This window comes from Notechis scutatus, chromosome 2 (assembly GCF_049901735.1).
Source record: "Notechis scutatus isolate UNSWTSFEM ecotype Mainland chromosome 2, rNotScu1.2, whole genome shotgun sequence".
Classification (NCBI taxonomy): domain Eukaryota; kingdom Metazoa; phylum Chordata; class Lepidosauria; order Squamata; family Elapidae; genus Notechis; species Notechis scutatus.
Window position 1 is genome coordinate 210470095 of NC_142010.1, and position 72089 is coordinate 210542183.

The following is a 72089-nucleotide window of genomic DNA, read 5'->3' on the forward strand; positions in this document are numbered from 1 at the left end:
TATTATTTCAGTTAGATAGGATAAGCATCAGAAGGAACCAGCCATACAGGGTGACTGGGATACCACACTGTCTACATCTACACTGGGCGAACCTTTTAAAACCTATGTTTACAGTTCAGCTCTACATGAAAATCTGGCAGTGCCTATCCCGATTCCACTTGAACTGAGCTTTGTAAAGGGTAGTAGCAATAATGTCGAAGAGCAGGAGGAAGAATCGCAACTAAGACAATGGTCGAACAAAAGAAATATGAATCCAAGGCAGAAACATAATTTGAGAAACCTCTCAAGGCTTCACTCTCTCTAGTTCCCTTGAAGATGGAGGAGGAGAGAAGTGCATTCAGACTTTCAAGATTGATTTCAGCCTTTTGAAATGTAGACCAGATTGGGAAATCCATATTATGAATCTCGATGCTATTTTTATTATAAGATTACATACAGGATCTTGTACCTCCCACCCTTTATCTTGCAGGAAAGCAGGAAGCAGAAGGTGCTCTTAACTCCATGCATATTCTCTGCTGACATTTCTCAAAATACGCTGAAGCATTCTTTTTGGGAATGTTGCCATTTGTTTTTCCCACTTTCTCTTTAAAATTCTTTTCATATCTAGATATCTGTCTTTATTGCTATTAAAAGGGAATCTCTCATTACAATATTTCCCACATGTAACCACAGCTATTCTTGTGGTTTAGCATTAGCAAATTCTGCATTTCAAGAACAGAAAGATTGAAGAAAAACGCCATTTATTTTGGTGTTTTATTCTTAATGGCTTTGGAGGATTTCCTTTACAATTTTTAGTATTTCAACAACCTTTCCCCCTCAGGTGTGTATTCTATTCCATTCCATTCCTTCACATAAAACATTACTGTTTCTGCTATGAAAACCTTTCATCACCCTGGCAGAAGGCTGATTAATGCAATTCAGATTCATAAATCTAAGTACTATCGATATAAAATATTTGGTTTCCCTGAGCTGGATTGATACAGATGATTTTTTATGTGTCACAATAAAGACTATTAGAGCTGGTTCTAATTGCAGCCTCAGATTGTGCTCCCATACTATCCTGTAATTTTCACCTCTAAACAATGGTTTACACTGCAATATATGCAGGTGATATATATACTAGTGGCTTAGAGATACTAGAAACACCAAATCAGGTGCTGCACACTCAGGTGTGATATATAAAAATTAATTCTTCTCATTTTCTATATTGCCAAATAATGCATGGAGATTCTGTTTGGTCCGTTTTAATATATTAAATTTGCATATCATAAATTTCTGATTTGGTCCATTTTGGTGTATTCAACTTGCATATCATCAATTTGTCTTCATATCTGTCAAATTTGTTCCTATCTGAAGACGACTCTGTACTGTAATTATTTATCTTTGCAACTTAATTATTAGCTTATTGAAGATAATAGAAGAGTTAGAGCTCAACTGCCAGATATACTGATATTTATCTGCTGGGTTGGGAGAAATATTGGAGGAGTAACTTTGACAATATCATCTAATTAGGTAACAAAGTTGAAGCCAACTATTGATTTAAAATAACTGTCAAAAGGATACTTAAATTTGTGGCAGAAAGTGCTCCAAATCGATCCAAATCAGATTCAGCTATTTTTTAAATAAGAAACAATTATTGTAATTGATGCACACAATTGGGTACAACATAACAAAAAATTCAGAAATAACTGAAATACTGGATCAAATATATGCTTTTATTAAAAAAATATGTCCAAATATAGCACTGAAATCCATTTAGCAGCAACCAAAGAAGGCACAAGGGTAAAGAATCCAACCTGGACATATTAGAAAATCTTAAACATAGTCTTAATCACGAGTTTTGGAACCCTACTTGTGGCAATTCACATTACATATACAGGTGAAACTCGAAAAATTAGAATATCGTGCAAAAGTTCATTTATTTCAGTAATGCAACTTAAAAGGTGAAACTAATATATGAGATAGACTCATTACATGATCATCTCAATTATGACACATCACGGCTTGAACTATCTTGCTTTGCAGTAATGAGTCTATCACATATATTAGTTTCACCTATTAAGTTGCATTACTGAAATAAATGAACTTTTGCACTATATTCTAATTTTTCGAGTTTCACCTGTATCACAACATCTCAGCTACAGCTACCTTGAAGGTTACAAGAATATTGGCATATTGTAACTTCTTTGGTATTACTGACTGTTGCTTTACTGTAATATCTTGCAAATCTATGCCAAAGATTTTGTGATCTCAAACAATTACATGCTAAGTATAAAGTTTGGAAATTTTTTAGTACAGATGATATGAACTCCATGCAATGACATGTATAAATTTCTAATTAGTTAAATTTTTTAGCAGTAAGTATATATAACATAGATACCTTTCCTAAACTAATTTATCCAGTAATTAAAGCACTTACCAAATTACTGTTGTATTCTCTTTGTGCCAGATTTTTATTCTTGCTGCCAAACAACAGCTCTGTGAAACTGTATTTCATGAAGACATCAACTTTGCATAAAACTCTTTTAATATACAAACTCACATTCCACCTGAAGTGTAAATAGGTAACTTTATGTCCATATTATGGCTTTAAATGACTGCACATTATCAATAGCTGGAGCACTGGTGTAAAAGTTAAGTACATAGTAAATAAAGGTCAATGGCAACTCATGATGTTGCTGGAATGAAATGAGATATACAATTTAAATTCAACAAAGATTTTTAAAAAGCGAATGTTTTCAAGAAATTCAGAGGTGGAATGATCTAAACAAAATTTGTATACAAGGGTAATAAAAGCTCCTTAAATACTTAATTTCATAGGATCCCATAATATCATGTTAAGTATCTATTTTGACCACAAGGTTTTTTTTTTAAATGTTCGAAACAATATATTTTACTAAGAATGATTAAATTAAGAGCACTCTGAAAACTTTTATATCCTTTTTTCATGTACTTTAACTTATTTCAAAATGCATTTAGAAAACTAAGGAAAGAAAGACTTTTGAGAATGGAGACATCGTCTTGCTCAAGTGAAATATCATCAGTGTAACACTGATCCCCAATTTAAACAATGTAAAAATAGATACAAGCTTTTATATAGTGTATGTTCAGTGTTCCAGTATTTGTATATCTGTTTTTGTGTGTGAAATGACCCAATAAAGTCCAACTTTCAGTTCTATCAGATGATAATCCAAATAATTTAACTCTCTGAAGTGCAAGTCATCACACTGTGAAAACACCAGCATCCTAGTATTGTGTGAGACAGAAATTGAAGCAATCCAACCTCAGTTTAGTATCGATTCTGCAGCTTCTCTGATAAGGGAGGCAGCTTTTTCCAATTCCTGCTCTGTTTGTTCTACCGTCACTGCCACCCGTATGCTAGAAGGAACCAAAACAGTCAATTGACATCTATTTGCTGTACAGTTTTTTAAAAAAGCCTTACAATATCTAGAGATTAATATAATTAGACCTGTACATATTGAAGTTAAAAGATGTAGTCAGATTTATTACATCAATTCTAATGGCTACTAATTTTTTTTCTAAGCAATTAATAGTGTGGTCATTTTCCAAGCCCCACAAGTTATTTGAGAGATTATATTCTCTCAAATTCATGCAAATCTGCATGTCTTTTAAAATCAATCCTTAGCCTATCTTAATTCTACCAAGACTTTCTAAGGCATGGAGTAGCAACAATAGATAATACTGAGATTAACTGGCTAATAGAGTGACTCGTATCAACCATAGTTTAACACCTTTCATGATTCCATCAAGTTTGAGGGAGCTTCATATTAAAAAAAAACCTTGTTTCTTATTTTTACATTCCATTGTTCAGCCACTGAATTAAAAAAGAATCCTGGAATTGGCTTATATTTAATGGCAATTTAGAAACATAGCAGAAATATTCAAAATGTATAAGTTCCAGTATAATATGCCACAACTATACAGTACAAGACTTGAAAAGTTTTATTTTAATAGAATTAAGTAATTACTAACCTGGGTGGACGGAGATATTTTTCTTCTTTTTCCAAATAGCGAGCCTGAGTTAAAGCAATACCTCTGTTCATACACTGGGGACAAAACATAGAACCAGTTATACAGCTAAGTATATGAGCTGCCCATTAATGTTTTTATTATGAAATACTGGCAACATATAATAGGAATTTTCTTTGGACCTAGTTTTTATCCTAGTTTCTGTGGTTGCTGTTTTCTCTTCCCTCACACACACCCCTTCCAATAATGCACCACTCTTCAATCAGTTCTCTCTACTATTCCTTTCTTCCAATTAGTAAAAATACCCTTTCCATTTGTGCTTCACTTGTTGTCTGCTTCAATCCAGGCCGCACTTCTGTAAGTGCACCTTGAAGCATATAGAAATTTTTGTGGCTACTAACAACTCTGGTTTCATGCCGTAGCTTAATTAACAATAAAGTACAGTTAATGTAATGTAAAGTTTATTGAAACAAGCAAATATTGTGAAACAAAACAATGTTGTCATAATCTTGGTTTGTTGTCCTCTCTTTATAAATATACTAGCAGTAATTGAAGACTGATGCAACTTAGTTTAAGTCTCATGACAAAGCACAAAACTATTGAGTCATGTTTCTTGTTCAAATTCAGTTTTGAAGGATTCGACATTTTAAAAAGAAATCTTACATATTCTACAATTTCTTTCAGTAGCCTCATGTCACTTTCTCGAGATCCAGTACTTTCTTCTAACTGGAGATGTAATGCTGGGGAAAACGACTGTCCCACTAGTCGTAGACCAGGAATCCTACAAAAAGCAACCATGTTAAATCAAACACAGGGTTATAAATGTCACTGAAAAAAACAATTTTGCTGTAACAGTGAACTGGATGTAACACACTGCTTGGTTTTGTACAAGGCTGCAAAGTAGGAATCAAGTCCATACTTCACCTCAAGGCAGATGACCTGATCACTAACATCACTATCCACAATCTTCCATAAGAGTAGAAACAAACAGTATATAATGAAGCAGGTTGTTAGTGTTAACTGTAGAAAACTATGAATAGTTCTTCTATCTAGCCTGCCTGACCTACTTTTCTGTTCCTGTTCAGGTTAGCTATATCAGTATTTTTCTATACGGTAAAGGTTCCCCTCGCATTTTCCGGCTCTAGGGGGCAGTGCTCATCTCCGTTACAAAGCCGAAGAGCCAGCGCTGTCCGAAGAAGTCTCCATAGTCATGTGGCTGGCATGACTAAACGCCAAAGGCACAAGGAACAATGTTATCTTCTCACCAAAGTGGTCCCTATTTTTCTACTTGCATTTTTACATGCTTTCGAACTGCTAGGTTGGCAGAAGATGGGACAAGTAACAGGAGCTCACTCCATTATGCGGTGCTAGGGATTTGAACCGCCAAACTGCCCACCTTTCTGATTGATAAACTTAGCGTCTTAGCCACACTTGTTAAGCGTCAAAAGGAAAACATTCCTAGATTAGATGAATGATAATTTTCCTGGGATACCATCTAATTCTAGGTATTCTAAGGGGCATACCATACTACTTTTGGACATGCTCCTTGAAGCAATATGATTAGGCATTGTTTCTGCAGTTATCTCTTCTCCCACTCCTACAGAAGCTATTGCTCTAGCTTATGATTGACAGGTTGAAAGCCTTAACCGCACTGAGCCACTTAAAAGTTGTATATGCCATAAATATACTTCTAAGCTAAGATGAGCAGAAAAAAGGCATTTCCTAAAATGTATTTTTACTGCTACCAATTATTCACAAAAGCATTGCCAACACAGAACTGCTAATCTAATTAACTGAATTAAATCAATGAAATCAAAATTGAGAGCAAGTGGACAATGTCCTAAATGGATTATATAAAGTCAATGCAAAGGTGTGCATGAAGAGACTTAAGCCCATTATTTTGGAAAGGGGCTGGGATGACCTGTAGAAAATCTTAATTCTGAAGATAACAGAATAAAAAAAAGGTACAAATATATATTTATTGCGATTTTGCAATATACCATTTGTTATGAAAACTATTTGTTAATACAAAGCCATTACCAAAAGAGAATCAGCACCTACATTAAAACTGTAATGTAAGATCACAATGTAAGCATAGTAATATTATCTAACATTTAGGCAATTTTGAGCCTAAAATATATTTTATTATTCAGATTTTTATACAAGATAAATTTCTTGATTATTTACATGTTACAATAGTATACAAAAGTATACTATTTAAAAAAGAATCATTTAATAGAAACATGGAATCCAAGAAGCTCATAATAAGTATGCAATCAATGGAGATCAGTTTGTAATAATGTGGGGTTATAATCCCAATGGAATGCTGTTGGCAGTTATAGAAATTATTATAAACCTTTCCAAATTGCTACTTGGTTCAGTAGATGTGTTTTTATTTGATAATGATAAAACAACAGTTCCAGAATTAAAATAACATGTATATTTAATTAATAACAAACAAAAACTTATTTTATTATGCGCCACTGTTACCGGTAAACAGCATGACGAAAATTGTGAAATTAATATACTATTCTCGGAAGCATCCATATTGTTGAATTCAGTCAGACATTTCTAACAAAACAGTCTTGTTAAAATATTTCAGTAACTAAAATAATGGTTGTAAAAGGAACAGCTGGGATAATGTGAGAAGACACCTTTGAACCTCAGCCAAATCAAAGCTTTGACATTTTCAGGTTTTGGCCAAACAACACTCTGTAATAAACATAGTCTGAATTTCTAGAGGCTGCTATACAAACCTCAAGTTGATTTCTATGTTACTTTCGTCAGTTACTTAAAATAAACTGTCATCTGACTCAAGTACACATCTCGTCAGAAAAGAATAAGCAAAGCAAAGAGACAGACACAGGCCCTTTCAGACAAAAGGTCAATCAACTAGAGTGCGTGAGAGAACAGCAGTTAGCTTTTTATAAGCAAGCTGATCATATTCTAAAGCAGCAGATCTCAAAGTGTGTCTGGAAACCCTGGAGATGCCCAAGAGCCTTTCATGGGGTCAAGAAGCCAAATAATACATATTTTATCATTTCTCAATTTTAATTTCTAATACAGTGTATATTGATAGAAGTAACCCACATAAATCAAAGCTCTTTGGGTCCTTGATCATTTTTAAGAACTTTAAGGGGACTTGAAGCCAAAATGTTTGAGAACCACAGCTCTAAAGGAATACAGTGGAAAGCCACGTGTTTTTGACCCAATGAAAACATACACGGGACAAAAATGTATCACAAACTTGGGATTAAATATGCCAAATGATTTATGCTTAGATTGTTCTGTGCATGGTACAGCTACTTTTGGGTGGTTAATGCTCGAACATGCATATTTAGTATGGATGTGAAACAAAGCAGGAGTGTTTTGTTTTGGATATCAACTGCAACCCTCTAATTCCAGGAAGAAGTGTCTGGAGAAAAGTAAAAGTGAGTAAAGCCAAGAGTATTTTGGTAACTGAGAAGAGGCAAGATAGCACAAAAGAAAAAGCTATTGAGAAATTTGAGGTGCAGGTGAGATGATCGAGTTATATCAGGCTGGAACATTGGTGGCTGATGAGAAACAGGGAAGGGGAAAATGAAGATAAAGAGATATTTGGGAAGATGAAGGATATGCCCATTTAATAGGATATGTTGGAACATATAACTGAGGGGAGAGCTCCACTATCCCATAAAAATTATGACGTCGTGACAACATCCTTCCAGATATGATTTCAAGCACAATTGGGAGCAAAAAGAAAAGAAAAATATTCCAGGTGTTGTTCCGGCTGAACCATGGCTGATCCAGAATAGTTCTGCAGAACATCTGGAATATAGTATTTTAGTTTTAGAGCTTTAAAGGAGAAAGCAAGTACAGATTGATGGATAAGAACTGAAAAGACCCTAATCAAGATTCAGAGAACATGACATCTTGTTTAAAATATACTGGGATATACAGATGTGATTTTCAGACAAGAGAGGTTCAAATAGCTCCACCTCAATAGACTGGTCAATAGTCTCTGAATTAATAAAGGAGCTAAGCCTCCTTAATACAAATGGGATATTTTTCAACAAGATAGTAAAGGTGCTTAGTAATAAGAAACCTGTTTTTAAAGTAATTATATCTTAATTGTGTCCCAACTTTCGTTTAAGATTTATTGCATTTCTGTTATTAATGTTGCTTTTGCTGATAATAATGTAACTTCCCAGGGAAAACTAGCGGTACTTTTTATATGTTTATTAAGCTTTACAATTTAAAATACATGTCTACCATATCACCAAAATATCTGGAATATTTCTTTTTAGTAAGAAAATATGGCCTATAATGTACTACAATAAATTTTTTTCAAGTCAAAAATATTTTTTGAGTTGAGTTTCTTTTAACTACACTATGCTAGGCTATAGCTATAGTAAAAATTATCAAAGGATAATTAGGACTGCAGAAAAAACAATTACTACCAACCCGCCTTCCATGGAGGACCTGTATACTGCACGAGTCAAAAAGAGGGCTGTGAAAATATTTACAGACCCCTCACATCCCAGACATAAACTGTTTCAACTCCTTCCCTCAAAACGATGCTATAGAGCACTGCACACCAGAACATCTACACACAAGAACAGTTTTTCCCCAAAAGCCGTCATTCTGCTAAACAAATAATTCCCTCAACGCTGTTCAACTATTTACAAAGTCTGCACTACTACTATTACTATTAATCTTCTCATCACTCCTTATCACCCATCCCTTCCCATTTATGACTGTATGACTGTAACTTTGTCGCTTATATGCTTAGGATTTATATTGACTGTTTCCTAGTATGATTTGATTGCTTATTGTACCCTATGACTATCATTAAGTGTTATACCTTATGATTCTTGACTCTTGACGAATGTATCTTTTCTTTTATGTATACTGAGAGCATTTGCACCAAGACAAATTTCTTGTATGTCCAATCACACTTGGCCAATAAAGAATTTTATTCTAAAAAAAAGTAGTTCTTACTAAAATACAGTGGTGGTATTCTACCGGTTTGGCCCGGTTCTGGTGTACCGGTAGCGCCAAAGATCAGCGGAGAGTGAATCAGTTCTCTCTGAGGAGCTGCTGTTGGGCCCGCCCACCCGCCTGGGCTCCCATACTGATTTTTATTCCTTGCTTTTGAAGCGCAGTTGCTTTGTGTGGCACAACAGATTGGCGCGCGTCAGCTGCTGAAGCGACAGGGAGAGTGCAGGATTGCAGATGAGTTGGAAAGCCTTTGCGCCTGTGTAAAGTGCATGTTTGGTGCGCACAAAGTGCGCCTACCAAGCCATACCCACCAAACCCATGGCAACCTACTTTGCAACCCACCACTGTTAAAATAGCTTAAATATAGAGCTTAGACCAGTAAATGTTTTCTTTATTGTAAGCACTTTAAAAATAATTTTTCTCTTTAAAGTCAAGTTTTAAATAAGATGACAATGAATTTACTTACCCTTGTAAAGCTTTGTATATTTGCTTACATTTTTGTCTTAAAACCTGAAAAATGCCTAAACAAAAAAATAAACAAAAGAAATCCTTGAATATCAATTTAATTAGTTAAACATGACATACCAATTTAAATAGCTATTTAAGACTACATTGCAATTTGTCCATTCTTCCTGTCTTTTACCTTTTCAAAGTCACAAGAGAAAATATACCAACACATCTCTTCTCTACCCTTGCGTCTGCCCTATGGAACGTTGTTCCCTCTGAAATTAGATCAGCCCCATCTCTTTGGATATTTTAAAAAGCCTTCTGTGCTATGACTTGTTTAGGTGGCTCCGCTGTTGAGGCAGGCCTCTTCCACTGTGATATTTATTAATATGGATGTTTATATTTTAGAGTTTTGTTTTTGTTGTTTTTATCTAATTGTTGTGCACTTCCCAGAGTCACTTTCCATAAGATGAATGGCTTTATAAATTTGATTACTTTAAATATAAACTAAAAATATATGTAATTTTGTTGTGCCAACTATTTGTTATGCCATGCCAACTATTTTTGGAATAGGACTTTCAGCTTAAGGCTTAAAAACCAAATGTAACCTTCATCTTAGACATTCTCTGTTCTTGCTCTAGAATCAAGCACTTTCATCTTGCAGGAAGAGAGTGGATTGTAGTTGCAAAGGAAAAATAAACTCTATAAACTCTCTATGAATCTTTTAACTGCGCCTCTTCCATTCCGCGCTCATTTCTCCAATATTTATTTAATGACAGCCACAACACCTACTTTTGTATGAAGACATCCTAAGAGTGTTTAATGTTATTAATTTTATATAATTTTTGTAACAGATCCTAATGCTGGATTTGATTTTTCCGAGCTAATTTCTTTTCATAGGATGTCTTTCTTTAACAAATCTGAAAGTTAAGCATAGATATAAAATACTGATGGCAGTTAGTCCTCTAAAGCTCTTCTGTCCACTGTGTGATTGAGACTACATTTAACTGCAGTGATTCATTTAACAACTGTGGCAAGGGTCATAGAAGTAGGGCAAAACTTGCCTAACAAATGTCTCACTTAGAAACAGAAATTTTGAGCTCAATTGTGGTCATAAGTCAAGGACTATCTGTACTATAGATCAATAACAAGTGACTTTCACAGGAGAGATCTGATTTCTGGAAACATGGGTCTGAGTTCCTAAATGCTGAAACAATCTGGAATTGTATTTAACAAATATGGGTAACACTTTGTCTATTGTGAACAGTTTTGAGTACCACAATTTAATAAGGGTTCTGTTCTGACCAAGGCTTCCTGAGACAGTAACAATCACACGCTGTTCCCCAAACCCTTTTTTATTATTTCAACAGCTCTGAATTACATGCATTCACAGCCTGTAATGAGTCCAAACAGTTTATGAATAGTCCAACAGAAGTCTGCCACAGTCTTTCGGGATAAGGCTGATAAGCACCCACCTTTATCTCCCTTGAAATACTGTCAGTGACTAAATTGCCAATTAGCTGTACAAGGCCAAACGGAGCACAAAGTCAACACAGAGCTTCAAATTTTAAACCGACCAGAACGAACAAAGTTGCTTCCTGCAAAGGCTCATGTCCCTTTGCTCTTCCTTTATGTCTTATGGGACAGGCCAATCATTTTCAAGCCTTACTCCCAAGTCACCCCTTTTGTCTTAACTGTTCTTGCCTTCTGGCAGCTCTGTGCAAGCGTGCACTGGGACAGGCTCCCCCAGTTCCTCTGCCTTGCTGATGTCAGATTCTGGAGGCTCCGGAGTCAGCACATAACTCTCAGATGGCCCTGGCCCCATCTCTGTATCGGACAGAGATCCCTCATCCGAGCCCTCCCCAGACTCCAGAACTGGCCCATGTTCCTCCCCACTGTCTGACTCTGCTGCCAGCTCCGCAGGCCGCTGGTGGACCACAGCAGGTTCAGAGAAAATGGTTCAGGTTCAAAGATAGGGTGATGCAGATGTCCATAGAACTAAAAATTAACCTTTATGAAGAAAGACAAAGGATTTGGGTATATTTAACTTTGGCAAATTATTGAGTGGAGGACATAATAGTATTTTTCAAATACTATTACTATTTCTCTTCTATTGTGCAGTGCATGAAATGAAGCTCTTTGAACATTTCTTACAATCAGTTAAACTGCTAGGAAGACTTTTTTATACAAGCATGTATGATCTGCAAACTCTGTTACAACATTATGCATTCCTCACTGAAATTAAGATAGACGTAAGTGAATATAAATTTGTGTGTATGAAATATAGATATCATTCTGAAACCTCTCAGTTCAAGTCAAATATGAACTGCAATCCCATATTACCTTACAGCAACTGTGATTGACAATCAAAACCACCCAGTAAATCCATGCCAGTATATGAATCCGTATTTCTCAAAGCTCAAAAGTACTTTTCAAAACATAACTACAATTATTAAATTCTAGAAAAATTACCTGGGTTTTCTTGCATGATATTGAGAGCTTCAATGGCAGCAGCAGCTAGGAGGGGAGGCAGAGAGGCTGAAAAGCAATAGCCTTGACCAGACAGCCTCTGAGAACAAAAGTAATAATATTAAAGGAACATATTTCCAAGTACTATCTATATACAGAACCTACTGGTAAATATACAACTATTTGTTTAATTGAAAGGAAGAGAAATCTACATTTAAGAACATTTAATCCAAAAAGACAGTAATCAGTTAATTATGTATTTTATCTAATTTGGCTTTTGCTAGTTTAAGCAACATATACATTATAATAACAAATAAGTATTTTTTTTCTTTCATTCAATCTTATCTGATTCTCAGTGATTGCCAGGACAAGTTCTTATAGCTTTCTTGGCAAGTTTTTTCAGAAGTGTCCCAAAGTTACTTTTTTCAAGAGGCAGTTGGATTTTCTTGTTTTTCTCTGAAGACATTTCACTTCTCATCCAAGAAGCTTCTTCAGCTCTGGATGAGAAATTAAACTTCTTCAAAGAAAAACAAGAAAGTCCAGCTGCCTCTTGAAAAAAGTATCTTTGGGACAACCATGACTTGGATGGCTGAGAATCTCCATAGACATTTTTCAAAAGTGGTTTGCCGTTGCCTCCTTCCTAAACCTGAAAGAGAGTGACCAGTCTAAGGTCACCAAGCTGGCTTTATGCCTAAAAGGGAATTAGAATTTCCAGTCTCCTGGTTTCCAGCCTAAACTTGCTCTTATATGATTGCATTAACACTTAATAAATCTAATTTAACTTTTCTATTTCAAAACTATTTGAGAAGTAAAACGGTATTACTTGCTGTAAATACAACAGTTAATATATAGCTGTGTCTACATTCTTATTGGCAGCATCTATATGTAAAGGCCATGGTCTGATTAATTCAAAACCTCATCTTTGCCAACATTAGCAAAAGCTATATGTATAACATGACCTGATGGATCACTTTCAAACATGCCAAAAAAATCTCGATGTACAATATTTAAAAATACTATGCAATTACAACCGTCTTCTACACAGACAACTTCCTTGTCATTAACAAACCTAATATCTATGATAAGTGAGGTCATTGGATCAGAAAAGGAACACAATGATTATCTGTTATTCTAATATCCTTCTAGTGATATTTTCTCTCTACCCATCACCTGTCACTACAACATGTCAAGGCAAATTCATTCTTGGCAAGGAAGGTGCATCAATTCTTCAATACCAAATAAAAGCTACTTCTCAGCATCTGATATCAATACAGTATTTCCCCAAAGTTCAGTGCCTGCCAACAATTGATATAATTCTGAATTGACAACATGCAGAGCAAGCAATTTGTAGCAAATATGTACAAGATTGAGAGGATGTGTATTCATGTTCATCTAAAACTTCTAACTTGAATAAGCTTCCCCAAAAGGTTATCTTAGGAGAAAATATCTAAGTTTCTCATTTCTATTAAGTACAGGTAGTCATTGACTTCGTTTATTGACCGCCCCAAATTACAATGTCACTGAAGACTTACAATTTTTCACGCTTACGACTGCTGCAACATCCCCCTGGTCACGTGATCGAAATTCAGCCACTTGGCAACTGGCATGCCTTTATGATAGGTTGCAGTGTCCTAGGGTCATGTGATCACTTTTGAAACCTTCTGAAAAGAAACTTCAATGTGGAAGCCAGATTCACTTAACAACTGTGTTACTGACTTAACTGCAATGATTTGCTTAAGAAAGGTTGTAAAATGGGGCAAAACTCACTTAACTGTTTTGCTTAGCAATGGAAACTTTGGATTCAATTGTAGTCATAAGTCGAGGACTACCTGCAAAGGAGTTTGAGTTAAATGATGCTGCTTTTCAATGGAGGCCTCTGGGGCAACCTTCCTAATTCATGAAAATGTTAAAAACAGCTATTTCATGGAGTGCTCATAAGGCAGAATCAGCCATCAGGTGTATATGTGGCACAACATGTTTTCTGGTCTCTGATTGTTCTTATGGGTTTTTAAATTAATGACACGTTTTTATTTAGACTTACCACAACCCAGTTATTTTTTTATAGATCTTGTGACCCACCAAAGGTCTTATTTGATTGCAGTGGTGTATAATTGTTACAAACAATAAATAAACATACAAATAAATGCCTATATTGGCTCCATAAAAATATAACTCTGTCATAGTTTGTCTTTCAAGGTCTTTCACATACCTGGTGGTCAATAACAAAGCTTCGTCCACAGCAAAATCCTCCAATAGAAGCCAGGGAATTTTCCATAGTTGCACTTACAAGATCAATGTCATCAATCTAACACAAGAAATGCCAATTGCTTAATGTTAAAAAGTGAAAGCATAGTTACAGTCATATAGGTGTAAGAAAATAAATCCTAACTCTCCAATGGGTTTAGTCATGTACAGATAAATACTAACAATACTTTATGAATAACAGTACAAGAAAGAAAAAACAGTTCACATTTCTCTTACCACATGTATTCCATTTGAAGTTTCTTATTCTACCATCAAGCTTTAAAATAGCTAAGTGTAGTTGAGACTGTTCTAACCTCAGTTTATTTTCCTCTCTTCTTTAGAAAAGAATATTATATATAGAAAAAAATCAGATACTATGAACAAAAACATGTTCATTAGTACCACATTGGGGAAAATTCACAAATTCAGTGATTTTATTCTGTCCCACAATTGGCTACATTTGTTTTATGAACTGTTTAAATACAACTTATATTGTAAACCATGGGTTCCACAATTTCAGTTAAACAGCGTGAAATAACAGGATTTTCTGGCAGCTTGTAGAGTGCCATTTCTTACTATTGCACAGCAATATACTGACAATGCCTGCTTTACAGCTGAACTCCAGATTGCCCAGGTGAGGTTGTTGGTTGTTGACCTAATATCTGGAGGCTGTTCAAGTCTGAATGTGATGGGGCAGACTCTGATTGAAACCTGGCAAGACTGAGTAGCTAAGGCTGTTTGACTCCCTGGGTTGGGGACATTTTCATCAATGTCTTGGATAGCATAGCACTTCTCCGTTTGAGACTGGTGCTCAACTTTCATATCCTTCTGAAATGCAGTCCCCTGAAGGATATCCCCTCTGTGCATGGAGGGGGAGCTGAAATCCATCAGTGGGCTGCAGGAATGTTTGAGAGCAAAAGGGCTTCAGCAGGCAGCTCCTTCGACTGTCCGCATAACAGTTGGGAAGACTGCCTAACAACCACAGTTAGGAGTGCAGGGATGGAGGTCACTGAGCAACAAACAAGACTACCATCTACATGTTATACCGTTCTTTATTTTCTTTGAAGACATTACCATAAATAAGATACCAGATCAAAACTTTACTTTCTGGTTGTAGCATTAAATTCTACTATCATTTATATATGACATACACTTATTCCAAAATGTTCTGTAACTCCTCGTCCATGTTCTCCCAATACTCCAAAGGAGAAACTTTCTTCCAAAAACAATCTCACTTTGTATTTATACTTTAACTTTACCTGCATTAACAAATGACACAAAGCAATGCATGATTAATGAATGCTCAGGAAGGAACAATTTATCAAAATAGCAATAGCAGCAGCATTTAGGCTTATATATCGCGCGATAGCAGTTTACAGCATTCTATGGGAGGTTTACAATGTGGAATTTGAATATTGCATAATGCATGATTTGCATATACCCCCAACAATCTGGCTCCTCATTTTACCAACTTCGGAAGATTGAAGGCTGAGTCAACCTTGAGCCCTGTCAGGATCAAAGAGCTTGCCTGCAATACTGCATTTAACTATTGAGCCACCAGGCTCCTCAAAATATTCTACTGTTGACTATCTTCAGCTCAACACTCAACATGTCCCAAAAGGCATTTTTCAAAAGACAATTAGACTTCCTTGGTTTTGCTTCTCATCCAATTAGAAGTAAAGAAGCTTCCTGTATGAGAAGTGAAATGATTTCAAAGGGGAAAAAACAAGTCTAGTCACCTTTTGAAAAAAGCACCTTCGGGAAAACCATGATTTGGATGATTGTGAATCTTCCTAGACATTCAACCTTCCTGCATTTTAGTTGCTAAATGTAAATTTCCATTGATTATGTGCCAATGAACAGATTGAATGTCTTCTAGAACCATTTTTTTTGTTTGTAAAATAACATCAAAGCTGCTTGCTTAGGAAGTAAGCAAATTGCCTTTTGTGATGTTTATACTTTAATTTTATTTTGCCAGTTACCTTGAAATTTGAGAGGACATCCTGCAAAATGCAGATACATTTTAACGCATTTTGTCACTTACATGTTGTGTATTGGGAAAAAAGTAGAATCTTGAATAGCTAACCATAGGAAATGTTTTTAAAAGCACCATGTATAGCCAACATCCTTGTATAAAATGACCCCAGGAATGCAGACCTTTCAATGTTTATATTCTATGAAGAAATATTTCTTTGCCAAAAAACTGAATTTATTTATGTTACATAAACTTGACAATTGTGAAAGTGTTTTCTTAATTAGTGGAATCTGCTGCTGCTTCAAGTTGGTGAAAATTGTACTAGGCTACAGAGCATGCTACAGAGGCTACTGACACATTCTTCCATTATAACTATACAATACTTAGTGAAATCATCCTTTCAAGTAGCTATGATTTTAAACCTGATTTTTCAAAATCATAAGTAGGTACTCAATTTTAAGAACAGGTTGTCTAATGCTGAATGATTTGATGCTGAATTCTTTAACTTTTCTTCAGTGGAACATTTAGCATATGGTTGTAGAATAGGCTTACTACTTTGCCTACAAGGGTAGTCCAGAGACTGACTTTTAGAATCCACAAAATGGGACAACTTGCCACAGCCAACTTGCTGCGGCCACCTCACCATGGCCACCTCTCCATGGTCAACATGCTGCGAGATAACTCACCGCAGGACAATTTAATGATTTATAATAAATTTAAAAATATTTTAATTTTTGTCATTCCCATTTCATTTTGTCCCTTCTTTTGCTTTCATTATTTAATTATTCTATTCCACCATTTTTTAAATATTAGTGTAATTGCCTGTGGCGAGTTGGCTGTGGCGAATTGTAGCAAACATATGAACGTTAAATAACATTTTCCAACAGAAGGGAATGACAAGCAGAACCAGGAGAAGAAATATTATCTTCTGACTTTCCATTACCAAATATCTTCTTCAGTCTCTGCATCAGCCACCATCTTACTGGCAGCAGCATCAAAGCTGGCAAAGGAAGACAACACTTAATATCTATTTATAGAAGATCGATTCCACTTTTAGTAAGCAATTTACCTTTTGTTAATTTTTAATTTTTCAGTCTGTAAAAGTTAGTTAGATATTAAAAGAAGGAATTACTTACCAATTCTGGCAGAGGACAAATATCCCCAGTATTAATAAACAACCCTTCTACTATGATAAATTTTCGTGTTACACGGGCTTTTCGAGGGTTCTGCAGAAAAACAAACAATTTAATATGAATATATATATTAATTTTCATGAAAAACAACTTTTTAACTTACTTTTTAAATGTTATCAAAAGCAGATAGAATGTTGAAAATCAATTTGTTTATCAGAAATGCAATAAGCTTATTTGTAACTGAGAAAATGCTCTCCATATATAGAAGAACACTCTTTTAACATTAAAATGGTTACTATGTTGTTTTCTTGATCTTGTAAAACAAATGTTGATGGAGTTTTACTTCAATAAATGTTTTACGCATAGGAGGAGCATGGTACAAAGAATTGCTATCTACTATTTTTCTCAAGAGCAAAACAATTTACTGACATTTTTACACTGCATTATCAGTGGTGCTTTGGCTGCGCACATGCATTTATTTATAAAATAAATGGAAAACTACATCCAATTCGACTGGCAGATTTTTCCCCCAGTTTGTTATACCACTGTCTTTTCCAAGCAACTCAATCACCAAATTAACAAACCACCAAAGTCTATTTCAAATGTTACCATTCAGGATGATTTTGAAAATAATGAAAAATGGTTATTCAAATATGCTATCTAGTTAAAAATGTTGCTTGTTATTTATACACTAATTTCTTCCAAAACCCAATACCTTTTGATCTTCAATCTCTTGCTCTTGTAATAGATGCTCAAGATCATCCATATCATTATGCTTAAAAAACTTAATGTTACTTCTGGATGCCTGCAACCCTTTCTGAACAGCAAAGCAGGCTGCTTCATCACTGTAAATACACAATAAATTATCTCAGTTCACTCATGGTTTGGCTAACTCTTAAAAGACTGAAGTTTCCCCACAATGCATGCTAAGATATTGATGTGTTGTCTAACTATTTTCTATACTTGCCTTCCTACTTTTAATGGAACTATGTTTAGGCATTAAAGAGTTATGAAGCATTGTTATATTTCTGCAAACCATGTAGGCAAAGTTCTTAAAAAGGAAAACTTTTGCCTATGCTGGCATGTTAGAGAGGCAAATCAAAGTATTTTGTAATTGGTTAAAAAAAAGGAAAACCTATAGCTTATGGTTTCAATAATTGTTAAGGAAACAGTTTTAAAAATCCTTCTATAAAAGACATATTTTTCCAAGTTTATGATATGATATATGACATCATATCTCACATCAATAGAGGGCATGCTATGGGTTATGCCATTTAGGGAGATACAGTTGGCAGGCCTTTCACAGCAGGCCTTTTCATCAATGGAACATTCTTCTCCCTGAGGTGAGGGGGGGGACCTCAGAAACAGTAAATTAAATGTATACTGTAAAGATTATTTGTTGTCTTCTACCTTGCTGATTACTGATTATGAGTAAGGATGAATTATTATTACTGGGCAATTCTTAGTGATTACAATCATTCAATGCAATCAACTGCACCAAGGGTCATAATGAATTGCACCGAGGATCACATTCTGTCTCCAAAGCCCCTAAGGGTAGTCCCTCAAACTTTCCCCAAATATGGCTACAGAACTTTTGAACTATAATGAATTTTAGTTACAGTGAAATAAATCAAATTTACTTTTTGTCCTTTCCTTATAAATATTTCACTGTGCCTTCAGGCCTATTTTTTTTTTTTTTTTTTTTTGCAATTTAATTCTAATTTTAATCAATTTTACTGCTAATTTTAATTGATTCATTGATATTAGGTTTTAGTTATATAGATATTATGTTTTATTATAATCTGAGTCTAATGCCTTTGGTGGGGTTTGAAGGGAAAAATGATTATTTGTCTGGCTTCAATACTTTTGAAATGAGGTTCCCGTCAACATTCAAATGCTGCCCTTGGGCACAGCAAAGTTTATGCATTTTTAGGTTTCACAAATCAGAAAAAAATATAAAAGTTGTAATCCTACACACCTTGAGAACAAAATTAATTGAACTGAGTTGTATTTACTTTTGAAAACCTACATAATATTATAGTTACAGACTTGGCACAAACATAAGCAATTTAACAACATTTTCCTAGATGAAATTCTTGTCTGATATTAATTTATTTTAATCACTCTTGTCAACTGCACTTTTTCCTTAGCTATATCCTATGGGAATACTGACAAAGCATTTGAACAGCTGCTAGTAATTTTTAAAAGAGTTTATTTTGAAACAGCAATCTATTGTAAGAAGTAGTCATTTTAAAAGTATTTCATAAATGATTAAAATTGTAGTTTAACAAGCATCTAAAAGTATCAAGGCAGTGCTTTGAAACTGACAAGATCAAATGAGTTCTTAAATAAAACTTAAATAATTTAAATCAGCTTTGAAAAATTATCCATAATTTCACTAAAACCATTTTTCCTATGAAAAAGCTTATTAAATAACCATATACTAATTAATACATTCTGTAATCTTACTTGATCATAAAATTGATGTTTAAACATTTAATCTTTAACAACTAGAATTCTTTCCAGATTATTTTTTTTTTGTCTTTTTAATATCAAGAATGTGTACATACACAAACAAAATGTCGCCCCGTTTTGAATAGGCAGGAATAGCACTGGCAATTGTAGCAAATCCATAGGAATATAGAATAGCTTCCTCGGTCTTCATAAATCTGGCAAGTCGTTCCTCCAGTTCCAAATGCACATCTATTTAGGAAGTGTTCACACGTTTATGAACAGATTTTTGGCTTTAAAATCTCACAAATACTGTATTAAAGATTACTGACACAACGAAAAACCTAATCAAGTTTTAAAGTTCTTTAGTATTGAAAATGTGACACTATTATTATCCCAAAGATGTTTTTCAAAACTGAAAAAGCTTCTTGGATGAGAAGTGAAACGTCTTCAAGGAAAAAACAAAGAAAACCCAATTGCCTTTTGAAAAACACCTTTGGGACAATCATGACCTGGATGAATGAGAAGCTTCATAGACGACACTATTATTTATTTCCCACAGAAAGTAGAGAAACATACATTCATTGATCCAATTCTTCATCTTCGCACCAAAGTCCTGATCACCTTTTACAATAACTAGATCATTCACCTTGTGAACATTCTGTTACGTGCTGTCTCTATTAGACAAATGGTTTCTGCAACATTTGTATATTTAGAGGAAGCCTATATGCATATTATTACTAATGCAAGATCTAGCTTTGTTGAAGTCACTTATATATGCAGCTATAATTATGAAGGTTTTCTTTAAATATCCCCCATGCAACAATAGCAGAATTATCCAAACTAACCTTTGGAACAAGGACCCATTAGAAGTTGAGACAACGACAATTTTCATTTAAAAGATGAGATAATTCCTCATCTCAGAAGGCATGCAAGTCATCCCATATTGAATCTATATAGTTTTAAAGTTATCTATGCTGTAATCAATGTTGAACATAGTTAAAAATCAAGTTTCATCCCAAATTTTAACCTCAACAAGGGAATTCAAATGAGTTTTATTACCACCCACTGATTTGACAAATTAACTTCTTAATGACATCACAAACACAACCAAATAATTTTCTTGGCAAAAATGTGGAAGTGATTACACCTACTGCTTTCTAGGATTTTTTTTTTACCAACCTCATGACTCTCCCTGATATTTCTCTTAAAGTTCTATCTACGAATTAGTCAGATCAGAATCTGGCTAGCTTTCAGAGATCAGCTAAGGTCAATTAGGCATGAACACTTATCATGGCAGTCTAGATATAAATGTAATTTGAAATAGATATGGAATATAAAGTTAGTATGTAACTGTCTTTTTTTTTTAATAAATATATGATTAGAATATAATAAAGGGAATATACTATGTGGAATCTGATTATGTATGTATGTATGTATGTATGTATGTTTGTATGGTATTCAGCTTTGTTCGGGTATTTTCCCACGTCATTATAGTTGTGCTTTTAAAGTTGTAGCGATGTTTCGGCAGAAACTCATCTGCCATAAACTTTAAAAGCACAACTATAATGACGTGGAAAATACCCGAACAAAGCTGAATACCATACATATAAATACCCGTGAAAACTTAAGAAAACACACACACACACACACACACACACACATATTTGTAGATTTTCACGGTGCAAGTATGCAGTTTTTGGCGTGTTCGGGTCTTTTCCCGCGTAAGATTGAGAGTATCTTGGCAACGTTTTGACGAGGTCCCACTGGCCATCTTCAGGCTGGTGCTTTCGGCTTCGTGCCTATGTGAGCAAAGCGTGATCAGAGCTCCTGTCCCTCTATAAATACTGGTGGGGTGTGCTAGCTCTGTTGTAAGCGGGCTGGTTGGCTGTGTTGTTATTTCTTGTTGGTTGATGGAGTTGATGTTTGCAGACTGGTTGGCTTTTTCGTAAGAACCTGTGTGGCTGAGGTACTGGCTGTGTGTCTATCAGCCTCCTGTGTTGTAACGACCGGGTAATGGGCTGTGTGATGACCTTCTGAGTCCTACTGTTGTGACATCCTGGGTCTTGTGCTGTAATCTCCTGAGTCGTTGGCTGTGTTGCAACATCCTGAAGTTTTGTGGTGTAACCTCCTGATTTCCGTGATGTGATATCCTGAGCGGATGACTGTGATGTAATGTTCCGGGTTTTGGTTTGGCTCTGAGTTTGAGGTCTGGCTATGTGTTTATGGTGTGTGTCAGTTTGCTTAGTTTGGGGGTCGGGGTGTGTGGCAGCTGGTGATGCAGCCATGGTCTGGTTTCTGGACAGTGGTTGCCTTTCGTCTATGGGATGGGTTTGGGTTTGAGTCTGGTGAGGGAAATACTTCCTCCCTTTTCCAGTACCTTAAAGCCACAGGACATTAAATTAATTTTGAGGGAACCAAATTAATCTCCAATATTGAACACTTCAACAAGAGAATAATCAGGGAAGCCATCGAAATAGAAAAACACCCCGATAACATGAATAAACGGGATGATACCTCTGGCCTACCAGACATCTGGAAGCTAGCCCTTATCAACAAACGAGTACCAGCCATGAAAACAAACACCGGACCCAAAACACATGACACCACCACTAACCTCCCTCACCAGACTCAAACCCAAACCCATCCCATAGACGAAAGGCAACCACCGTCCAGAAACCAGACCACGGCTGCATCATCAGCTGCCACACATCCCGACCCCCAAACTAAGCAAATTGACACACGCCATAAACACATAGCCAGACCTCAAACTCGAAGCCACACCAAACCCGGAACGATACATCACAGCCATCCACTCAGGATATCACATCTCGGAACTCAGGAGGCTACACCACAAAACTTCAGGATGTTGCAACACAGCCAATGACCCAGGAGATTACAGCACAAGACTCAGGATGTCACAACAATAGAACTCAGAAGGTCATCACACAGCCCATTACCCGGTCGTTACAACACAGGAGGCTGATAGACACACAGCCAGTACCTCAGCCACACAGGTTCTATGAAAAAGCCAACCAATCTGCAAACATCAACTCCATCAACCAATCAAGAAATAACAACACAGCCAACCAGCCCACTTACAACAGAGCCAGCACACCACACCTCCCCACCAGTATTTATAGAGAGACGGCAGCTCCGATCACGCTTTGCTCGCACAGGCACAAAGCCAAAAGCACCAGCCTGAAGATGGCGAGTGAGACCTCATCGAAACGTTGCCAAGATACTCTCAATCTTACACGGGAAAAGACCCAAACACGCCAAAACCTGCATGCATGCATGCACACATACATAACATACATACATACATACATATATATTTACCCAGTAGTAGTTAAGGGACTATAATGATTATATTGTTATAAATCTTTATAATGGGTTAAAGGGAGTAAATGGGGAAAATATATAAGTAAAGGGGTGGCAAGCTCGAATTGGAAATAAAAGGGGAAAACCCTTTGAATGAAATAATTGTACGTGGAAAAAATTGCAAATGTGACAGATGTAAGAATATGTGTATAATTATTATAGAAATTGAATAAGAATGTAGATAACATTGTTTAACATGACAGGAGAATATTTAAAGAAAAATGAAATAAGCTACAATATGAAATGAGATTGTATAAAATAATAGCAATGAATATAGAAATTGAATAATACGGAAAATATTGTTAAATAATGTATGAGATTATTTAAAGAAAAAGGTAATAAGTAATAATATGATTTAATTTGGACATAAAAGTTGGTATGTAATTATGGTCACCTTTGTATGGAAATGTAAAATCTGGAATCTTGTTCACCTAATGAGATGTTTTATAAAAGATAAAAAATTTAAAAAAAATTAAAAAGAAAAGAAAAATTGAAGGCAAAAGGAGAAACAGGATGAAATGTTTAGATAATGTCACTGACACAATGAACAAGAATTTGGGCAAACTCTGAGGGACAGGGGAAGACAGGGAAGCCTGTCATGCTATGGTCATGGGATTGTGAAGAGTGGGACACAATTTAGCAACTGAACAGCAACAAGACCTGAATATTTTGGCATGACATCATGGAAATCATTTTAATCATGTATAAAAACATTTGCAAGACGTATACTTCCAGAGAATCAGTCCATGAAGATAAAGTGAATGCTTAGTTTCATAGTATTATCTATAAACAGATGTTCAGGGGATTTTGTGATTAAGCATAGATTGGGATTTTCATATTAGGATTTGTACTACAAAAATCTTACACCTCAAGCCTAAATTAAAATACCATGATCATCACAATATATATTATTTTAAAGTATTTGCATTACTATGTAAAAAATTAATTTAAAGCCAGTCAGTTGACTGCCCTCTTGTGGTCTCTCTGAACACAACACTGCAATAATAGAAATTTCAACCTTCAACACATTTAAATCTCCCTATTATAATACATCCACAGCTATGGAAATTAAACAAAAAGCAAATAAATCTTCATCAAGATCATAAGGAGGGCATATCAGCATGCTATCCAGCATTTTTGGCTAAACAGCAGTATGCAGAAAGTTACATGACAACTGATGGTGGAATGTGTATGAATTTTTTTTTAAAGCCTTGACAAAGTCTCTTTCTCTCCACCCATCAACTGCTCTTGATTAAACCTAGAAATAGTAGAAGAGGGCATGCCCTTTTATGGACTGATAATGGGCTAAAGAAAATAACAATTAGGAATAAAGACAACCTGTATAGTGTTGTGGTTAAGGTCTTGGCCTTGAAACCAGGAGACTGTCATGTCTAGGATTCCCTTAGGCATGAAGCCAGCTGGGTGACTTTAGGCCAGTCACTCTCTCTCAGCCTAATCTCAAAGGGTTACATGGTTGTTGTTGAGGACAAAATAGGAGGCAAGAGTATTAGGCACACTCACCACCTTCAGTTGGTCAAAATATATAAAAAACAGTAGTGTATAACATCATTATCATTACCATCATCATCCCAGGCCCTTGGGAAGAACTTGTTAAGTGGCTAAAATATCAAATTGAGTGTAAACATCAGACTTATTGTGTGATCAACTATAGTAATAATATCATAGGAATAAACAGACAATTTTCTAAATGGAGGAAGGTTAAGAATGGAGATTAATAATTATTTTAAAGTTTCTATGCTGCCTGACTTAAGAATCTTAGTAAGGACAAGGCTTATTAACTTGCTCACAAATTATCCTGACTTTAGGAAAAGCAGCAATGTCAAAGTTTACAAAGTTTACACTAAATTATTCAGGTTGGTTAAAACCAAGGTAAAGAAACCAAGGTAAAGAAAAGAACTTCAGAAGTATCTCTTTAAACAGTAAGAACAATTAAACACCAGGCCTTCCCAGCTTCAATTCTTTCTTGTAATGTTAAAATCAAAGTAGTTATTATTACATTCAAATCTATATTGAAAAAGATGCAATACTTACCAAAAGTGCCATAAAATCCTCTAGGGCCACATGTGCCAACACCATATTTTGCCAGAGATGCTTGGGCTGCATTCTTTAAAGAGGTATAAGAAGAAAATCATATTACATGTAATTATATTGTAGAATAAAATCATTACTACATTGGTATACATTACAGTATTTCTTTTATGTTACCACTATTATTATATGTAACTTCTCTGCATTCCTCAATTCCTCATTAACCTCCTGGGGCTGATATAAGATAATATGTGGGATCAGAAAGACTTTTTTTTTTCATTCTGACATCCTATCATTTCACATAACATGTGTGGATAGAATTTTGAGAATCTTAGGAAAAATAGTGAACATTCTTTGCTATGATTCTGAGGAAAATAAAAATTGTTCAAGAAGTTTTGGGGGGGGACTGACAAAGAGAAGAGTTAATAGCACTACAAATTAAAGAAATGAAATAATTTACTATGAAATTCAAATGAAATTGATGATAGATATATTTTAAAAATTTGTGAAGGCATTCTAATATTGAAGAGCAGAATCTGATTAAAAGGAAATCATAAATGTTTGAGAACACTAAAATGATTAGGTTGCAGGTATAGAAGATGTAACTTATTACATATAACATACAACTTTTAACTTATGTGTGTAAAAAATAAACCTTTTGCCTGATGCCTTAAAGAATATCATTTTGGTTTCTTTATTTTTTCCAGTCTTTCTCATAATTTCTATAAATGTAGACCACTAAATAAACATTTGGAAAATGCATGGATCACCAATAAAGTGAACACTCCCTCCTAATATTTTTAAAACTAATAATAATAATAACAACAACAAACAACAACAACTGACAAAGCTTTGGAACACAATATCCCAGATATCACGATTGTGGAGAAGAAAAAAGTATGGATCATCAAAATTGCCATACCTGGTGATAGCAGAATCGATGAGAAACAATTTGAAAAAATCACCAGATATCAGGACTTGAGAATTGAACTGTACAGACTCTGGCATAAACCAATGCAGGTGGTTCCAGTGATACTTGGCACACTGGGTGCTGTGCCTAAAGACCTAGGCAAGCACTTAAAAACAATTGGCGCTGACAAAATCACCATTGGTCAGCTGTAGAAGGCCACCTTACTGGGATATGCTCACATAATCCGCCGATACATCATGCAGTCCTATACACTTGGGAAATGTTCGACTAGTGATTTGTGATATGAAACCCAACATAAGTTATCTAATTTGCTGTGTACACTGTCATTTTTTGTGTCAAATAATAATAACAAAAACAGGTGATTATGGTTGTATTTGTGAATGCTTTCCATTTTAAAAATCTTTCAACTATCAATTTTTGCTAGTCAAGAATATTGTTCAATATAACCATCTGAACATTAAAGGAATGCATCTCCAGCACAATGAAGTATCATTTTAAGTATTCACCACTGTGTTTTCTATTTACATTTTTAAATGGTATTTTTTTTTTTAAAAAAAAAAAAGATATTTGCATTATTATATGTATGAATACAGACATGGCAGAAGCAAGACTAGTTTGAAAAGACAAAACATACAAAAAGGTACAGTGCATGGTGTGGTATATTTAGATTTAGTTACATTCTTTCTTTTATTTAATTTTTTGTTTACTACATCTAACTCCATTACTCTACCTTATATAATATTGCTTATCCAACAGGGACTAATATAATTATGTATGTATGCAGGCAGGAATGCTATGGACACTCTCACTGCCACAGGGCTGCTGGATTATTTTGAAAATGAGACTTGATTTACCATAACCTAAATGGTGATGTGTAGACTAACTTCTCTTTAGCACAACACAATACTTCCTATTACTACAAATTATCCTTGGTTTTTTTTTTTTCTGGGTAGAACCTATGACCCCGACGTGCGCTCTAAACACCCTCTTGTAAGTGAATGTAATACTAAGAGAAATCAACACAGGTTTTATACAAGGAGAAGAAATAGTAATCACAATTACATTCTAAAAGATTATAAGCGTCCATGGGTCATTCAAATAGTTCTTTTAACAATAAGGCTACATAGTGAGATCTATGGAGGTACTTACTTTAAGTCTTTCATTATCCAAAAGCCCAAGAAAATTAAATGATGCAAAGTTTATGCATTCCTTGTCATTGACGATAATGTTGTGAGTTGGAGGCCTTAAAGTATTAAAAAAAAAAAAAAGCAAAGTGAACAAATTTGGAGAACTAGCAGATTTAGAAGTTCAAAGTATTGTTGAATATAAAAAACAACAGTAGTCTCCTCATTTAGTACTGTATCTAAATATGGGGATACTGTTTGATGTAGAGATTTATAGTTAAGAATACTTATTCTTTATGCTATTACTACAAACAACTTTGTTCTAATGACTCACTTATCTGTTGCTAAATTCCAAAGGAACCTCTTAATTGCTGATAATGAACCTTTATATTTTTCTTTGAATACTTTTTCAGAATTTTGGGAACATATTTCATTTTTTAATTTTTTTTGAAAGAGAAGTATTTTAGTTGAGTAACAATAATGCTATCAGAAAATATAATACATGTTCCCTAATATCAAAATTACATACTAAGGAATGGTTATCCTGCCACTTAAGAAAGTTCGGTGTGTTTAAAAATTTGTTTCACTGTTTAATTCAAGGATTAAGGGATGAATTAATATTAATTAAATCTCTGAAAGAATCAATTCAAGCTAAGACATTAAATAGTCAGTCAAATAAACTAGAGAGAAAACTCATTCTAAAGCAATCATCTAGCAACAGACTGTAACAAGAAGCAATCTTACGAATATTCTACATTAATTTATTAAAATGCCATTCAATACATATTGCCACACATTCTGGCTTAGATTCCAAGGAAAAAATTTCATCCCTGCCAGTCAGTTTTGATATCCATAAGAATCACTGAAATTGGGCAGACGTGTGCTCAGAAGAGAGTTGACAGGCAATGCTTTTGCCTGACATTGCAACATCTCCTTTCATTATTCACATAGAAGAAGCTTGTTGAACCCATCCAGCATGCGCATGCATGCAACATATTTAAATGTGATTATTTTTTCCAAACTGGGTTTTATGGAACCTTCAGAGTTCCACAAGAACCTGAATGTCTTCCATTAGACTAAGGGCTGCACACACATTTTAGGATGAGAACCATATATTACCTTGAATATTGTAAAAAAGTAAAGCCAGAAGGGAAGAAATGAGTGATCAAGAGAAAAATAAAATGTGATGTACCTTACATTTACTGTTATCTTAACTAATGTAAAGTAAAAATTATCCATGGACATTTAATATCTGTCCCTTTCAATCACATTAAAAAGCATATGGCAACTGTTTGGAAGTTCTGGCTATACATGGAGTTTTATATTACCCATCTCCACATTTAGCTGATGTACATTAGCATATCAAAGAATTGTGCAACATAAATCATATTAAAAATGTGTGATAACAGGACTGCAACTACTCTTAGAACATAAACCATAGTTTTACTAGCCCAGCACTCATTCTGACCTTTTCTTTTAAATAGAAGTCACTTTTGGTGCAATAGCTCCAAATAACAGCACACCAAAAAGTTCTTCCAAATGAAATGAAGATCAGATGCACAATAGCCAAATTTCAAGCCACCTATCAACTGCTATTAACAGGCTTACTTTCTCTAAACCAGCAAGTTTCATTATTTATAATGACTGACTATTTTTCATTTTCATAATTTTTCCAGATTATGTTCAGGATGAAGTTCTTAATATTCCCAAGTAGCATTTTAGAAGTTGTAGGAGCTGCATTTCCAACACATTAAAGATTTTATTATTTTCTTGTTTGGTTTCTATTATTTTTACATTGTTTAAAGATAATTTCATTTCACTGAATGTTTTAGTGGTTTTTTTTTGTATTTGTCAGTTATCTTTTATTTTGAAGTACAATAAAAATATACTAAAATCTAAGTTTGGTCTAATTCACTATTCAAATCATTCATGAAAGTTTAGGTATTCTAATTTCATTAAGAATGTTTGGAAGATTGCACTTCTTGAATGCCTGTGTCATAAAATATGTCCATGAATTTTATTCTCTATAACTGAAAAAGACTATAGTATGTCTGAAAATTAGCACTAATTCAGCATAGCAATTTATTAAGATACTCCATATAAGTACTGAATTCTTCAAAATAACATAATTTTGTCATGCTGCCATTTATTGTTTGAGATCATTTATACACTGTTTTAAAGAATGTAGTATTTTTCTTTTTAAGACATGATGCAATCCTGTATCAAAAGGCACTTATTCTGCTCACATTGTTACGGCTTTGTCATGTGAGGCATCACAACTTTTCCCCCTTTTGCTAAACCGGGCGTGGGTGTGGCCATCACGTGACAAAGCCGAAGATTTAGAATAAATCTAGCCACATACTGGCTGGATATATTAATATTATATTCATCATGCTGATGTATTCCATGCATATCATTTACTTATATAAAATGGCATTCTCAAAAACACTTTGGCATTTATTTTAAAGTGACTAAACCTTGAATTGCTCAGAATTTTTCCTGACTTAAACAGATAAAGAGTAACATAAGGAAATACAAATAGAATATGGCATATTTATATAAAAATGTGAAGAGATAATGTTACTAAGAACAGAAAGAGTGTTTAGAGGTATACTAAAATTCCTGTGACTTTTTAAATTTATGGCGCAGTCAACAAGCATCCTCAAAATTTAATGTTTAAAGGTATAATCTTCATATGCTTAATTATGATGAAGCTTCATTAATTCAATTGGAGCTAGAAAGCGTAACATCTAGTAAGCATTCTGTGCTAGGAAGCGTAGCATCTAAGCATTGTTTCAGAAAGTAGGTTCAATTTAAGTGGGCTTATATAAAATGGAAAGAAAAAAAAAGGATGAATTAAATATTTGATGCTTACGGTAGAGAATTAGTTTAAGAAAAGAGCAGCAGTTAAAATCCCCCTTTATTATAGAAACTGTCCTTTTAAATATTACATAAATAGATTTTCCCTTTTCCATGTTTATTAGAAAAAAACAAAGCTACCAAAGTCATATTGTTAATTCATCTAGCCCAATATAGTCTACACTGACTAGTAGCATGTTGCCAGGACTGTATGTAGAGTTTTTGCAGTGTTATGTGCAAATTTTGAATCTCAGATGTCCTACAGGCAAAGCACAGGCTCTACCACTCAATTAACAGGGAAGTAAGTATGGAATAGAAAATACCATTCATGTGTATCTAAAATTACCTGTCATCCTGAGATTTAATACCTTTTAAATAGATATTGCCTGTTATTACTGAAAAATTTAATTAGGTAAATCTGGAATTACTAGTTCTAATAATCTTTGAGTAAATTAATAACAGGAACAGGTAAATTATTTATTCTATGCATTCAGTATCCAGAACAGTTGATTCCAGGTGACCAAAACAGAAAACAGGTCCAAAATATATGAATTCTAGGCAGGTGTTTCAGAGGATTGGTATCCAACTGGTATCCCACCCCCTTTAAAGGGATATATTAGAAAAGAAGATTGAGGGGGGAGCAGGCAGCTAGGCACCATGTTTGAAGCAAGGCATAACCAATTAGAAATCGGTGGAGCATACCAGGATGGTCTTGTTTGCCCTGTGAGATCCGTCCAAACTTCTTTTTAGCCAACATTTGAAACAACTAAAAAGTGTTCAAGTTTAGTTTAACCAAACCGCAGCCTGCCTATAACAATTTAGCTCAACTTCTGAGACAATCTATTCCAACTCCAAAGAAAACAGATTTTTTTCCTTTCACCAGGACTCTGAAGGGCCATCAGACATGCTTATTTTATCTGTTAAGCACAATGATAAAAATGAAGTAATTTACTATGCCTATTTGATAACCTTTTACAACTCAAGTCTAACTTTAGAATTTAAATTTATGCTGAACCCGGTTCTCTGAAGTTGCAAGATAATGATCAATAATTATTCTACAAAGTGATCAAGCTCACAATCCTAAACACATCTGCTAGAAGTATATACTTTCAAACAGTCATATTTCATGTTAACATGTAAAAAAAAACTGGGCTGTAAGTAAAATATGAAATTATGATAATCCAAATTTACCCTTTAACAATGTTGTAGTTTAGTGCTGGGTGATCTTTTGGTACTGGAGGAACAAGAGGTTCTGGCTGCCATTCTTCAATCAACTCTTCCTTTTCCTATTACAAACAGAAATAGAAGTACTGAGTGATGTATTATTCAATAATAAATATATCCTGCCTTTCCTCCTAGAGCTCAAGGTGGCATATATAGCAGACCCTCCTTCAATTTTCCTTTATAACAACAATCCTATGAAGGAAGTTGACCTGAGAGAAAATGACTTGTCAGTTGAGAAGAATCAGGATCACATGTTAAGTTCCAATTGAGCTGAGTTATTGCTCATGCCTCTGTACCAGAATCTACTCAACTAACAGTCAGCACCAAACTGACCCTAGATAAGAGTTAATGGAATTCAAGGGGGCCTGCACTTGGATTATTTGTGGGAATGTAATAACTCCAAGCTGATTCCTCTCAACACTGTCCTCATGCTTTGCCTCTTCCTCTCCTATATTACTGCAGTCCAAGGTACTAGCATTTTTAGCTGAGAGTGGACTTGAACTTGCATTTCCAATTCCAATTTATTATGAAAAAAATGAAAGGTTGGGGCTAAGCTGTTGAGATACACACACATTTTGTAAGAACTAAAAGAGATTAAGCTAGTGAGATTGAAATCATGTTCATTTTAAATCTACTAAATGAAGTTGTATGTCATTCCCTTAAATCAAATTCTCCTTTATATAATTCATAGTTTTCCTCAGAATATTAGGAATACTGATTGGTTGTTGCATCAATTACAATACTTCTTTTTACACAACTTTTACACAACCTTAGAACACATTAGTAAGTTAACTAGCCAGTATGCTTTATGAAACAGCACATAAAACTGTAACATTAAAATCCAACTATGCCTAGAAATAACTAATTATATAAAATTAATTATACCATGAAAAGGAGATAATCCTTTTTCAATGCTTGACACTGACTGGTCAATAATAGATATGCTTCTATTGTATCCAGGGCTTCTTGCAGCAACTACAATAAATGTCCCTTTGGCATTATTCATATTTTAGTTTGTTTTTCAATTGAATTGTTCAGCTTATATGTTATATTAAAGGTAGAAAGCATTCTGAAGTTATTTATCTTGGTCTGATTTTTTTTAGATTTTAAAAACTTGGCATTTTAACAGGGATGTGTAGACTTTCTATAGCCACTATATATATGTTTGTGTATCTGTTTGGATGGATGAGTAGGTGAAGGGGGGTGGGGAGAGAGAGAATTTTAGAAATCCAGACCTTAGGTGTAAGATCAGATCGCTCCTGAAGTTTGTATGTTTTAGAGAAAAGCAGTCTGATTATCCATAGGATCAGAATACCTTCTAAAATAAGATGGTAAGCTGGAGCCTAGAAATTAAACAACAAAAAAGGAGAAATTATTAATGAACAACCTAAGTTATTTCAAAAAGTCTACATAACAAACAGGCAATTTCTGCAATGCTGAAGCTCTATTTGAAACCCAACTTATGATTGTACAAGAATGAGTTTTGAGACAGAATATGACTGAGAAAAATTCATTAGGGATACTGAAAAAGGAGTGCATCTATTCTTATGCATGTCTCAATGCAAAAACTATAACTTTGAAGTTGCAAACTAAACTGTTTACAGTTGGAACTCTAATTTGAGGGTGATAAAACTAATATGCTTTTAAATTTTGAATCATAGAATTAGAACCCTATGATGCTGATGGATTTTATTTCTGGCCTCTGCCAAGACTTCAATACCCAATACCTGATTAGAAAACAATTTTGTGTCTGTGAATGAATGCCCACTGTGAGTGCACACAGTATTTTCTGATCTCTGTCATCTCACGTAATGCTCTCCAAAATCACAAGGGAGAAATGTATGAAGGACTGTGCTGACCAGAATTAAATGAATTCATACCATACTTATTTTGTAGGACTAAACAAATTAAATTGGCATCTCCATTCCTAAAGCATAGATCAAACGGTTTCTCATCCAACAATCTACCGGTATGTACAGATGGAGCATTAATTTTATAGCTACAAATCATATGGTAATTTTGCTGGAATAGTTTTACACTGAAAATAAAAGAAACCTCAACCTAACAACCAACCTACTTTAAATTCCTGGATCTATCTATCTATCTATCTATCTATCTATCTATCTATCTATCTATCTATCTATCTATCTATCTATCTACCTACCTACCTACCTACCTACCTAATCTATCTAATCTATCATGAATGACCAGTCCAAAGTCATCTAGATAGCTTCCCTGGTTGAAAATGACATAAATGCAGGTTTCTTTGATTCTAGTTGACTATTATATCATTATTTATCCTATAGAAATATACTACAGCATTAGCAATTTAAGCCAGGTTTGTGTCCTTGCTATCTGCAATATGATATGACTGTTGGTTTTTTCTGGTATACACTTCTAAATCTTATTTTTAAATGAACTTTCAACATTAGGACATGAGTCAATCACAACTCATATAAGTCCACAAACAAAATTCAGATAATTAAATCAGTCTAACAACAACAAAAAAGGAAGTATTTAAGTACCCCGTTAAGTAGAACACAAAGGGTGAGATTTTCTATGAAGCATCCTTATTATTACAAACTTAATTATTTTTGCATTTTAATTCTAACAGATATTTAAGAACACATCCATAAAAATAAGATATATTTAAATTCCGTGCAAAACTGAACAAGAATTTTCAGAATAATGCCCATACTTCTTATAGCTATTGTGACATTTCAAGAATGGATGTAGGAAGATACTCAGAATTTATTTATTCTACGTTAACACCATAGATAATAATTCTCGAGTAACGGCTTACAAATCAAAGAAAAAAACATCTTGCCTGATCCAAAGCCAAGATTATCAAGATGCATTTAGAAGAGGCCGCTATCGGAAAAGTAGCTTTACACTTGAGCAAACGATAGGCAAGAACCAAAGTCAAAATAAAAACATGAAGCAATGGGGGAGGGAGAGGGATGTTGGAAGGGCAGAAGATAAAACTTCTAATCTAGACGTTTGTCAAAATCTAATCCCAGAAACGGAGAAACCCAAAAATCAACTGCAATAAGTTGGTAAACAAATCCTCCTGTTCGCTTCATTTGTTGGGGTCACGTATAGTGTAGTGAATCCCCACAATACATTTCCCCGCGACACACATAAGCCAACATCACCATGCCTTCGCCCCCCAGCGAAGGGATCCAAGGGAAGTCCCCCCTCCTTTTTTTTAACTCCATTCGTCCTTAACCGGGACAGGACCCTCTTCCCTTCCTGTAAGTCCCTCGCCCTTTTCAGCCACGGCCCCTTATTGGGAGCGGGGGGGGGGAGGAAGGTGACATGAAATTCTGCCTGAGCTTTCGGCCTCCCCCACCATACGGGGGGCGGGGCTGGAGGTGACATTCCCAAACCCCTCAGTGCAGCCATCTTGGCCGCTCACCTCATAGAAGGCCTGGACCATCTCCACCAGCACCCACTGTTGCCCCATAGGCTCCGCCGCCATCGCCCTCAGTTCCTTCCGGGTAGGAGGCGGAGGTAACGTCGCCAAGCGTGAATAGGAGGCGGAGGGGAGGAACCGTGACGTAGAGCGCGCGACAGCGGGCAGGGACGGTTAGAGCAGGTCTTGCCGGCTTTTTTTTTTTTTTTTAAATCAGCGGGAAAGGAGCGAGGCGGAGGTTCTCGCGCGTGAAAAATTGATGGTGCCTCAGTCTTACGTGCATGGAACAGGGCGGATGTCGATGCCCAATAATAAGGTTTCCTTGGATTAAGCATGTCTAGGTCGCGGTGGTGAGGATATGAAATGTTCTTTTTTTTCTGACGAAGGAGAAGCGATTTTTCTTTTCCTTGGACCGAAAAACGGAGCAACGAGGCTTGCTTCCCGCGGATAGCGCTGATGGTCTTGTACATTCGACTTACAACAGCTCATTTAGTGACTGTTCAAAGTGACAGCGGCACTGAAAAAAAGAGACTTAATGACCGTTTTGCACAGTTGCAACCTTTGTTAGCATCCCCCGTGATCATGTGATCAAAATTCAGATGCTTGGCCACTGGTTCATACTTATGACCGTTGCTGCGTGATCACTTTTTGCAACCTTCTGACAAGCAAAGTCAGTGGAGAAACGAGATTCACTTAACAACCGGGGTATTAATCAACTGCAATGATTCACTTGACAGCTGTGGCAAGCAAGGTCGTAAAATGGGCCAAAACTCACTTAAATGTCTCACTTAGCAATATAAATTGTGGGTTCAAATGTAGTAAGTTGAGGGCTATCTCTACTCTGCTCTAATGGGATTTCCCAGATTCTCCTCCCCAGTCAACACTTACTTACGTCAACAGCCCAGAGTTTTTGGGAACTGATATGCACGTTTAATTAAATACCTTTGTATGTAGCCTAGCAATGTACAGGCAGGTGTCTCCAAAGAATTAAACCATTTGAAAAGTATGTCAATCTCAGATAAAGATTATGATGTCCTGCATAGAAGTTGGGATGTTTCCCAAGTTTTCTTCAAATGATTTAGCATGACTGGATGGTTTTTTCTTTTAATAAATAAGAAAGTACTGTTTTAAAGTGGTGGTTCTGCCTGTAATCCTGTGCATCCTTAGTAAGCATCTTAAAACTGCGGGGAAAAAGTAGGCATCCTTAGGCTTGTATTATTTTCATTGATATAATCAAGACCAACTTAAATACCATAGTTAAGATGTCATCCTCATTTTTGGCATTGACTTTGATTTATAATTTTGCTAGTGCATGTTGCAACTGTTTTATCTAAACAGCAATGATGGGTTTTTTTTCTTTTAATATGAAAACTGAACTTGGCCTCATCAGTGTTTTGTCATTGATTCACCTATGCACCATTTCCATTGTCAGATCAGAGCTAAAATTTGGAAGCTTCAGCTGGTTCAAAGCCTAATAGCAACTGCAGCCTTTGGGGCCCCTAGAGCAGTGGTCCCCAACCTTTTTTGTACCACGGACTGGTACAATCCACGGACCGATCCACGCACGACCAAGGCAAGGCGAGCCGAGCGACCGGCCAGCCAGCCGTCCCCCGCTTCTCCCTGCCACCTTCAACTGCTCCTTTGTACCTTCTCGCGGTCGATGGGCTTTTTGGGCTCTTTCTTAATCTCCTCCTGAGTAACGCGAGACTCCACCGCCATCGGGACGGCTCTTCGTTCGAAGCCGCCCCTCCCCTTCGATGCAACTAAGGCGCGAGTATTCCTTCAGCACCCAAACGCCGCTTTCCAACCAACGACCGACAAGCTCACCGGGAAGCACTTTCTCAAGCGCCGTCGAAACAAGATGGCTGCGCCCAAGCAAAGTAGGCCCTACTTTCATTCTTTGCGGCCCAGTACAAAATGATCCACGGACCGGTACCGGTCCGGGGCCCGGTGGTTGGGGACCCCTGCCCTAGAGTAGCCCATATTATACCTCTGTTCCACAAGCTGCACTAGCTACCGGTCTGCTTCTGGATGCAGTTCAAGGTGTTGGTTAAGAGCTGTAAAGCACTTAATGGCATAAGTCCAGGTTATATGATGAATTACTCATCCCACTAGGGCAAGCCTGCCTCACTTGTGCCAGCAGAGAGGGCTCCACTGTGGATCTTGTTGGTCAAAATTTTTTGACTATCGGGATCCAGAAGAAGAGCCTTCTCTGCTGTAGCACCTGCCCTTTGTAACTTCTTACCCTCCAAGGTGAGATCTGCCTCCTATTCTTCCATAAGACCCTGAAGATCTGATTCTGCTGGTTGGCCAGGGGACCCAATGGAGGTGGCTACTAGACTGATAGCAAACCCCATCTTCCCCCTCATTCCATGCTTCCCCATCCACCCACCTTTTATTCTCATATTGTTGTATCATTGTTTTCTTTTTCATTGTTTAATCCATTGTTCCATTACCTTACTACTGTTACATTTTACATGTTATTGCACTCTTTTTTGTAAGCCGCCGAGAGTAACCCCATGGCGAGATAGATGGCAAATAAATTTAACAAATAATAATAAATACATGGTAAATATAAAATATAAGTATGAATCTCATGCATAAAGTATTCAGCAATTTATGAGATACTCTCATTTCAGCCAGTCATAATAACACAAGATGTGTGTGGGAGGAGGGGCTGAAATAATGATGCATTTCAATTAGTGGCCAAGGGCAGAACAAGTAGTGAAACAGGAATGCAGTTTTGTGGCTTCAGCACAGCCACGCCCTTCCTTGCCTGGTTTTATAAGCAACAATTTAAATAAATCTGGTTATCATTAAAAATAATACCTTCAGAATGTTCACTTTCATCTGTTTAAAAGGAATAGCGCCAGAGCAGAAGGAAACTAAAGCTGCTTTGATCTACTTCTTGGAAACAAAATCAATTGTGTTTGAATTGCATAGCCTAAGGTTCAGATATCCCTGCATCAAAACTGATTTCTATCCGAATAGCAAGAATGACAGTGGAGAGGGTGCATAAAATGGATGGCATAAATAACATGGGTGGGGAGTAAAGAGATCCTATTCCCATTCATCAATGCAGTAACTCACTTATACAGACACTGTATAATATTGCTATTCTCAAGCTGTAGTTTATCTGGGAAGATATGACACACATCATTTTCCCTCCAGCAATCCTACTTATGATCTGTGATAAGTGTTCAGGATTACACAGTGTTAGGAGTGCTTATTGGACTATATTTATGATATCATTCTTTGTTGTTCAGCCTGTCCTCCCAACAGTTCAGTTTAAACGAGCATAAACAGAAAAGGCATTGTGTCAATTCTGTAGTAGGACTATATTCTGCCTAAATATTCCTGCTTTTCTATGCTGTTGACATTGTCATTTTATAATTTTGAGACCACAATTTTTGCTATTTCTCTAAATCAATCCCATATCCAAAATTCTTCCCCCAAGCAATCATAGTTTCTTTAACTTGTTCTTCTTCTCGTTTAATTTCTAATAAATATCCATACAATTTTTTAATCACCTTTTCATCAGTACCTGTCAAAATCTTATCTAAGTCAGTCAGTTTATCATAGAAACCTTCTGTTTTGGAATCTTTATCATACCTTGAATGTATTTGCACATATGAAAACCAATTCATCGTTATACCTTGTTCCTCTAGTTTTTGTATAGATTTAAGTTCACCCTTTTCATTCAATATTTCACCATATCTAACTGTTTGTTCCTTTTTGTATATTATAGGATAAGAAAATGCTTCAATAGTCGATAGCCAGACTGGAATTTTCAAATAACATTGTCTTTTAATCTTGTCCCAGTTTAACCACAGAGACTCCCGTATATAATGTCTTCTAAAATACCCCAGTGTTTTAGTTCCTTTATACCATAGAAAAGCATGCCACCCCAACAACAGATCATGTCCTTCTAATGTCAACAATCTAGTGTTTCTTAATGTTATCCATTCCTTAACCCACATCAAATTTGTAGCTTGATAATACAACTCCCAATTAGGCAAACCAAATCCTCCTCTTATTCTAGCATCTTGCAAAAGTATTAACTTTATTCTCGCTTTCTTACCTTGCCATATATATTTCAACACAATTTTATTTAAATCTTCAAAGTAGTCTTTTCCAAGCCTAATTGGAATTGTTTGAAACAAATATAAAATTCTGGGTAATATATTCATCTTGATTGTTGAAATTCTCCCTATTAATGACAGTTGTAAATTTTCCCATTTTGCCAAATCTAACGCTATCTGCTGTTTAAGTTTGATATAATTATTCTCTTTTAGTGTACTGCATGTTGCTGTCAAGTATATCCCCAAGTACTTAATCTTATTCGTAACCTGAATTTTCAATAGGTCTGCCAGTTCTTCCTTTTGTCTTGATAGCATATTCTTTGTCAAGATCTTTGTCTTATCTTTATTTATTTTCAAACCAGCCATCTGTTTCATATATTCATAACTATGTTTATACTTGTACCTATTATCTTGTAAGCGATTGACAAATAAAATAAATGAAATAAATAAATAAAGCCACACCCACAAATTAGGCCATGCCCACAGAACCGGTTAGTGGTCCCTGGGATTTAAAATTATGAGTTTGGTAGTCCCTGAGGTCCAAAAGGTTGGCGACCCCCTGACTTAGACCATCATGTATTTAGAATCCGAGCATCCTCTCTGACGATCAGTTAGGGGCACATCTGCATTGTTTCTACTATGGACTCCTTTTAAACTATTTTAAAGCTGATTATGTGATTATCACCATCACTGCAGGCATTAGAATGCAGAGCATACTATGACTCAACCAGAGCAACTCTTCCAGAGAGCTAATAAGACAGTACAAAAAACCCTGTAATTTAATCAGTACCCCGACATTGTCAATCCTGGAGCAACAGCTTTCAAGCTTTCTTGAAAAATTGTTTATTTATTACATTTAGAAACCACCCATCACCTTCCCAGAGTGACAAGTAAGACATAAAAACATAAATACAGGTAGTCCTCAACTTATGACCACAATTGAAACTATGCCCCCTCCGGTCCGCGGAAAAAAAACTCTCCAAGGAACTGGTCCCTGCTGCCCAAAATGTTGGGGGACATTGATGTAAAGTGATGTACTGGTTCCGCAGGTTACCAGTCCCCGTGCCATGTAGAAATTCAAAGGTCATAACACCTTGAATTTAACCCACAACCAAACCAGCACACAATGCAGAATTTTGTATCAGCTGAAGTTTCCGGATACCTTTTAAGGGTAGCCCCATGTAGAATGCATTATAATAGTCCAAAGGGATGATTATTAGGGCATGAGTGACTGAGCAAAGAGTCTCCCTATCCAGGAAAAGGTGCAGCTGGTCAATGGTATTGAAGTCAAGAATAGCAAAGGTGGATGCACCACTTCCATTATGCCCCTGCCAGTAATAATCTAAAAGAATGACTGATACTCTTTCTGTTTCATGTCTGGGCCTGAACCCTGACAGAAAAGATCCAAATAATCCAGGGTCCTCTGGCATTGCAACACCATACCCTCTCAATCACCTCTAAAAAGAGAAGGTGAGAAACTGGGTGTAAATTGTCCAGAATGGTGCATTCTAGTGATGGCTTCTTGAGAAGGGGACACACTAGTACCTTTTTAAAAAGGGGGACAGAACACACCACATGAAGCATGAATTCACCATTGCATGGACCCATCCACGTGACATCTCTTAGATGGCCGTGATCAAACAAAACAGATACAGATCTAACTCACAGGTGGTGGTATTTACATTCTGGAGGACCCTGTCCATTTCTTCAGGGCCAACAGAATCAAACCATTTTCAGATAACCATTTTCAGATAATAACAAGTCTGTTCCTGCGGCAATGCTGTAGGACTTACATCATCCAGCTGAAAACAGATCCAGATCCTCCACAGAAAATTCCTCTGTTCGGCCCTGCAGATAGGCCTATGGCCATGATGGCAAACCTATGGCACATGTGCCACAAGTGGCACGCAGAGCCACTTGTGCTGGCACGCGAGCCGCAGGCAAACTTACATCACTGCACATGCACGCACCTCACAGCTGATTATTATTATTTTTTGTTGGTTTGAAGCCTTTTTCGGCCTCCCAGAGACTTGGAAAAAGCCTCTGCAAGGCTTTTCAGGCCGAATTACAGGCCCATTTTGTCACTTTGTGTAATACTGGAAGTGACGAAACGGGCCTATAATTCGGTCTTAAAAGCTTTGAGAAGGCTTTTCCCAAGCCTCTGGGAGGCTGAAAAAGGCCTCAAACCAGCTGAAAAATCAGCTGTGAGGCGCAGTGCAAGTAATGGGGGAGGGATTGCACGCACATGCGCAGGGGGTGTGGGGAGGGGGCTGCACATTGCATTCTGGGTGCTTGCACATTAGTGTGCGCGTGCTGGTGCATGCAATTTTTGGCACAGGAGCCCAAAAAGGTTAGCCACCACTGGCCTATGGGATTTCCATGAGTCATAAGAAAATCAAAACAAACATATAGGTTTTAAGCAGGTACCTGCAGGGTGCCATATATTTGTCTGATCTTATGCACCCTCTCCCCCTGGCAGTTATTTTAAGGGAGAGCTGTGAACAGGATGCTACCCACTTGAGGCCTGGGAGGTAGGGTGAACCAAATGTCTTGCTTAAGAAAACAGATTGCAATTAATTCTGTAAATCATACAGAAAGACAGTTTTTTTTTTTTAGATATGTACAATTGAGCTATAAATTGAAGCATAAATGAATAGAATAGAATAGAATAGAATAGAATAGAATAGAATAGAATAGAATACTTTATTGGCCAAGTGTGATTGGACACACAAGGAATTTGTCTTGGTGTAAATACTCTCCTCCGTATACATAAAGAAAAGGTACATTCGTTAAGGATCAAGAATCATAACGTACAACACTTAATGATAGTCATAGGGTACAATCAACAATCAAATCATACTAGGAAACAGTCAATATAAATCGTAAGGATACAAGCAACAAAGTTACAGTCCTACAATCACAAGTGGGAGGGGATGGGTGATAAGGAGTGATGAGAAGATTAACAGTAATAGTAGTGTACACTTTGTAAATAGTTGAACAGTGTTGAGGGAATTATTTGTTTAGCAGAGTGATGGCTTTTGGGAAAAAACTGTTCTTGTGTCTAGTTGTTCTGGTGTGCAGTGCTCTATAGCGTCATTTTGAGGGAAGGAGTTGAAACAGTTTATGTCCGGGATGTGAGGGGTCTGTAAATATTTTCACAGCCCTCTTTTTGACTCGTGCAGTATACAGGTCCTCAACTGAAGGCAGATGGGTAGTAATTGTTTTTTCTGCAGTCCTGATTACTCTCTGAAGTCTGTCTGTCCTGTTGGGTTGCAGAACCAAACCAGACAGTGATAGAGGTGCAGATGATAGACTCAATAATTCCTCTGTAGAACTGTATCAACAGCTCCTTGGGCAGTTTGAGCTTTCTGAGTTGGCGCAGAAAGAACATTCTTTGTTGTGCTTTTTTATGACGTTTTTGATGTTAGGTGTCCATTTTAGGTCATGTGATGTAGTAGAACCTAGAAATTTGAAGGTCTCTACTGTTGATACTGTGTTGTCTAGTATTGTAAGAGGTGGTAGCTGCTGAATATGGACGGTGAAATACTGCAGACATCCTTATGAAAGGACCAATTGAAAAGCAAATTAATTGAAAAATGGCCTAATCTAGGAGAAAATATTTTTTAATGTAGTTAAATGTTGGGCTTAGCCTGGAAGAAGACCTGAAGTCTTAGTTCCTGCTATCTCTTCTCTGTGTTTTGTGGGTGGAAAGTTGGCAGAAATGAAGATGACTGCAGATCAACTTCAAATTGGCCAGTGAGGGATTAGAGAATGGAAATCCTATGGCAGAGCACAGTAGGGGAAAAATAGCTATAACAAGACAGAAAAATAAATGATCTTGGTAAAAAAGGGATTCTTTTCATTGCACTGAAATCTTGGAATTTTCCTTTGATTGCTATAAGCATTTCTCATTTCCACCTCGGAAGGAATTATGTTTAACGTTCTATTGAAACCAGAAGCTAACCACATTTATATTTCTCTGACAGTTGTTGGGTTTGCAGACTGAAGGGTATTTTAAGACCCGGTTTTGCCTTAGTACAGTTGATCAGTTTGTATTTAATTTCCTGTTTAATTCACTAAGAGTCATCGTCAAGACCAACTGGTATGAATCGCCCAAGCAACTGAATCAAAGAGTCTCTTCTTTTACTTTGGTTCCTGTTTTAAAGACAAAACCTTTCAAAGGATGCAAGTATAAAAAAGCTGTGGAAATATTATATAACTATTAAGGTACAAAGTAATCTTCAAATATTTTGAATTTGTTCCACCTCTATTTAAAGGTGCATCTTTCTTCATCAGAAAATGGTAGGAAATAGTGACATCAAAGTCCAGCAACCTATTCTTAAGGAGCTTAGGATCCCAAAAGGGCCCTCAGAGACTTTAAGGCAAAAGGTAATGTGATAGTGGATAAACAGCAATGAAAAGAGCAATGATGCAGGAGTACAAACCACAGAAAGGTTACTCTTTAAATAGAAAAGAAGTAGTTGTAATGGCAATGGGTGAAGGGAGATTAAGATTATATTTGTACTGTGGGGTCACACCTGGGCTTTCCAAATATTGCCCATAGCTTTGCATTCAAAAAGGTCCCAAATGGGCTTCAGGAGCTGGGCTTTATAACTGAAGATTTGCTGAGAGATCCTTAGTACTCTTTGAACTTGGTTGTTTTCTTATACACATTTCATTACCCAAACTAGGTAGCATCATCAATGCTAGTGGTCATTCATGGTTCTACTGAGTCCCTACTCGCCACCTGGAATAGGGAGATGACTGGGACTTTGTTCAGGATTGCACCCATGTGACTTTTCCTGTCCCAAGGAACTCATTGCCACCGGTGATATACTAAGGAATTGAGAGGATGTTTAGAGAGCTGTTGGCAGAAGATAAAGAACAAACTCAACCTAACATGGGTAAGAGCTACTATTAAAGCCTACCATGTAGCGATTAGGGTAGCAGCGCATAAATACTTCTCCATACTAATTGCATCTGCAGAGAAGCACCCAGCAATTTTAAGATGGTATGTTTCCTTCTGGGGAAGGAGGATATAGAGGGCATGCTGAGGCATTCACTGGTTTTGTGGAATGCAGTCACTCGAATTCGTTCCCAGTTAGCTGATTCGGTGGAGGTGTTGAGGGCAGGTTCTTGTCTGGGAATGATTTGATCCTGTTGCTCTCGAGGAAGTGGAAAGGATCCTAGGAAGTTCGAGCACAACCAGCTGTATTTTAGATCTTTGTCCCATTTGGCTTGTGAAAGCCTCCCTGGAGATAACAAGTGTGTGGGTTCTGGTGGTGATTAATGCTTCTCTGAGGGAGGGAGGGATGTTACAACCTTTTAAGGAGACTGGCCCTTTCCAGCCAATGAGTAAATTTCATCCTTTTTGAGGAAAGTTGTGGTTGCGCTGCATCTCCAGAAATTCCTGGATGAGACAGATTATTTGGATGCTTTTCAGTTGGGTTAAGGTCTGAATATGGGATGGCAACAGCATGAGTCATACTTTTTTGATATCTCTGGCAGGTGTGGGATGGTTGTTAGGGATAACATTGTTTACCCTAACTGGTTTGGGTAAAAATAATAAATAAGGTATCATGGTTTGTTAGTTAAAGTGTGTGTAACTTTAACTGCAAGAATGTAATTAAGGGTGTGGTTGTAAAAGCACTATATAAGAAGCGAAGCCATTTCAGCTCTCTCTCTCTGGCTTACTGATCCCTAATTACTGGATGGATTGATGACTGCGTTCTTGTAGGAGTGTTGATTTTTCTCAACGGAGAGAAGATAAGATTGGACTGATTTATTGTAAGTGTACTGACATTGGCTATTCAACACGGACTTTGCAAATAGAGTATCCCCGACAAGACTTGACTGAAATTGATATATGACTAATGGACTGTTTATTATGACTATGCTATAATTCTTAAATGGAATAAACTATATTTTTGATAGCACAAGCGTATCTGTATTTTTACTAGTGTTAACTAGAAAACTTATCTCACACATTTACCTGTCTTCCTATCTGACTTCGCTGCACGTTCTGTTTAGTTTGTTTTCCTTAACACCAGTTGGGGAATCCAGGCTTAACAATGGTAATAGTGAATCCATCCTTGTCCTACTTCACATCTCTGCAGCCGTCATCAAGCATGGTATCTTTTTGGAGAAGCTTTGGGAGTTGGGAGCCAAGGGAGCACTGTGTTGTCTTGGTTCACTTCCTTCCTTGGTGGCAGTGGCAAGCTGGTGGCAGTGACTTGGCTTCACTGAGCTGGCCACCCCAAGTTGTCCCATTCCAGGACAACTTGGCAATGTAATTAGCTTTTATGTAAGGTCATGGATAGTTAATGATACTCTTATGGTGTCTAGAAGCTGTTAAGGGCTGGATGGGGAGCAATGCGCTGAAACTAAACCCTGGCAAGACAGAATGGCTCTGGGTATTGAGTTCTTTGGTTCATAGAAAATTGCCATCTTTGGTTTTGGATGGATTTGCATGCCCCAAATGGAGCCCATGCACAATTGGAGGTTCTCCTGAGAGCCGTTCGGATCATCCAGAGAGAGCGGGAGGTGCTTCAGTCTACGTCGTTGATGGCTGAGCTCAATCACTGAGAACGCTCCGCCCTCCATCACGTGGCTCTCTTGTGTTCCCCAGTTTGCGCTCAGCCGTCGTCAAGTTAGGCTGTGCATTTCTCACTCCTTGGCCGATCCAAGACTGCTCTCAGGTTTGAATCTATTTATAGAAAAAAACAAGTTATTTTCCTTAGCCTTCTGGCGCAGGACTGGGGATTTAAGGGAGCGCGTTTCTTTCGCCCCCAGGGTTGTAGAACAGGCGACTTTCGCTCGGCGCTAATTCCCCCCAATTTGATCTCTTGCCTGCCGTTTCTCTCGCTGCGCTTGCAGCAGCTTTACTGATCGCACTGATAAGTGCTGCTGGTATTCCCCCACCGCAACGCCGCGCTCGCCTAAGAAGGGCGAAACTTACTGCTTGGCTTCCTCGGCCTCTTTTAAGGCCGGAGAAGTAAAAACTTCATTGCCCTGAGCAGCCGGGACTTTAGAAACGTGGCGATCGCCTCTAGGGCGCCCCCGTGGCGGGCGCCATCTTTAAAAATAAAATAAAATAAAATAAAATAAAAAGATTGAGGCCTCATAGCGCTGCGTAACCGGCCTAGCACAGGCCTCTCAGCCTGTAGGGCCTTTGCTAATTGGTACAATTTAGTAATTGTTGGCTTCCGCAGCACGCTCAGGGCAAGTGATTGCAGCCTATCCCTCCCGGTTGTTGCCTGGGAGCTCCAGCTGCCAGAGGCCTCTCTTCCAGCCTCAGGCATTTAATTCGGATAATTGGCAATCTTTCATTAATAGAGTAATAATAATAATATTAATAATTACAATAATAATAATTATAATAATAATAATATTAATAATAATCATATATTACTAATAATAATATTAGAACAAGAATATTAACATAGTTCTAATTCTAATAGACATTGGAATATCTGCCTGTATGCAGGTCTAGATATTTCCTCATATATAGGTTTATATTTATACTCACATATAGATAGACCTGAGTGAGTTTATTCCTGTAATTTTTTTCTTATTGATATTGTACCTTAGCATTCCAAGTCTCATTGGATTGTTATCCTGCTTGTGCAGATAAGTATTAAGAATTATTTCAACATCTATATTACAGAATTTATACATCTAAATTCCAAAAGGGGTGGGCCAGCTGAAAGGACACCGACCTTTGTTGTAGGTCGAACCCTTGGCGAGCCAACCGCCTTTAACTGTATTACTGTCCTTTCTTGTACAATGGCAGATGACATTCCCACCAAAGGCCCTTCTTTGAAGGCCAAATCCAAATCCTACCACCTGCGCAAACAGGCTAAGGAAACTCCTAAGGAAACTCCTAAGGAAACACCTAAAGAGACCTCTAAGGCTTCTCAGAGAGACGCCCTACGACGTCACAGGGCTCTCGAGAGGGAATTTGACAGGCGGTCCAGAGACACACAACCGGTACTTCCAGCACCCTCCGCTCCTTCTACCTCCAGACCCCCCTCCTCCAGATTGTTTTTCCGTCTCCAGGCGCAGCCCATCCCAGGGACACCAGGCTCCCGGCCCATCAACCAGACAACCTCCTGAAGCTACTTTCACGCCCACGGCCGCTGGTCTTCGCCAGGAGGAGGCCCCCTCATCCGAGATCCCTGCGCACATACAGGCATTGATGGAGCGGGCCATTCGCCAGGGGATAGCAGAGGGCCTTCAACAGATGTCCAGGTCTACTCCCCCTCACTGGCGCCCGAACACGACCCACCATCAATGAGGTCCTCGCCTAGATCGGACCCTACTCGTGGTCAGGTACCTTCTCAAGGGGGCAGTCCTCTCCCAGAAAGGGACCCGGAGGAGGATATAGAGTATCTAGACCAATTTGGGGGAAGAGGAAATGGAATGGGGTCTATGCAACAAGAGGAGCCCCTATCGGAGGTAGATCCTATGGAGGGGGACATGTCCGAGGATGAGGGTCTCACCCTGGACCAACCCACTGTTGCGGGCCTGTTCAAGCCCCACATGTTTAAATCCCTTTTATTCAAAGCCAGGAACATCTCTGGCCTGTCGGTGCAAACCTCCTCAGCTCTCCCCTCCCGGCAGAAGGTCAGGAGGACGCCATCTTTAGTCAACCCGTGGTAGAGCGGAGGTAATCCCGGCTCCACCCTATTTCATGACCTGGTCTCAAATCAACTGAATTCTACTAGGGCCCCTCCCGCCCCATCCAGCCTGGACAGGAGGTTCTTTAACCTCGAGTCGAGTTTCTGTGACTTACTCAACACCCCGAGGTGGATGAGCCCATTGTTGGGTTGGCCTCCTCGTCCTCCCCAGTGACCCCTAGAGGCTCTGAAACCCGAGGACAAGAGGTCCGAGCTCGCCCACGTAGAGCTCACCAAGCAGACTCCTGGGCCATTAGATCAGCCACTGCGGCTTCTTTCTTCACCAGATCCTCGATCCGGTGGCTTCGGCAACTGAAGCAACATGTTCCCCCTCAACACAAGGGCTCACCAGGACATAGCAAAACTGACGGCGCGGCGGAATTTTCTGCTGACGCCACCTTCCATGCGGTCAAGTTCTCTGCCCGGCAATAACGTCCCATGTCACTGCTCGCCGCCTGCTCTGGCTTAAACACTGGCAGGCGGACGTTAAAAACAAAGTTAAGCTGGCTACTGCCCCCATAAAAGGGGACAAACTATTTGGCACGGCTCTGGACCCCTTGCTATCTGAAACCCGGAGCAAGAGAAAATTTCTCCCTCCTCTGTTTCGGAGGTCAGAGTCTAGAGGCCCCCAGCCATTTCGGAGAGGCTCCTCCCGCCCTTTCTACCAGTCTCCCTTCCCGCCAAGGTACTCGAGACCCCCTCCTCCCGACCGTTCCAGCCCCAGGATCGAACCGATCCGGCCGATAGGAACAGGAGGGGCAGCGGCTACAGGCGCCCTTTCAGGGGCTCAGGAGGAGGCCCTTCCGCGTAGATAGATCCCGTCCCTCCCCTCCCATCGGCGGACGCCTCAAGCACTTTGCCGACCGATGGGACTCTTCCACCTCTGATACCTGGGTCCGTGATACCATCAGACTCGGCCTCACGCTCGAATTCAAGAGCGTCCCCCTTGACTTCTTTCTGGTGTCCCCCCTCAAGGGACCCCATCAAACGCAACCTAATGGATTCAGCAATCCATCATCTTCTCCAAATTCAGGCCATTCAACCCGTCCCACCCTCCCAGCGGGGCAGGGGTTCTACTCCCACCTTTTTGTAGTCCCCAAATCCTCCGGAGGATGGAGGGCCATCTTGGACCTTAAACGCCTTAACCGTTATCTGGTCTATCGCAGGTTCAAGATGCACACCCTGCAGTCCATCCTCCTCAGCATCCGCCAAGGGGACTGGCTATCCTCCATAGACCTCTCCGAGGCCTACCTCCACATTCCAATCCGACCCTCCCATTTCAAATTCCTCAGGTTCTGCTACAACCACCGCCACTTCCAATATGTCGCCCTTCCTTTGGGCTAGCCTCTGCCCCGAGGACCTTCACTAAGGTCCTCGCGGCCCTGGCGACTCATCTCAGGAATCTCCCGGTCCGCCTCCATTGCTACCTGGATGACATCCTCATCCTCTCTCCCTCCAGACCCCAAGCAGAGAGGGACATCAGGGTTACTATCTCGGCCCTCCAAGACCATGGTTTCCTAGTTAATTGGCAAAAGAGCCAACTATCCCCATCTACAAGGATCTCCCACTTGGGGCTGTCATTGACTCAGTGCAGGGTAAGGTGTTCCTCTCCCCGAGAGATTCCTTAGTATCCAGGAAGCCGTCAGGCATATCAGACGATCCAGGAAGGTTACAATTTTAGAATTATCCAAATTACTGGGTAAAATGGTTTCTTGTATCTCCATTGTTCCATGGGCCCGTTTACACGCTAGACCCTACAATGGTTCCTGCTCCCATTCCAGCGGACCGGCAGAAGCAACTCAAAGGCCACAGTCAAGGTACCTCCAAAAGTTCTTACATCTCTCCTCTGGTGGACCAGCCCCACCATCAACAAGGGTCACTTCATCAAGGAGCCCCACCGCCTCACCCTTACCACAGATGCCAGCCTGTCCGGATGGGGCGCCACATCCTCTCGCTCTCAACTCAGGGCACATGGTCTCAGGTAGAACGGGGTGCAGTATAAACTGGCTGGAGCTCCACACCATCTTCCTGGCTCTGCGCAGTTTCTTCCCCCAAGTGCGGGCGGCGCATGTCCTCATACTCATGGACAACGTCACCGCCAAGGCTCACATCAACCGTCAGGGGGCACACAGTCCATCCGCTTGATGAGGGAGGCCGAACGCCTCTGCCGTTGGGCAGAGCGCAATCTCCTCTCCCTCAGAGCCGAACACATCTCAGGGGACTCAAACACCCAAGCGGATTGGCTAAGCAGGACCACGGTGGACCAGTCCGAATGGCGCATCCACCCGTCACTATTCAGGAAGCGACCAGAATGTTCGGTCTCCCGTTAGTAGACCTCTTCGCCTCCCCACTCAACACGCAACTCCCCAGGTTTTTCTCCAGGTACCCCTCCCACGGGCCGAGAATCACGACGCCCTCCGTTGCCCCTGGCCCACAGGGCTCCTCTATGCCTTCCCGCCTCTAGCCCTGGTTCCCAGAGTTCTCCAGAAGCTCATCTCCGAGAGGGCAGAGCTGATTCTAGTAGCACCCTTCTGGCCCAGGCGCCCCTGGTTTGCGGACCTCCGCAACTTATCGGTGGCCCCTCCCTGGAGAATCCCCCGACCAGGATATCCCTCTCCCAGGGGCCCCTTCAACACCCAGACCCTCAGTGGCTCCAGTTAGCCGTTTGGAGGTTGAGCGGGAACGCTTGAGGAAAGAACGGTTTTCCGACCAAGTTATTGAGACCATTTTAGCCGCCAGGCGGCCTTCAACAACCCGCATATACAACGCCACTTGGAAGGGATTCTGCGAGTGGTGTCATGGTCTCCAGATCAACCCGCTGTCACCTCCCATAGCTCAGGTCTTGGAGTTCCTCCAAGAGGGCCTGAGGAAAGGGCTTTCCCCAACACCCTAAGGCGTCAGGTCGCAGCGCTATCCACAGTCATTGACTGTGATAACCTGGGTTCCTTTCCCACCACCCCGTATTCGGGCATTCCTCAGGGGGCCACCAACCTGTGTCCCCAACCATACACCGATACCCTACCTGGGACCTTAACAAGGTCCTGGTGTCTCTGACTAAGCAACCCTTTGAGCCTCTCAGGGAAGCCTCTCTCCAATTCCTCACATTCAAAGTGGTATTCCTGGTAGCTATTACTTGCCCGCCGCATATCGGAGTTAGCAGCCTTGTCGGTAAGGAAGGACCTTTGCATATTTCATGCCGATAGGGTGGTCCTCCGACCGGACCCTACCTTCCTGCACAAGGTTAACTCGACCTTTCACAGGGCTCAAGAACTCATACTCCCGAACTTCTGTCCCAATCCCTCGCGGGAAAGGGAGAAGCTTTGGCACTCACTGGACGTAAGACGGACCCTACGCATTTACATTAAGCGTACCCAACCCTTCCGGAGGTCAGAATCTCTCTTCCTTTCCTTCCAGCCCAAATCCTTAGGCCACAAAGTGTCCCCGTCAACCATCGGCCGCTGGATTAGGGCTACCATTTCCAAGGCTTATTTGTCCCAGGCACTGCCGGTACCCAGGGGGATCACAGCACACTCCACCAGAAGTGCAGCCACCTCGGCGGCTTGGGCCACCCAGGCTCCAATTTCTGATATTTGTCGGGCAGCCACTTGGGCATCCCCCTCTCCTTTCATTAGACACTATAAGATTGACACCTTTGCCTCGGCGGAGGCTTCGTTTGGTGGCGAGTCCTCTAGCGAGTCTTCAGGGAACCTCGGAGATTGCAGGACCAGACGGGGTCCCTCCCGTAGGACAGCCAAGCTTTGGTATGTCCCACTCTCTGGATGATCCGAGCGGCTCTCAGGAGAATGGGCGTTGGTTCTTACCTGACACGCCATTTCTCTGGAGCCGTGAGGATCATCCAGCCCCACCCTTTAATTGCCGTCTGGTGGGGCCTTGTTTCGACCAATGACCTATTTAGCATAGGGAGAGCAGAGCAACGTCCTTCTCTTCACCTTCGTCTTCACGCAAACTGGGGAATGCAAGAGAGCCACGTGATGGAGGGCGGAGCGTTCCTCAGTGATTGAGCTCAGCCATCAACGACGTGAGACTGAAGCACCTCCCGCTCTCTCTGGATGATCCTCACGGCTCCAGAGAAATGGCGTGTCAGGTAAGAACCAACGCCCATTCTCCTGGAGTCATTATTCCTGTTTGATGAGCAGGTGACAATTGTGCCAGAGGGCCTTTGCACAATGAAGTGGTTTTGCCTTAGTCACACCCTTTCCTGAACCAACAAACCCTGTTCATGGTCACCTGGGCTGCCCTTGAAAAGTATCTATATTTCTGTAAGCCACCCAAGTCACCATGAGTTAGTTGGGCGATTTAAGAGGCATGGTAGAGCTACTCCATCTTTTCCTTAGTCTTTCTTCCTTGTTGAAACAAAAAGACAAAAAGAGTGATAGGAAAATATTGAAAATTTGTAAGCAGAAAATAATATCTGGAATTTTATAATTTATGAATGAGGTAAGTTGTTTACTTGATATAATCTTAGAATTACATTTCATAAGAAAATGCAGAGAAAGCATACTAGCGCTGTTGATAAAGTAGGAGATTAATTGGAAAGATCAAATTAAGTAACAGATGAAAATATTATTAGTATGAAAATTTCCTAAGGATAACAAAGATAGATTAAAAAAAAGAAAGACAGGTAGAACTATATGAGATAGTAGAATTCTTGTAGTAAAGAAATCCAAGAAGAAGAGAAGAGTATTTTAAAAAATGAGAAAAGATTGATATGAATATTTTCATATTCATAAGAACTGGTTATATAGGGAATAGGCCTAGTTTTATATTATTTTTGTAACAGAAAGGGAAATGAGAAATTAAAATTTGTATGGCCCAAAAGGACCTAAATCTCAGTTCCAATTCTATGCAAGTTTTTTTTTTAATTTACAATTTAATTATAAAATATACAATCTAAATATAAATTAAGTCAATATTTTATCTTTTTGGAACAATTATTATAACTATGAATCAATTTAATACAAATTTGAGTCGTGACTGCAACCCATGTATAACCCTGTCATTATAAAAGAGCTTTACTGTCCCCATGTGTATTTAATCACAGCAGAATTGTGCTAAAAGTACTTAGTTTTTCCCTTGTCCCCATTACATCAGCCTCATTCTGACCCCACCCCATAAGTGAAATAGCTTTAAATCATTGATAGTTATAGGATATACTGTCAGGTTTCCAAGTGATGAAATCCATTTAAAAAGAAAAGAGCAAAGTTCATCTTCCAAGACAATTTCTTTTATTTAGGAAATCATCAAATTGGCAAAGTCCATGGTAATTCCGGATCTGACACAACCTGGAATTACCCCATAATATTAAAAGTTAGAAACAACTTCCAAAAGTCACATTCTCCAATAGAAGTAATTCAACGTTGCTTGATGTCATAAATCTCCACCTCAAGGGCCCCAAGCATGGACAGCTCATTTCCCACAGGAAGAAGAATCACCTAGCCAAAACACTCTCTTTATCTCCACTCCTCCCCACTTAGGAATGTGGCAAACCCGAAACCCTTCCCACCATGACTGCCACAGAGAAAGTAAGAAAAAAATATATATACTAAGCCTAACTAAAATGACTACACATATGTCAATTTCGGGCTTGACATATACAAGTAATATACAAGTAATATTTCACCCTTAATTACAAGTAATATTTTACAAGTAATATTTTACCCTTAATTCCAACAGTATCCAATGACAGCTTCAAAATCTTTCAAATCTGTGGGGCATTGTCACTCCTTTTCTTAAGGGGGAAATCAGGTGACTTGGCAATAATTGACAATAGGAACAGGATACAGGTAGTCCTTGATTCATGACCACAATAGGAACTAGAATTTCTGTTGTTAAGCAAGGCAGTTCTTAAATAAGTTGCATCCGATTTTAGGACTTTTTTTTTGCCATGGTTGATAAACAAATCACTGCAGTTGTTAAGCAAATATGACTTCCCCCATTGGTTTTGCTCATCAGAAGCCAGCTGGGAAGGCGACAAATGGTGAACACATGACACTGGGATGCATCAGTTATCATAAATACATATTAGTTGCCAAGTGGCCAAATTTTGATCACATACTGATTGCCAAGTGGCCAAATTTTGATCACATTACAACGCTTGTAAATGCAAGGACTGGTCAGAAGTCTTTTTTTTCCAGTACCTTTGTCATTCTGAATTGTTGTTAAATGAATGGTTGTAAGTCAATGACTACCTATACACATCGACAATGAGGACAAGGTTCTTTTGTGCCAGGTTAGGTAATAACAGATAATCAGAATTGGAAGGGACCTGGTAGGTCATCTAGTCCAACCCCCCACCCAAGCGGGAGACCCTAAAGCATTTCTGACAAATGGCAGTCCAATCTCTTCTTGAAGGTCTCAAGTGATGGCGCTTCCACAACTTCCAAGGGCAAGCTGTTCCATTGGTTGATTGTTCTCACTGTCAGAAAGTTTCTCCTTATTTCCAGGTTAAATCTCTCCTTGTTCAGTTTCCATCCATTATTCCTTGTCTGGCCTACCGGCACTTTGGAAAATAGCTTGAATCCTTCTTCTCTGTGGCAGCCCCTCAAATATTGGAAGACTGCTATCATGTCTCCCCTGGTCCTTCTCTTCACTAGACTAGCCAAGCCCAGTTCCTGTAACCGTTCTTCATATGTTTTAGTCTCCAGTCCCCCAATCATCCTGGTTGCTCTTCTCTGCACTTTTTCTAGAGTCTCAACATCTTTTTTGTAATGTGGTGAACAAAACTGGATGCAGTACTCTACCTGTGGTCTTTCTAAGGCTTTATAGAGTGGTATTAGTACATCACTTGATCTTGAGTGTATCCCTCTGTTAATGGAACTTAGGATTGCATTAGCTTTTTTGGCTGCTGCTGCACACTGCTGGCTCATATTTAGCTGGTTGTCCACTAAGACCCCAAGATCCTTTCACAGTTACTCCTATTGAGCTTGGTTTCACCCAGTCTATATGGGTACTTTTGGTTTTTCTTGCCTAAGTGTAGGCCTTTACTTTTCTCTACATTGAATTTCATCTTGTTAGGTATGGCCCAGTGTTCTAGTCTGTCAGGGTAGGTACTACTTTAACTCATTAGTAATGAAATGTTCTGTAAAAAAAAATTTGGGAGAGAATTGCAAAGATTCCTGGGCTATATGAAAAAGGAAAACATAGTTAAAAGAATTGGGGAGTGAACAGTTCTTTACAATACAGCATCTTTTTAAGTCTTCAAATACCACTGTGCAGTCTCAGATTTTTCCACAGTACTAGTTCTCTGTAATTTTCAGTATTGCCGATTTGTTTAAAATTTGAATTCCAGAGAGCTGAAGCTCAAACCACCAGACCAGACCAGAGTAGCTTTGGTCTCTGTAAAATCCATGTGTCAACTGGAAAAATGCTGACCAGTGGATCCTGCCAGGTTATTTAAGTTCACAAGACCACTGCTTTTATTTACAGATCCATATAATCCAGACCAGAAGGCAAATAGGAAGTCCTTCTAGTCATAGGTAAAACATACATGAAAATATCGGCAGAACACTTCAAATGTAGCATGTTATTACTTACATCCATTGTCGTTCAAGGTGCAGACATCATAAGTGTCTTCTCCTGCCTGGTGTCTGCCAGATGTTAGAGCTACACTTTCAGAAAACTCTGAAATAATTTGTATGGACACAATAGACCCTAACCTGTAATACCGGAAGTGACAAAACGGGCCTATTTTTCGGGCTGCAGAAGCTGTCCTCAAGCTTTTGGGAGGCCGAAAAAGCCTCAAACAGGCTGAAAATCAACTGGGAGGTGCAGTGCAGGTAAGGGGGCGGCGGGGGAATTGTGCACTCAGGGGGCAGGGGGGTGCGTGCATTGCCTTCTGGGTGCTAGCATGTGAGCGCAAGCACGCGCACAATTTTTGGCACAAGAGCCCAAAAAGGTTAGCCACCACTGTACTAGGGGTTTCTACAGTTGCCAGCAAGACTACTAAACATTTCTTACATAAATTGAGTAAGAAAAAATTCAAAACTCTTCTACAGAAATGTATGCAATATTGGAAGCATTCCTAAATACAGATTATACAAAGAAGAAGTGTTTTTTTACAACATGATTAAAAGTGATTATAATATGCATGTTTCAGAACTCCTGTAACCCTTCACTGTCTTAAACTCAGAATGAATGTGGATAAAAAGGTTTTGGTGGAATTCAAAAGGTTTCAGTAATGTTTCAGTATACTTTACCACTGTTCTGCTGGAGATTGGAATTTTAACTTTTGTATTCTTTGCAGATATAACTGAGATGGTCACAAGACTGGTGATCAGACTTGAATAGAAAATGTACATGATGTTAATGTTAACCTGCTTTTGAAATCCTGTTAGTATCAGTAAGCTACTATTATAGGATAGAAAACCATGCTATAACTCAGTATTCCATTAAGAACATTAGGTTTATAATCTATAATTTCATAATAAAATATCCACAACTAAAAAAATATGCCATGTGAATTGTTTTGGAAAAATTGTGGCTGAACAGTGTTCCCATGTAAATCATTGCATCGGATGGTGCATTTTTTTTTAGTTATCCACGCTAAATACCACTAGTAAATAAACAATAAATTAATTTGTGCCACCTGTTAATATAAATTATGAAATAGCTAATCTGTGAAGCTTTTTCCTGGCACCACATAATAGCTTATTTGTTCTTATTTCTTTAGGGAGAGGGGGAAAGGTCAATGGCAACGTCACCTTGGTGTTAGAACAAAATGAAACTGTATCTTCATGTGTTATCTATCATGAACTCCCCTGATCCCTTGAAATAACTGAAAATGTTCTTAAATTGGATTATTTTAATGTTTTTATATGTTGCAAGTCTCCCAGACTCATTTATTTGAGATAGATAGGCAGCTATATAAATTGGGGGGAAATAGACCAATTTATGTATTGAATGATTATAAAGTATTTACAATATTAACTGAACACATGAACATAAGTGAACATGAAGAAATGCATTTATGAAATCATGCATACAATGCAAGCAGGTTGATGAACCTGTTGATCAACAAAGCATCAGCAGTTTTATAATAAATGCATATGAATAAATTAATCACAAGAAAAAGAAGGCAATAGTAATATTCTTAGACATAGAAAAAGGCTTTGATGTTTTGGAATGGACTTTCCTGCTAGAATTTTCCTGGACAAAATGAACCCTGGAGAAGAATTCAAAACATGAAGGGAAGCAAATTTAGAAAATGTTAAATATAAATTTTTAATTTAAACCACACATACTTTTATTAGGAAAAATTCTAGACAGCCTAAATGAAAGATATCACCATCAATTAAAGTAGATTCTGTAAGAACTAGTTTGGCACAATGTTGGAAAAGTGAAACCTTGCTGACAATTCAAAAATGGGATCCAAAAAGAGAGCACAAAGTCATGGCAACACTGATTATATATATTTGTAACAGAAGTTTAACTAAATTCAAGCAGGAATGAACACTTTAAAAATGAATTAAGATATCAGTTTTAAAATATCAGATAAAAGGAACATTCTCCAATATCTCAAGAAAAGTATAAATATTCAAATACTGTAGTGATTAGTGAATAGGGTTATTAAAAGTTCCTCATTGTGATTTTAAAATATTTTTAGTGTGTTTCATTATCTCATTTTTATTATCAACTTGACGAATGTAAAGTGACTACCAGTATATGTTTAAAATGAAATTTGTATTTTAAAAAAGAAAAGGACACTTGACTGATTTAATTAAAACAGAAGAGCTAAACCAAAATAAGCCCTATTGCAATAGTCAAACCTGAAAGTGGCAGCGTATCTTCCACATCTAAATCAATAAAAATAGAATTCACCCAACCCTCCCCAACTGTGCAGATTGAGATGGAGAGCGTTGCAGACCAAAACATCTAGATACAGGCTACCATGTTTACGGAGACTAGATTAAAGGATTTGAACTGCCCCTGAGTTTCAATAGTTTGGGAATAACAATTACCAGATGTACAGATTATATCACTGGGATTGGGATTTCTCTTGCATAAGGAGAAATGCTTTCGGTTGTTGTAGGGATTGAATGGGATCCTTTCCTCCCTAGGTAAAATAATCTTGTTCTTTTGAAAAGGCAACCCTCGCTGAATGCAGATCTTGTTTCATTGCATTTATGGGTGATACCATGCCCCAAATATTAAACTAAAGCTTCATTTAGAAGAAGAAGCTCCCATGGTCATTATACTTGTTCCCCTTCCTTTAGAAAACATTTTTAAAAAGATATTTTATTTTATGGAAGCGTTAACTTGTAATGTTATACTGTATCAAGCTCCCAAAAGACAATAGCAAAAATAATCCTTTGTATTGATGAATCTATGATGAGTCACAGGCTTAACCCCACAGCATCATTTTTGGATTATAAACCAAGCTGCACATGTTTTTCTAGCCACAGAAAATACTTAGCCTTCCATATTAATTTATCATTGGTGATATTTTGGGCAATCTGACTTAGCAGTAGCATACGAGCAATGAGATCAAACATTGCTTTCATTGTTTGTCAGGAAAAGGAATGACCTGATAGAGATAATGTGTCTATTTAATAGATGTCTGCTAACTTCTCCAAGGCATTGTCAGTTTATCATTTACTAGAGAGTGATGGATTCAAGAATATAAAACATTGTTTCTCATACTCCTGCATGCCTTTGTATGGGTTCATAAGCTTATCTATGCATAGCACTCAAAGTGGAATCTCACCAAAGCTGGTGCAACAATTAATAATTATATTACATTATAGCTAATGTAATTAAATAATTAATTACACATGACTGCCCCTTCCAGATTCATGCTGATCTATATCTTGCCTTAAACGCACAGGACATTTCCATGCTAGTGACATATAATACCTTCTAAAGTCTCCCTGTGTGTTAGAACATACATGTTTGTCAGGATAAAAGCAAAGCAATTCCATTCCCCCCTACTTCATTAAATATAGCTAAAATGTTCCTTTTAAAAGTAAGAGTTGTGTTTCATGATGATAGCATGGTTAGCTATAAATATGGTGCAATTTATGGGCATCCATGTGAATACCCTTGAGGCACCTTCTGTTTAGATTAGAGAGGTATTCATCACAGATACTGCAGCTAAACGAGACAAGTAGTGCATTTCACAGAGACTATTAGATGGAATATTTCATCCTTGAGTTTTTGAAGTTAAGTGTCGAAATACTTAGAAAAGATAATGGTCCAAAGACAATGCTCTGCTTCAGAACCTTGTCATGCTTTCCTAATAGATATTATTCATAGAAAAAATGGCAATCAGAGTTCACTGTTGTTCAGTACTGTCCTGCCAACCTGGAATTAGAGATGGTTCTCTTGAATATGACTGCTCTACAGTTCATTTATTACAATAAATTAGCAGATTTATAACTATTTTATTGCCACTTTCATCTTTTGGGGTCTGTTAAAACAGGAGAGGAAAGCATACTTTAAAAGAAAGATATGCATTTAAAATCATTGACAATAAACAAGATGTTATTTTAAAAAATATGCCTTTCTCACTGCCAAGTTAAAGTGCTATTTCCAGTCCTCAAGCCAGCAGAAAATACATGCTTACAATTGTTTCTTCCATTGGCAATCTCATTATGCCTGTTCTTGTTTGCTGCCAAACAGTGGCATCTTTAGGTGGTTATGCCAAGTTAAAGGAAGGGATTGGTCTATTTCCCCAGTTATCTTTCCCTCAGCTCCCAAAAAATATCAGCTGCTGACGAGTCTGTGTAACATGGGATGTGACTTGGGTTACATTTTGATATTAAGCAGGGATGGGAATCTACCAGTTTGCACCTATTCGCTAGAACCAGTTGTTAACGTTCTAAGCAGTTTGGAGAACCGGTTGTTAGAAGAAATTATTGGCCTAATCCTGTAAGGAAGGCAGGAAGGAAACATTCTGGTGTTGCTTACAGAAACTGCCTCTCTGTTAACCCTTATTACATTCTTGGCAGGACTAGACTTCCTGTCTCAGGAACGTCTCTGGAGCTTTTCCCCGCTCCTTTGCTGGTACTTTGCTTGTGTGGAGTGACCATTCAAAGTTACAATAGCACTGAAAAAAGTGACATGACCATTTTTCAGACTTATGACTGTTGCAGCATCCCCACAGTCATGAGAGGCCAGGCGAGGAGATGTGAGTGTCGATGTAAGTGATATTGAGTTGGCCACGCCCACCAACTAAGCCACACTTCCAGAACTGGTTGTTAAAAAATTTGAATCCCACCCCTGATATTAAGTAAGTTTAGTCATCTGTAAAACTTGCTCCCAGTGTCTGCCAGTCTTTGCATGGGACATTCCAATGAGCTTAACAAATAGTTGTCTAATGGGCTATGAGAATAACCTTGGGGAAGAGGAGGAAGAGCTGCAGCCAAGAGATATCAACCCAAAGGAAAAGAGGAATGGAATTTGTGGAAGCATCTCAGACTTGATCCTTCCTAGTTCCCTTTAGGATAAAGGCAATGGAGTGAGGGAGGCATATTCAGAACTGCAAGTTTCTGTTACCATAACCCTCTAATTAAAATGATTTTAGTAGTCATGGCTTTGGTGTCTAGATGCAGTCTACCTGAAAGGGCTGATAGTTGAATGGTGGTCCAAGGAGTGTACAGTGAAATAGGAGAGAACACCACAGAGCTCTCTTCTGCACCATATTCCCCACCTATCAGCTGTTGCTGGGAATTAACAGTAGCAGGGTGTGTATGCAGGACAACAAGAGGGAGAGCTGACTCTGTTGCATCATAGAACTCAACTCAACTTAGGCACTATAATCATGTCCTCTTGGACAAAACTTTTAGCAACTCTTAAAGATAAAGGTTTTCCTGTCCAGTCACGTCCAACTCTAGTGGATGGTGATTATCTCTGTTTCTTAACCAAGAGAGCCAGCAATGTCCAAAAACATTTCCATGGTCATTTGGCCAGCATGACTATATGGCGAGGTGGGCAGGAATTGGGTTGACGATGAAGCTCACAAAGTGTTTGGACCTTGAATCTGGGCTGTCGGCTTTCCAGCTCACAAGCTCAGCATCTTTAACTGCTGAGCCATCACACACCCATCATGGTGATGCATCCTTACTTAGATCTAATCATGGGACAATCATGCAATGGCGTCCTTTTTCTTCAGCCAGATTTCCAAGATATTGCCTTGATCTTTTCCTGGCTTCATGTCTGAAACAGTTTAAACTATCCTTAGCTGTTCCTATTTGTTTCCTATTTGTTTATTGTGAATTTTCAGATGATCCCAGGAATGGCTTAAGCCATCAACTATTGGCTACATGGGTCAGTTGTTAGTTGGCATCCTTTTTACATATAAGTTTAATAATATTCTGATAGAAGCTCAATTAATGGATCAGTGAAATGCTGTGGACATAGTGGATTTGCATTGAAAGAGTAACCAGGTGACCCAAGATTACCAAAACGAGGTTGGAGTTTTCAAAAACTACTATTCTTTAAATTGTAAATGTGTCAAACTTGTTGTTTAGTGAATTACTCTAAACCAGTGGTAGTCAACCTGGTCCCTACCGCCCACTAGTGGGTGTTCCAGCTTTCATGGTGGGCGGTAGGGTTTTTGTCTCCTACTTTATAAATCACCATTACTGTGGAACCAGTGGGCGGTTAGAAAATTTTACTACTAACAGAGACACAAAAGTGGGCGGTAAGTATAAAAAGGTTGACTACTCCTGCTCTAAACTGACAGATTAGCCTTCCATTTTTGAACCAGGCTCAACAATAGTAACTGTGAAAGGGACCTTGGAGTCCTAGACGATGATCACTTAAATATGAGCCAGTAATGTGCAGCTGCTGCCAAAAAAGCTAATATAATTCTTGGTTGTATATACAGAGTCATAGAATCAAAATAATCTGAAGTATTAGTACCGCTTTATAAAACTTTAGTAAGACCACGCCAGGAATACTGGATGGAAACTAATCAAGAAGGGAAGCAACCTGGAATTAAGGAGAAACTTCCTAACAATAAAAACAACCAATGGAACAAATTGCCTTCAAAAGTTGTGGGTGCTTCATCACTAGAAGTTTTTAAAAAGAGACTGGACAGCCACTTGTTTGAAATGGTATAGGGCAGGGGTGGGCAAACTTTTTGGCTTGGGGGGCCGCATTCACTTTTAAAATTTGACAGACGGGCCGGGTCAGCACAAGATTTTTTGGGAATCGCCCCCCCTTCCCCCTTCTTCTCCTCCTTCCCCTCCCTCGGAGGCCCCCTGAGTCAGGAGTTGCTACTGCCGGCACGGCTCCACGCGGCTCCAGTCCCGCGTTGCCTCGGGAAGGAAAGGCAAAAGGAAGAGCCGCGGCGGTGCTTTGCAACGGCAGCAGCAGCACCGGAGGTTCAGGCTCAGCGGCTCCTGGTTTTGCCTTTCCCTTCCCAAGGCAACGCGGGACTGGAGCCGCACGGAGCTGCGCTGGCGGTAGCAACTCCTGACAGCCCCAGCCGGACACCTGAGCAGAGCCCGGGCAGAACTGCCTGTTGCTGCTGTGGGCGCTGCTGCGGGCGTCTGGCTGCCCAAGTAAAGAACCGCACCAGCTCAGGGCAACTGTGAGGAGCAAGAGGGGAGAGGCAGAGAAGGAGGCAGAAAAGGAGGAGAGCACCTGGCCAGTTGGAGGAGGCTTCTTGTGCTGCGAAAGAGGCGGCTAATGATCCACTCTGCTTCTCCAACATCCGGCGCTGCCCTGTTCTGTGCGCCGGCTGCTCGGACTTGCTGGGCCTGACACAGAACAGGGTGGCGCCGGATGTTGGAGAAGCAGAGCGGAGCCAGAGATCATTAGCCGCTCTTTCGCAGCACAAGAAGAACAGCGTGGTGCCGGACCATTGGAGAAGCGGAGCAAAGCCGGAGATTAGTAGCTGCCTCTTTCGGCTCAGAAAGCTTCCCCAACCAGTCGGCTGGTCTCCTCCTCCTCGGCCATACAGAACAAACAGGCAGAGAAGGAGGAGAGCAGCTGGTCAGTTGGGGGAGGCTTCTTGTGCTGTGAAAGAGGCGGCTAATGATCTCCGGCTCCGCTCTGCTTCTCCAACATCCGGCACCGCCCTGTTCTAGGTGTCAGGCCCAGCAAGTCCGAGCAGCCGGCGCATAGAACAGGGTGGTGCCGGACCATTGGAAAGCAGAGCAAAGCCGGAGATTAGTAGCTGCCTCTTTCAGCGCAGAAAGCTTCCCCAACCAGTCGGCTGGTCTCTTCCTCCTCGGCCATACAGAACAAACAGACAGAGAAGGAGGAGAGCAGCTGGTCAGTTGGGGAGGCTTCTTGTGCTGCCAAAGAGGCGGCTAATGATCTCGGCACCGCTCTGCTTCTCCAACATCCGGCACCGCCCTGTTCTGTGCGCCGGCTGCTCGGACTTGCTGGGCCTGACACAGAACAGGGTGGCGCCAGATGTTGGAGAAGCAGAGCAGAGCCGGAGATCATTAGCTGCCTCTTTCGCAGCACAAGAAGAACAGGGTGGTGCCGGACCATTGGAGAAGCGGAGCAAAGCCGGAGATTAGTAGCTGCCTCTTTCGGCGCAGAAAGCTTCCCCCAACCAGCCGGCTGGTCTCCTCCTTCTCTGCCTGTTTGTTCTGTATGGCCGAGGAGGAGGAGACCAGCTGAGAAGCACGCTTGCCAGGCGGGGCCCACGCGGCGCAGGGCAACACGCCACCGCCCAGCCCTGGCGAGGGAAAGCAGTGGGCGTTCCCGGGCGGTGGCCTTGGCCCCGCTACCAGGAAGCGGCTGCCCAGCTCCGTGTTGTGTGTGCAATTTTTGGCGCACGGCGCAGGGTCTCTTTGGCCGCCCCAATTTTTTTTCAGAGGGAATTTTTTTTTTCAGAGGTGGGCCGTATTAAAATGACCAACGGGCCGGATGTGTCCAGCGGGCCGTGGTTTGCCCACCCCTGGTATAGGGCCTCCTGCTTGAGCAGGGGATTAGACTAGATAACCTCTAAGGTCCTATTCTGTTCTATTCGCCCAATTTTATACCTACTTTATAGCTCTGTTCTATGTACTTGCTTTTCTAATATGAAGCTCTATTTTACAATATTAATGCAGCACAGCAAGTCTAATAACTTGTTTTAAACTATAGCCCCCATCATTCCCAGTTAGCATACCTGTTGGCCCAGTTAGAATACCTATTGGCATAGTTAAAGTCTCTCACATCAAGTGATCTTCTGAAGAGGTTGCTCTTTATATCAAGAAATTGAATTGCTGGAACATCGGCGAACAGAAAGGTTTCTTTTACAACAGATTGCAATTTAATTTTGCATTTAAATTCTGCACATAATTTAGTTTGAGTTTTTGCAATTGCTGTAATTGCCACATTTCATAAAAATCTATACAGAATTATCTTGACCAAAACCTTTTTTTTTAATTTTAATTATAGCTAATACAATAATTAAGTGGAGGAACAAAATCCAGTGCACACTAGTCAGAACTTGGCTTTAGTTTCACTTGAGGTTCCTGGAATTATCTTGTATCATTCATTGCATACCAATTGTAAACCAAAATTTACAGATCTGCATTTTACAGTATAAAGTCAGGTATAACTCCAGATCCAGGAGTTGGATGTTGAAGTAATGGCTCCCCCTAGTGATGCATTTAATAAAGTTTGGAAGCAAATGTCCAAAAAAGAAAAAGGAGTTACGATTGCTACTGAAGCTTTTCCAATGCTCCTAAATTTCTGCTAAAAGGTATTGCAAACTGAAACATGAAAAAAATGTGATATCATGATGGCTAGTTATTTGATAACCAAAATATGCTCTGTTCTAGCTCCTGTGGCATTTTATTACATTTCTGTTATTAATTAATCCATTGCTAAAATGTTTTCAACAGTACCTATTTGGTCTCTGTAAATGTTTCATATGGACCTACATTTTAATGCGATTGTAAAGTTTGAACTTCTTATATTTCATTTCTCTCCAATCCAACATGTTTCTCCTACTTTTCTTTATACTCATCTGTACATATTGCATATAATCTGCCCCTGAGAATGAGATCCATGCCTGTTAATGACATGGTTTCTGCCCCACAAAAACCTCTATCATAATCGTAGTTAGTTTGTAAAAAGCCGCAGGTCTCTTGGTTGTATTTGCATTAAGAACTGTTTACACAAGCCCTCCTCAACCTGGTACTCTCCAGATGTGCTTAACAAATTCCAGAATTTCCAGTCAACAAGCCAGAAGACTCTGCAGAGACTGAGATCCGAGAACTTCCAGATCCAGTTTTTAATTGTGCAATTCTCCTGACTCACCCATGGAATTTTACAGGGTCCGGATGGTGATGCCTTCCACCTCCCTTATATGTTTTCACAGCTTCTTATGCGGTATTCTTTTCTCTAAGGAAAGTGGGGAGGGGAATATGTTAAGTGAATGGAAATCAGTGTCTTCTGTCTCCATCTGGCTGCATTTTGTTTTTGTGGCTTTCCCTACCTCACTGGGTGAGAATAGAATGCAAATGAATAAAGAATTATTTAGCCTTCTTGTTCTTCTGGAAAGAAAATGGAATGTAAGCAAAGAATTTGAGCTGTATACTTCTGTATTTTATAAGGACACATTGCAAGGAGAATGAAATCGGACATCTAAGCAGCTGTTCGGTGTTGTTATTTGTACATGCTCACAGGCATGTACAAGTAGTGCTCAATTTACAATCATTCATTCTGTTTGAAGTTATGAAAGTGCTGTCAATGGTCCAATTAGCAAACCCCAAAACAGGAAATTTCAGGATCTTTCAATCCCAAAAAGTAAAACTTTATTGAATACACCATCTCAGAACTGAAGAAGCAAAGCCAGCTCTGGTTTTCCCATGCAAATACTTAACCTAGTTAAACAATGGTTTAATACTTCTTTTTGTTATGGGAACAGTCCACTTCTCCATCAGGCACCTGCAGTAGTGACCTTGGCATTTTTAAAGGTTTTCATGGTCCATGAATGGCATCTTGGCATCCCAGTTCCTCCCTACACATTCCACTCCCTTCCTCCTTTTCATTGGCAAGTTGAATAATGATAGAAGCTAAAAGGCAATAATGCAATACAATCTTGACAGTGCTGAAAAAATTGATTTAGCAATAACTCTTAGACTCATAGTGCTATAAAAACACTGAGTGGTTTACAGAATCGGCATTTTGCCCCCAACAATTTGAGTCCTCATTTTACCGACTTCGGAAGGTTGGAAGACTGAGTCACATTTACAACTGTGCTTGAAGATTTTAGCTGTTGCATCACCTCCATGTTCACACAGGATCAAAATTCATGTACTTGGCAGCCCACCCATATTTACGACTGCAGGGGCAGTTAAGCTCCTCCCACCTGACTATCTCCTTCCCATCTACTTCCTTTTGCCTCCTCCACAACTGTGTAACTCTGAAGCTGCTTGCTACACCCCAGGAAGCCCCAGCTTGCATCAGCAAGCATTCATTGCTCGCTTGTCTTCTCTTCACAACCCCATATGGCTCCCCAACCCAACTCAGCAAGTGCCAGCAAGCATTCATTTCCTCCCCAGCCCAACCCAGTAAACAAGCATCATGCATTCATTCATTTCCCCAGCCTGCTGCTGATAACAAAGATTTAGAATTCTTGATGAACTCATTCTTGATGGAGCTCATTCTGAGAAGTGGATCTAGCATATGTCAGAGGCTTTAGAAGAAACTAAAGCAGAAAAAGAGAGTGATCTTAGTCTACTGTCTTCTAGAAAAGGTTTTCAGTCAAGCACCTGAACAAAATCAGGCAGCCCAGTTCTCAGCTCAAATAAAATAAAATAGAATATGTATCTCTAAATTTCCCTTGAGTTGCTGTTGTTGCTGGAGCTTTACTCTTACCTCTCAATCAGACTTGAAGGAAAAACACTAATAAATACAAGATACACTGTCCTGTAGAAATCCATGAGAGAAGAAAATGGTTCTCCTGACTGACTTCAGTGTTCGGTCTCCCTATGTGTCATTTAATTTTTTTAAAAAAATTATATTTATTGGATTTATATGCTACTCCAAATGCTGTCAATATAAGGGACCCTGCATCTCTGTAAATCAGGGTAAAAAAAATAAAATAATCGGAAAGTTGAAGTATAAACACAGACACATAGGAAAAATCAGTTATGATAGACAATTGCTTCTAAGTCATAAGACAGGGGAGTCAAACTGGAGGCCTGCAGGCCAATTGCGTCACACACAGGCCATGCCCACCCCAGCTTCGTGAAAGGAAAAATCATCACAATATGTCACATTACGGCAACGTGACATGGTGAGTTTGACATCCGTGCCATAGAGGATCAACATTAAAAAATATCGCAAGTCTTGCTAAAGTTGCCTAATTTTATTAGCTCCCCTAAAATCCAACAGGACTACCTGTAATATTCTGATGGTTCTGTTAGATCAAATACTATGGAAAATGCTCCAAAAATATTTACATTTAGTCTTAGTGCAATTGTCTTTACTGAAAAAATTATCCAAAAATGAAGAAAAAAAATCTTGCCAGAAAAAGTTTGGGATTATTCCAAAACTCCATGGAAGATGAAGACCCATGTTGGAACATTATCAAAAAGACGAAGAAATGCTACAACCTACTGAAACAAATGTTCATCCTTTGTATAATGTTTCGACACCAAAGTAACCTTTGGCGATGAAGTGTAATCCAGTTTTTTCCTTCTGTCTGGAAGCAGTCTGACTCTTGTGTTTAGAAGAAAGTGCTGATTTTTCTAGGAGGAAAATGAGCTAACCTGGCAAACAATATCCTCAGATAAATGGTTAGGCCTCCTCTTGTAGTCATCTAGGCACATCTGTTATCCAGACTTCAGTGGAAGAAAATGCGAAGCAAGAGATACAAGAGATGGAAAAGGTTTTCTTTCTTTGCCAGTTTTTATCTCTCAGATCACAGATCATTAATCTAATCCTCTATTGGTGGTACAAACTTTCTTGATTGGATAGAAGTTAGCTGATAGCTAGAACGGAAGCAAAGAGAGGAACAGAAGACAGGTCGTTTACCATGAGTGATATTTTTGGTCTTGTCAAAAACCAAAGATGCTTATATATAAACAATGAAGGCAAATATACATGTCACAGGATAATGTTGCAGGATCCCATCTGAGTCGGTCACCGGGATCAGAGATTTAGTCTTCCAAGCTTTCGGACTCATACTGGAGCTCATCCTTAGGGAACTTCTCTCAATATATGTGCACTGGGTTGTTCTATGCAATAGTATTTATGTGGTATCTGGTTGGGTGTGGATTTGTAGTTGTTAATTGGAGTTTTGATAGCTGGCTATTAAGTTGTTGGTTGTTGTTTCCTTGTATTGCTACACCCTTGGCTCCTCAGTACCTGGTAAGCTGGTGGTAAATCAGCACTCCTGTCATCAGTATTGTGTATGTTGGAGTTAATCTATAAGAAATGACTAGGCTGAACCTGTGGGAGAGGTCAAACATGTCATCAATCAGGAGTCCCTTTGCACCCACAAAACATCTAAGTCCAGCTCACCTTGAATTCCAAATAGCTTTGACCTTTACTAGTTCAAATTCTTATAGAGAGCTTAAGCTTTGCAATAAATCTTTATACCCATTTGAATTGCCTGGATTTCCTTTCTCTAGCACTTGACATTACCTTAAATGAAGAAAAGTTAACATGTTATTTATGAACACAGAGATCCTCAAACTATAGGAAGCAACACCTCCTCCCCCACCGTAGCATTTGTTCATAAGCAATTTGGAAGGCTCTAACAACTTTTATTTAGAGATGATCAGACTCACAAAAAGTGAGACCACAGTGGAGTTAAAAGTCCAGGACAAATTTTAAGAGATGGATAAACTTGAGATCTTTATAAAGCCTCCATCTCATGAGGAAACTCCAGGTTTTAGGGCATGTTATTAAGCTGCTTTAAGCCACAGAAAGAGAAGAGAGATTTGGTAAAATGAATGGGAAGAGGATTCCAGGCTTGTGGTCCTGGGAAAACTTCAATATCCATGATAGTGTCTACCTAATAGGGCCAGGTCAAGACTTCATAGCTGTCCTGTTACAGATTTCAAACATACACAAACACACAGTTGCTAGGTAATAGCAATTTACTCCAGGCTGAACAGACAAGCAAAGGAACATAACTCAGAGTAGTCAATATTCAACCTGGAGTTCAGAAAGCCAAGCAAGGTTCATTAGCTGGTCCAAGAGTCAGAGTTTTAGATTTCTTACAGAAACAGAACTCAATGACACAGAAAATCAAATAGCTATTTCCAGCTTTTTCACTGTGGATCTTCAACATATCTTTGTATAATAATAGCAATAATATTTACTTATTTATTATATATTCTAATTAAGGTGTGGTATAAAATGAAGCAAAACCACTAACAGCATAGTAAGTTCAAATCAATCCTGATATATTTGCTCAGAAACCAGCAAAGTCCCAATAACACTAAAACAACCAACAAAAGTACATTTAAAATGGTGCTCGTGTGTATCTACGCTGATAATAGTTTAAATCAGGTTAATCTGGAGATGACAGTTAAATAATAAGATGGAACAATCAGAGCTGAAACTTACATACTAGTAAATAAAAAAAGTATTTAAATTCTTTTAAAAGGCCATCAAAGTTCTATAGAGCTTGACAGGAGGAAGCCAGCTGACTCTTGAGTCATGGGGTCAGATCCCCAAAAGCCTGCAGAATGAGATCCTTAAATGAGGAATCAAAAGAATGTTTTTGTCAAAGGAATAGAATGAACAAATTGTGGAGAAATAAGAGCTGACAGCTACCACAGAGTTTGTGCCAAAAGACTTTAAACCCAGACATCGATAATTTAAATTGTGTGTCAGCTTGAATAGGGGAATAAGCAATAAGATTAGAATAATGTTATTCATACCTAAAGACAAGTACAATGCAGCAAAATGTGGCAATGGAGAAAGAAAAATGACTTATATTATATATTTAAGTGCCATCTAGTGGAGTTCCATTGAATGGTGAAGGCAATGGCTCAGTAGGATAATAGTGAGGACCAGTGATTTAAAAGGAATTTGAAAAATATTTTGACTAAAATGGCTTTCCCATTGTAGGAAAGTCTGTCCATAAGAGATCCAACCTTGAACAGATCCATCTCCATATTTGCCTTCATTCATTCAAGGCCCTGAGTGCATTTGATCATCTGTGTGTAGCCTGGCAACTGTCTTCTTAGACAGACTTATATGTCAGTTCTCAATGCAGCAAGAGAAACATTACCATTCAGTCTCTAAGGTGTTGGCATGGAAGTGCAGGTGTTGCCCTGAATTGAGGATTTAACCACTATTCAAGCTGTGTGATTGGCAAATTGTTGATATGAAGGTGTTTCCTCCTACTTCATCCCATGTCCCTCCTCTGCCCCTCTAAGGTTTCAGTTAAGTTTGCAAGTGTGGAGGAGGGATGAGCAAATTTTGTCCTCAGGTAGTAGTATTACAAGAGCATGGCAATGGTGTTTGTGGGTGGCCATAGTCATCAGTATACCAAGTAGCTCAATGATTAGGCAACTTTTTGTGCAAATAAGCAAAAATGTATCCCCACTGCCAAATAAAATAATAAAAGCAGCAGGCCCGTGCAAAGTTTCTTGTCAAAAGTTGTGGAGGTTCTATAATGTACTCATTTATGATGTAATTAATAATACACAACTGGTGGAACCTGGTTCCTTTTTAGTCTAAATTAGTCTTTGTGCATTGCAGAAATTGTTCTTGTTAAACAACAAGAAAAATCAGTCTGTAAATCTAACATTATTTCAGGTCTAATACTTTTATAGTAAGCCTGACATATACTTGTGAAAGCTCTGGTTAGGCATTATATAGACAACTCAGTCTTCCATCCTTCCAAGGTTGGTAAAAAGAGGGCCCAGCTTGTAGGGTGCAACATGCTGACATTGTGAACTGTTCAGACAGTGTTGTAAAGCACTTTGGATCAGAATATATGGTACATTTAAGTGCTAGTGCTCTAGTGCTATTGCTATTTTCTTCATGTTCTGCATATGTATTTTTGATGTGGGCTTGTAAGTAAACACAAGCCAGGAAAAAGGGAGGTTAGTTTAATATAAATTGTACATGTAAAAAATTATGCTTGTAATTATCTTGTTCTGGATATATCACGGTATATCAAACAATAAATTATTCTAATTAAAGTCTATCCCTGAAAATGTTTTTGGGATCCAATCAACAATTTTGTATATAAGTAATAAGAAATTTTAATGTTAGGTTTTCTCAAAGTATATAGTATTCAATGTCTCCTTCATTTTCGGGCTGCTAACCTGACTGGCCTTAACTAACTGGCCATGGTGGTTGTGTGCCAAGAACTGTTCTTTGGTAGCAGAAAGGGATGTTCCTAGGCAAAAATATATATATATATTTGAAAGTAAGACAGACAATTTCGAGACCATCAGTCTGAGGTGATGAACTTGGTGATGAGAACTTCCACAAAGAGGCTGGGACAAGATTGTAAGGAAGGAGTAGTTTTGCGTTGGGTCTTTTGGCTGCAAGGAAATGTGTTTGCACTCATTAATATTTAGTTTCAGAGTCCTTTGATACTTTAGGTTATTATTCCCCATACTATTAATTAAAATGTTCTTTCAACTGGTAAAAAACCAGTCATGCTGTGCATATGCCAGTTTCTAATATATTAGTATAATAAATTATACATAATTAATTCTTCATATTCACAGCCTTTAAAGGAAAGACACACAATTGCTTTTCTTTTATTGACACGGTCTATGTAGGAAAATGATCTGTAAATTAATAATTTGTGGTATTTTGATGAATTTACAATATAAATTTGTATGTATGAATGCAATTTTTAATAATTAAAGCAAAGGGTAAAATGTTAATTTATAATAAGGAGAAACTAACATAAATATATCTTATACCATGCCAAACTACAAAATTTTCAAGATGTATTATAACACTGTAATCTTACTTAATCTATGGTGAAGAAAAAGCACATAAAATAAGAAGTAATTTAATTAAAGGATAAGCCAATTGAAGTACAAACAATGTTTGGATATAACATGAACAAATAGCAGACTTCTGACATTCCTCATTGCCCTTTTATCTTTCATTGTTTAAACAGATAATCAATAAGCACCTTGTTCAATTTTCAATTAAGAACACATTGGCTGGGTTTATGCTTTCAGCTTAGAATATAGTGTGAATATAGACATTGGCTTATTGTTGTACAGTATGTGGATCAGGCTTTTATTATTTTATCCAGCCAAAACAAAAACTGGCTTATTTTGAATGAAGGTATTCAGGATATAATATGGTTTGTGCAATTGGTTTGTTGGAAAGTTCATAGATAAAATGATTCATATTGCTGATCTTGTCAAACAACAAACTACAATTAGTAAAAAAACAACAAAGATTCATAATGTAAAAGGACAATTTAACATCTTTAAGTAGTTGTAAATCTACATATATTATCCTGTAATATTTTGCTATAAGAATATTTTGATTAAATTAATAAAGTTAATCAAACTCTGTCCTAGAATTTAACAAAGATAAAACAGATTAGGCAATTTTAGAATATAGTGATATAATGGCACAGCTGAGCCATAAGGTAAAAGGTTGGTTTTAAACTTCCTTTCCCAGACCTACTTTGGCCTCCTGCACTGGTACATGCAGACATGCACAACATATCGTCCATGGCTCAAATGCAGCCCATCAAGTAGCTTTGCATGGCCCACCTGTGCTTTTTAAAAG

The 72089-nt window shown here is 38.6% G+C and overlaps 1 protein-coding gene across 1 annotated transcript; it reads right to left on the reverse strand.

Annotated features, from left to right (window-relative positions):
* Window positions 1-1694: 1694 nt before the first annotated feature.
* Window positions 1695-34762, reverse strand: SPTLC1 (serine palmitoyltransferase long chain base subunit 1). Its single transcript, XM_026673996.2, has 15 exons — window positions 34679-34762; window positions 32496-32603; window positions 31228-31322; window positions 27203-27296; window positions 25126-25198; window positions 19809-19941; window positions 17954-18083; window positions 17242-17331; window positions 15282-15389; window positions 14096-14191; window positions 11890-11986; window positions 9437-9491; window positions 4654-4771; window positions 3994-4067; window positions 1695-3378 (listed from the first exon to the last, which is right to left on the reverse strand). The coding sequence occupies exons 1-15, from the start codon at window positions 34739-34741 to the stop codon at window positions 3285-3287; spliced, it is 1428 nt and encodes a 475-aa protein (XP_026529781.1). The 5' UTR covers window positions 34742-34762; the 3' UTR covers window positions 1695-3284.
* Between the last annotated feature and the right edge of the window lie 37327 nt (window positions 34763-72089).

What these genes read in the sequence shown, in the direction of transcription:
- SPTLC1 (XM_026673996.2), bottom strand. Translation starts at nt 34,741, where the DNA reads ATGGCGGCGGAGCCTATGGGGCAACAGTGGGTGCTGGTGGAGATGGTC. An exon ending in TGGTCCAGGCCTTCTATGAG is followed by an intron (nt 32,604 to 34,678) that starts GTGAGCGGCCAA and finishes TTTAATTTCTAG; the next exon opens with GCTCCAGCTTACCATCTTAT. An exon ending in AACTACAACATTGTTAAAGG is followed by an intron (nt 27,297 to 31,227) that starts GTAAATTTGGAT and finishes TAATACTTTAAG; the next exon opens with GCCTCCAACTCACAACATTA.